At 36.8% G+C, this 72,089-nt stretch overlaps 3 protein-coding genes and 1 pseudogene across 3 annotated transcripts; 2 read left to right on the top strand and 2 right to left on the bottom strand.

Moving 5' to 3' along the window:
* The first annotated feature begins 738 nt into the window (after positions 1-738).
* On the top strand, positions 739-6,701 carry LOC107793996 (uncharacterized). Its single transcript, XM_075241334.1, has 5 exons — positions 739-1,237; positions 5,101-5,202; positions 5,310-5,408; positions 5,539-5,636; positions 6,288-6,701. Exons 1-5 carry the CDS (start codon positions 833-835, stop codon positions 6,352-6,354), a joined length of 771 nt encoding a protein of 256 aa, XP_075097435.1. The 5' UTR covers positions 739-832; the 3' UTR covers positions 6,355-6,701.
* LOC142174977 (5.8S ribosomal RNA) lies at positions 4,192-4,339 on the bottom strand (annotated as a pseudogene).
* Positions 6,702-18,818: 12,117 nt separating the features above from the next.
* Positions 18,819-25,589, top strand: LOC107826437 (elongator complex protein 2). The gene is made up of 10 exons (XM_016653418.2): positions 18,819-19,180; positions 19,292-19,379; positions 20,291-20,376; positions 20,465-20,618; positions 21,387-21,547; positions 21,645-22,307; positions 23,509-23,830; positions 23,930-24,147; positions 24,496-24,673; positions 24,758-25,589. The coding sequence occupies exons 1-10, from the start codon at positions 19,025-19,027 to the stop codon at positions 25,270-25,272; spliced, it is 2,541 nt and encodes an 846-aa protein (XP_016508904.2). The 5' UTR covers positions 18,819-19,024; the 3' UTR covers positions 25,273-25,589.
* Positions 25,590-46,544: 20,955 nt separating this feature from the next.
* On the bottom strand, positions 46,545-49,368 carry LOC107821193 (uncharacterized). The gene is made up of 2 exons (XM_016647615.2): positions 48,213-49,368; positions 46,545-47,663 (listed from the first exon to the last, which is right to left on the bottom strand). The coding sequence occupies exons 1-2, from the start codon at positions 49,298-49,300 to the stop codon at positions 46,799-46,801; spliced, it is 1,953 nt and encodes a 650-aa protein (XP_016503101.1). The 5' UTR covers positions 49,301-49,368; the 3' UTR covers positions 46,545-46,798.
* Between the last annotated feature and the right edge of the window lie 22,721 nt (positions 49,369-72,089).

The raw sequence follows: 72,089 nt of genomic DNA, 5'->3' as shown, positions 1-72,089 counted from the left end.
CCTCCCTCCAAGAGATCCACAAAATAGGAAACAGCTTTCAATAAAAATCACAGTTTCATATACACAAAAATTCAAATATTTCAATTGATTAAATGACAAAAATGGTCCTTAGTTTAGATAGTTTTAAAATAGTCCTAACATATATACTCCTACTATTTTTGGTGTTTTTCCACAAAGTGGTCATTTTTTATTTCTATCAAATATTTAACAAACTCTGCATGTTAAATTTAGTGGAAACCGTAAAAAATTAACTAGAAACATTAACTAGAAACATCAGAAAAGTCTTGTTAATTTTTAAAAACTGTAACAAAAATAACTGTACGAGACATCATAAAAAAGCGGCTCAATGCACTAAGCTCCCGCTATGCGCATGGTCCGAAGAAGGGTGAGACCATAAGGGTCTATTGTACGCAGTTTTACCCTATATTTGTGCAAGAGGCTGCTTCCACGGCTCGAACCTGTAACCTCCTGGTCACATGACAACAACTTTACCAGTTACGTTAAGGCACAAATATAACAACTGCACCTCCAAATATAGGTTCACAGAGTTTTTCTCCATAGTTCTTTTTAAATGTAACAACCAACATTTGTTAAATATTTGTCGGGGACCAAATATACTAATTTTTAACAAACTTAAAGGATCAAAACTGCTCGGAATTATATTTAATGAACTATAATGAACCTATCTCAAACATAGGATACCATTTTTATCATTTTCTCATTTCCATTGTATACAAATGATCAAAACCTTTGAAACTATAATTCATTTGTTCTCTTCTTCCTTGTGATCTCTCTAAAGTCATATCACATCTCATTTCATTTTCTTTACACTATGCCTATATCAACAATTGATCATTCAACACATAAAAAACCAAGAAACAAACCAAACTCAACAAACAATACAAATGAATCTAAAACTTTTTTCAGTACAAAACCTAAAAATAAGAAGAAATTTATGTCGGTGAGTTTTGGAGGGCTAGGATGTAAAGGAAAGTTAAATTCGCCGCCGGTGTCGGCACCGGCAGCTATAAGATCAGCAGCTCAATGGGAGAGTACTAACCAAATGAGGAAAAATATAAGGAGAAATAAGACCACATTGTCAAGTACAAGTACTAGGAATCTAGCTAATGTTGTTGTTGATATTCCTGATGTTTGTTGTGCTCCTCCTGGTATTGGTTCTGCTTCTGATGTTGCTCCTAGGCCAAGAATAACTACTCAAAGATCAAACAACAGAGAGGTAAAACTTCTTTTTTGGTTACCTTTGCACTTTTGATTTACAGATTATTGCTTTGCTCTTCTTTAATTTTTCTATGGATTTAAGTTATATATATAGTAGTGAATTTTTCCGCGTTTCGCGCAGTTATATTATCGACATGATCTTTTCTCTAATAAACAAATATTAAAAATAATGAAGCGCAACTAACTGATTAAGTCGTATTTTCTTCAGAAATTAATAACTGATCAAGTCAAAAATTATTCTTAGTCTATTTGTTTGCTTCAAAATTCTACTTTGTCAAAATGACTAATTGCTACACTTAATTTTAACCCTCACATCTCAATTATTTTCTTGAGATTTCTAGTACTCCGTAGTTTTTTAGGTTAATAACATCTCTTTTCACAATTTTAGGAATTTAATAAATTTGTATCCAAATTTACTTTATCTGTCCTTACTTTTATAAAAAGAAAATTTTATTTCTTTTTATTCTGATTTTCTCAATAAAGAAGATGCAAAAAAAGTTTTCTATTTAATATTCTTATTACCTTGGCATTTGGAAATACCCATTTTTTATTTTGTTATTTTTTTTGTTTGTCTACCTGTCATTTACGTTATTTTTTGGTAATATTCACACCCTTCATTACTTCATAAAATCAGAAATTGTTATTTTTTCTTAAACAACCAAGTTTTCGCCTCCTATTAAACTCATGAAAAATTAAAAAAATAAAATAAAAAATTCACTCTCTTGATTAAGTTCTTATATGTTTTCATTTTATGTGCTATATTAAAATTCCGAAATCACAAGTCTTAAATAATCTTAGTTATACCTCCTCTTTTCTTTTTCTTTCTCCAACGTCTCCTTTTTAGTTTATAAGAATAGTTGATAAAGTGCATTAGCTACTTCAATGTTTCTCAAGAGTTCTTCTCGATTAAAACTTTTTAAACGATCTTGCTCTTATAATTTGATACGATGCTTTCAAGTTTCTTTGTTTATATATATTTAAATTTTTATTATCCTTCATATTATAAAAGTATAATTACAAAAATCAGCCTTTATATATATATAGAGAGAGCTCTCCAAATATTATAGCCTCTTTCTACTTTTTAAGGATTTATAATCTATTTTTTGTCTTAAGTTATATAGGTATAACTCCAATCCTAAAACATCACCTATAATTCTGTTTCAAACAAAAAGGTAAAAGTAAAAAATAGTCACATAACAAAAAGTCTAAAAAAATCTTTACATCTTTTGTGTTTGAAAAGAGGGTTTTCACTCACCTCGTGTATTTATTTTTGTCACATTGCATATACAAAGTTTATTAGTAGAGTTAGAAATACATAAGCAATTTTCAAATTTATTAGTTTTTATATGAAAGAAAAGTTACAAATTTATTTGTACTTTTTTAAGGAAAAGTCTAGAATTTATATTATGTTCTTCTATTATATTTTGTGCCATCACCAGTAAGCCAAGAAAAAGGAACGATATTTACTTTCAAGACCTATTTCCTATTTATAATTATTATATCAATCTCATTCACATGGGGTAGTCATATTTTATATATAGGAAAGAAGTAAAGTGTTCTCTTAAAATTTTAAAATTGACGTTAATATAACGTTTTAAAAATTGAAATAATCTTACAAGTGTTTCGAGTGGGTGTGTTGTTATTGTTAGATTCAAGTGAATATAGAATTTACTGACTAAATGTATTGAAGAACCTAATAGCACATAACTATTTTAACAACAATAAAATGGATTAGTCAATAAGGTAACAGAGAAATCCACTGTCTTAGCAATTAAATAAAAGATCAAAGTCTAAAAAATGAATGGATCCTTGCAGTCCCCGTTAATTCTTTTTAGAAAAAATAAAAGGAAATACAAAGTAAATCATATTTCAAAGAAAGTTAAACGTTACATTTTTGTGATAATTTGTAGTGTAATGGAAGCAAATATTTTAGCTGGAATGCCAAGAACCTTCCGTCGCCACTTTAATGCTCGATTCATCATTTCTCTCGCAAGTTTTACCTATTTTTATAAAGAAACATTCAATAATTACTATAAATTGCAAAAAAAAACATAATACATGGATATTCTGATCTTGAACGTAAAATCTAGATACTAAAATATTAAAAAAAAAAATATATTATCATTTATCATTAAACCAGAATATTTTTTTTCTATTCTGGTATAATTTGCTTTTCATATTCATACCTTTCAATCCCTCCTGGAAATTAAAAACTATCATCCTTCCTTAAAGAAGCAAATGAAGCAAATCAAATCCCCTTTCCATTCCTACTAATATCATGGAAAATTCCACAAAATCAGTTTCTCTCTTACTGCTTTTCTTGTTCCCACTCTTCCAGCATCATTCTCTAATCAGAAGTACAAGAAAAACAAATTATTTCTTTATAAAGAGTTTGAATGAAAAGTAAAAGAAAAATTAATGAGAAAAAAAGAAGAAAGGTATGTATTGGAGAAGATGTGCTGTAGTATTTATAGTGACCATTACAATTTGTAACTTACATTCAGTAATATGAATAGAAATAGTAACGTACATCGAATAATTATGATAGAATTAGTATTGAGTGTATTAATTGTAATAAATTAGTAATAAAAAGTGGTAAAATATATTTTTTTTAAAAGCAAAAAAAGGAGAATCAAGATAAATGAGAATCATTGCATATGAGATATGCCACATCAGCTTTATTATTACACCTATATATATATATATATATATATATATATATATATATATATATATATATATCGGTGTAAAGAATTTTGGCACAATTGATATAGTTTTACTTGTTATAGCAAGTTACTTACCATTTTTATTGATTATCAATCAATACTTATTAAATAGAGTTACCTGTATTAACTATTCAATTTGTGTAAATATTTTCAAAGTACATAGAACTTAAAGCTTGAATTAGTTTTGGTTTTTTTTCTTCCTTTTTTTTTTTCGCGACGCGATGCGTGACGCCTAGGCAGACGTGCCCTCGGCCTTATGGCTTCGGGCGCAACTTGCTTTCAAAGACTCGATGGTTCACGGGATTATGCAATTCACACCAAGTATCGCATTTCGCTACGTTCTTCATCGATGCAAGAGCCGAGATATAAAAGGACAGTGGCTAGTGGGAATCGTACTAGCGACCTCACAAAAATTTTGAACCTCCTTGACCATTGGTTCTATATATTGATGGCGTAAAAATATTCAATCAATCATGTTACTTATAAAATAATGGATTTAAGTTATATATATACAGACAGTTTAAAGATTTTCTATGCTATCAGTGTAATTCAACCTGTGATTGCAGGTTAGTTATCATATATATAAAGCAAAAAACATTGATAGTGTAAAAAATACTTGCAGATAAGTTAATCTATTAGCTTTACACATGGGATTCTTTTTAAAACTCTAATGTTAGACTCATAATATCTTACTCCTGGTCTGTCTATTTTTGTACCAAATATCTATAGTTTCCATATTGTAAAATGAGTTATCAAATTCAGAATAGCTTTAAAATTTCTCTGTTTTTTTGTCTAAGTTTTAGTTCAACATGATTAGTTTGCTTATTCTTTGTGTCTTTCTTATAGCTTCTACATGTGTAAACATCAAGTCAGCAATTCTGCATTTCCCTTTATATTTCCAAACATTACTTTTGCCATCTGTTATCCAGCCGAGGGTCTATCGGAAACAGCCTCCCTATCCTTCTAGGGTAGGGGTAATGCTGCATGCATCTCACCCTCCCCAGACCCCACTTGTGGTAAAATATTGGGCTGCTTGTTGTCGTTGTTGTATTTCCAAACATCCTTCCTTTTAATGCCACAATTCACTAACAGAAATTCTACTACATTGTGTATGTTTTAAATTGTATTCGAATAGCACTCTCGTGTTGCAAGGAGAACTGCAAATGGTGAAGAAATTTCCAGGTTTCGTGCTTCTAATATAAGGCATCAATGCCCCCCTTCTCATCATCGTCCTCCTGTAAGTTAAAAACTTATTCACACCTGATGTTTACACTAATTGCATCCCTATTTATAACTTGAACGTTTTCGTATGATCAAATTTTGTTCTCACCTCGAACATTGCAGATCATGATCCTTAGACATAACCTGCAATTTGCTAGAGATTTAGATGGTGATGATCAACATGGATCCTGGAGACTTGATGTAGATGATATGTCATATGAGGTTCGTCTTTTAAATACACGAGACAGTATAAAAAGTTCTTTACCCTGTCGATGTATATAACGTAATTTCTTTACAATATACATATGCATAGAATTGAGCTGATCTAGTCTTTTGGTGTTTCTTTTTGCAGCAATTGGTTGAACTGAGTGATAGGATTGGGTATGTAGGCACAGGTTTAGCAGAAGAGAAGATAGTTCAATATATAAGAAAGTTTAAGCTATCCAAATTGTACTTTTTTGCAGATGAAATTATGATGACAACTTAATATCCTTGGGGACGATCATTTCATCCTTGCACAAAGAGCTTTGGCAAGATCGAAAATCATGAAGATCACTATAAGAGTTGTCACCGTGAAATTTCGACGAAAGATCGGACATTTCAATGTGGAACTTGTGGAAATTTATGCAAGAAAAAGTTACGTACAATAGAACCAATATGGTTTGGCCCTTCCTTGGATCCCACACATAAGCAATAGCGTAGCCCACCGGGTTGCCCCTTATTTTTTGCTCAATGATAATAAGAGTTGTCGTTGTGCGGCCAAGAGGCCATTGAAGCCGTGGAAATCGCTTCTAGCAGAAATGCAAGGCAAGGCTTAGTAGCGTAGCCGCATAGAGTGAAGGGTGTTCAGTTGAACAACTTTCATCGAAGAATTACACTATGTATATTGAAAATTATATATGTATGTAGGTAAAAAGTTACTTTTTGTAGTTATATATTAAACCTTGAGTACCCTTTGCGAAATTACTAGTTTCACCACTGGTAAGGCTGCATATGGACCTTAATGTGGTCTGACCCTTTCCCAAATCCCGCACATGACGGTAGCTTAGTGCAGCGAGCTGCTTTTTTTTGTTCCTTAAAATATTTAGCACACAATAACAGAATATTACTGATATTAACATTCTTTTTTACAATAAATATTATTTTTACAGGAAGGATACAAAGTTGATGATGAAATAGGAAGACTTGAATGTGGACACTACCATCATATTGAGTGCATAAAGAAATGGCTTATGCAGAAGAATACATGTCCAGTGTGCAAAAGTGCAGCAGTTTAAATGTTGTATCAATGCTTTCATTCTCTTTTCTCTATTGTTTCAAGATTTTGGATCTTCTTTTATTTAATCAAAACAAATTTTTGCCTCAAAATATAGCCAAAGAGCACTAAATTCAGAGGCATAAATTGCTTTTTGGTTTTATTTTCTCCTATTGGTTTGTTAGAAGTGAGATTTTATGATGTTCTTACACTTCAATTTTATGTTGTTTTTTGAAATTTGTAATGATAAGTTTGTTATCCAATTCCCCCTTTCTTTTCTTTTTAACATTCTTCCCCTTGTTTGGCTTTGCAAGAAATTATAAACCTGCCTCTTCTTTACTTAGTTTCTGTCTGACCTTCGCGGAATACAGATATAAACAGCGGAAGTAAATAGTCATAAACACTAGTGAGTTCGTCTGAACTCATAGCTAATATTGTAGCTCTGCGACTAGAAATCAAATCCAACCATTATTAGAGCTTTTTTGTCACGGGACATTTTGATAATTAGAACAGAAAACCAACCAAAAATCCCTCCACCAGGGCCCCAACCATCATATTTGACCTTCGCACCTTCCTTTTGATGTTGAAGAAATGTACATACTTCTAATTTTTTGAAAAAATTTGAATTTGAAGTTTAATAAATTTTTTGATGCTTTTGTTTCATGAGAAATAGTCATATGTATTTTTTTTTTCAATTACTCAATTTGTGTAAATTTTATTTTTTTGAATTTGAAATTTAAAACATAATAAAGTATGAAAAATTTCTTTCATGTAATTCTAGTATTGGGTTTTTTGCTAAATGCTTATTTGCTTATCTATAATTTACCTATGATAGACTTTAAACTAAATACAACAAAATAAAAAATAAGAAATCCTTAATGGACCCTGACCCGGTATGGTCCAGTTAAGCGGGCCAGGGGTCAATGGGTTGATGAACTATTCAAAATGTAGGGATTATTTTTGACATTTTCTTTAGTGATAAAATTTTGAGATTACTAGGTGATGAGAATTTTAAGAAATATTACGATAATCTTGAATGTTTCTTAAAATATCATATAAGTTTTTCTGAAAGATAGAGATCTGCGTAAAATGGCTCCAATACCACCGCTATAAACAAATTCAAATAAAAAAGATATACCAATTTAGTGTATAAATTCAACTTTTTAAAACTTGTAGTGCATCAATCGATCTGGAGACGGGGCTAAAACTAGGGATCGTGATAACCTCTTGGGGTTGGATTTGGGGGGGGGGCTATTAATAAGCGACAGTTGAGGAGCTTGGGGTCGTCAGGGTTATTTTGGGAAGACTTGAACTGTTTTAGGGTTATTTTGGAAAACGTGTAATTATTTTAGCCTAATACACGTGGTATCCGTGATTTTCACAGTTCTTACGCGTATATCCCTCGCAAAAAAATGTCGTTGCACTGCTTAGCCTATCTAAAGTCTGTTATTTTTATCTCACCATTCTCTTTGACTTTTGGGTAACTATTTAATTTTGTCATTGAAGCTTGAGTTTTTCCCTCCACCTCATTTTGCGTGCAAGATTTTATTGAAGAAGAATTGGGTAAAAGTCCTTAGGTAAAATTATCGTGCTATAGGTGTTAGATAAATTTTTTAAGAGAAACTAATTTTTCATTATTGGTTTGCTCTCCATTAAAATATAAAGCATATTGTAATTTGGCATGCGACAAAACTGGTGGTTCTCAAATTTTTATTCATATAAGTTGCAAAAACAAGTGAAAGCTTTTCTGGATTAATTGCAATACACACAGGAATTTTTTGAAGTTAGAACCTGCCAGTCCAAATGCAAAGTACCATTATTCAACGAATCATGCAAAAGTCCTGGATGATATGAATCATGGTGTTCACATAAAAATATTATGACAAATTGTTCCATCCATAGAAGACCATGTTGCGTGTTTCATTTAAGTTTAGTATGAACATAAGTTGAAGGGACAAGATGTGTTGGTATTGATCATCAGTATGCAGACCTTACCCCTACCCTGGAATAGAGAAGCTATTTCCAAATAGACCTCCGGCATCCTTTTCTCCAAGAACTTCCCACCTTGCTCTTGGGGAGACTCGAACTCACAACCTCTTGGTTGGAAGTGGAGGTTGCTTACCATCAGAGCAACCCCTCTTGTCTCTTGTGGGACGAAAGAATATGAATAATTCTGGAAGTTATCTGTTAAACTCTACTAAAATCTGTAGAAGTTTTAAGCCCAACTTTAAGTTAAAGTGAATATAGTGAAAAGTGCGGAATGAAAATCATAAGAAATTTGAAATTAGATATAAATATTATGTGGTTTTTTATATTATTAATAAAATACTACATAATTTTCTAGAAATGCTTTTTACTTATTTAGACGTTACTTTTAAAATTGTTGTTATAAATTTAGAATCAAGATCATGTAAAATCTCGATTATCTTGTATTGTATTCTATTGAATTTGTTTTCTTTTTCATGTGTCTCTTTATTGCAAAACTATTTTCTATAGATGTATATTGTCTCTTCTTAATCCCAAGTGTCGACCTGTGCTACCTTCTACTTTCGCTAATTCTGATGATTTACACACATGTGCTAATACTTATTTTACTTTTGCATTAATATAAAGGCAAAAATATTCTGCTGTCTAAGAGCACATGCAAAAACATTCTGCTTTCTAAGAGCACAAAAACTATTAGTGACCTAATCCAGCTTGTAGAATTCCAGCAACAAGAAGAATTACATATTGATTTAGATACTTGCATAATATATTTTTGATTTGTTTAGTTTCAGTTTGACTTGTGATGCAACTTCCTGACCACTTAAACTTGTAAGGCTTTTGAAAGCCGATACACAAACTTTTGACTTTCCCATTTGAACACTCAAACTCGTGAAACCCTTAACTAATAAACACATTTGACCAAGACCCTATGCGCGTGTATTACACATTCACAGACGTGTCCATCCAGTCAGCAAATGACCAATGGGATTGTTACACGTCAAGGGCAGCTATGCTGGAATAAATTTATTAATTTCTAATTTTCTTCTGTTTCCCTTATTTTCTTCTTCACCAACTGATAGAATTAGGAGGCAGGAGCTTGAGATAGTGATGGGGAATGAGCACATATCATTCACTACACATTGATGAATGTGCAGACCAGTAAAGATCCTGACGGACTTCGTATCTTCTATTATCTTGTTTAGGATCTCAAGTGTTTTGTGTTCTCTCTTATCTCTCTCCATTTCAAGATCAAACTCATTTAAGTAGTGATTTTGCCATGGACAATCCTTCAAACAAGAAAAAACTAAAGATGATATTCATTTTAATTTTTTGCAGAGAAACTTTTAATGAAGAAAAATAATTGTCTATTTTGATTCTTAAGCATAAATCCATAATTGTTGTGCAGTGAAGAGCTTCAAAGCTTCTAATGGAGATGGAAAAAAAAGGGACATATCTGTTTCTCTGTCCCTTGCGTGTATGTGTGTTTATCTTGCAGTCGTTTCTGGTGGTAGGCGGCTAGCTTTTAGATTGAGAACAAGAAAAACACAAAATCCGAAGAAGGGGAGGAGGCACTGTTAGGCGTAGATAGGGAGGAGGGACTGGTTGGGTTCGTTTGGTCGTTGCTGTGAGTTATGGATGAAGCCTTATTTCTGGTCGTTGGGGATGATGCGAAGATTCAGGGGTGGTGTGTACTGTGTAGAAGACGAGATCCGGGGGTGTTTCTATTATGGAAATCGGCACACACGCGCCATTTGAATGTGACTTGTACGCACTATGTCCACGTAAGATAAGCCACCGCCACATAAGCATAGTCAATGGTCAAAGGTGTTTATTAGTTATAGGTTTCACGAGTTTGAATGTTTAAATGGGAAAGACTAAAGTTTGTGTATCGGCTTTCAAAAGCCCTAAAAATTTAAGTGGTCAGGAAGTCATTTCGCCTGAAAGTTAAGCCCAGGATACCTCCAACTAATACTATTATAGAAGCGGCTAAGAGAGGAGCTTGGGGCCAACATGCCTGCCTGGGATAACGGAGGGTATTTATGTAATTTCAGTTGAAATGGAGCAACATGATTGGCCAACAAGGAATCTTACCGTAGCTACCATATAAATATTTTAGTGATTTGACCAAATTATTCCTTGTTTACCTCATAATTCACACCATATAATCCCATATTTCTTACACCTGCACTTTGCAAGATTTTGAATTTTCTGATCCCATATTTTTTCACTCCAAATAAAAATTTTAATAATTTGAAGTATACCAGAATTTGGGTTGAAATTTAGCAGTAATAATTCGACATCAAAACCTCCTTAAGTTAGAACTAAATCGCAGCATCAACATTTTAATTAAGTTTCCTTTTGTGTTTTACTATGAATAATAGATTATTAAACCCTTTTTAGCTACTTCTCTCTCTCCATTGTAACAGTTGTAACTTAATTAAACATTATGGATGCATTTGTTGAAGAACCTGATGATTACCTATGCATATATAACAATCTTTAATTATTTCTGTTAAAAAATTTTAACGAATTTAATTTCTGAAAGTGTTGAGAGGTGTAGTAAATATATTTTAATGCCATCACAGAATCAATAATTCAGGTAAGTTCGTAGTTGACAAGTCAATAAAACATTGTTCTTTTCAATTTACCACACACTGAAAGACCAAGGAATCAACACTGGGGTATGACATTAATTCTTTGTTAAAATAGCACGGGCTAGCCAGTTTTCTGACTGATCATTCAAAAATAGCCAGTATTTGTAAATTTATTGAGAAATAGTCATTATTTTGCTACAACAAGGACCGGTCCAGCATAATATACTGGAGATCGGTGCACATATGTATGAACTTCCAGCATATTATGCGGGAACTCCAACATGCGTGGAGATTGAAGCACGTGTGTATGAACTTCATGCATATTATACTGTTCCGGTATATTATACTAGAACTCCAGTAGACCTACTACCTTTTAGCTTAGTATCTCGCTAACTTCTACAATACCTACAAAAATGAACACCTCTTTAATCTAAGAATATACTCAAAGTGGATAAGTTTTCTTTGGGGAAAAAGAAATAAATTATGTGAAACCCGATTACAACGGTCCAACATCACTGTTTGACTCAAAAGATATGAAAATCTTTTTGGACAAATCAATCTAAGATGAAGGGGTAAATCTTAGCTGAATGTAATAATCTCTAGAAAGGATAACGGATAAAGAGAAGATTGCTGTTAAATTTCTTTTTGTTCGAGAATAGTAATATCCCCGGGTCTCAATGCCCTGTTACAAGGTTCATATCCCCCTCTTATACTAAGATAGAAAAACCTCAAAATTGTAAGAAACAAAATACAAGGAATATTCGGGGGAATATTCCTAATGTCCCCTAATGGACTTATACTATTACAAGAGTAATACAATCTCTTCTTTTGTCCTAAGGTCGTCTCCCTTGGGACGTCGACTCGAAGACACCTGGTCGTTTGTCGTACTCATATTAGATGATATTTATCTTTCACAAATTGGTGTCCGTAATGGGAAAAGCAGCTTTGTATGTCCGGCCAAGTTCTATCATGCTAGCGGCATGTCCATACTCGTTATCACGCCACTGGTTTCCTTCGGACCATAATAAAACAAATATGCCCATTTATCAGTAAAAACGGAGAAAGTAGCGAAATCAGAGAAGCCAACAGATAACTGAATGCCGCAAGGAATTGCAAAAGGGAAACATTACTGAAAACACGCAACTGTAAATTAATGTATGCTCAAAATATTTCTTTAATCCTAGTAAGATAAAACTATATAAAGTATATTTCCAAGAAAATAATACAAAATATGAGATGTGTCATGACATTATCATAAAACATTCAACAATAAAGACAATAAAATTATGTAATATAAATATTGCTAATTAAAAAGCCATAATAAAAATAAACATAATCTAAAAGTACTAAGTCATGCTAAAATAAATAGACTAATAAGGAAGTATTAATTACGTGACTAAACGCTAAAGAAAAATAAAAATAGGTTATGCATTTTTATCTAAATTATTGCAAAACAAAAAATAGATATTCAATACATTCTTGTTCGTAATATTAAATTGAATGCCTTTTGTTAGCATTAGTACTGATTTGATTTTGGTTTGGGCTTTTGTTAGCATTAATTAATTTACTAATATTAATGACTATAAAACATATTGGAGCATTCAAAAGTTATAAGTCCAACCTTGAAATAATACCTTAAAAGATAAAATTATGAAAAAATTTAAGAAATATTTATAAATTACATCACAATAAGTATATTTATATATTAAATATATCTAAAATTTCTATATATGTAATGTCGGGTTGGTTTGGTTTCGGTTTGACTTTCTTTAGTTAAAACCAAACCAAACCAATTATGGTCGGGTTTTTTTTCCAACACCAAACCATAGTCGAAACCATAGTCGGATTTTTTTTCTCGATTTGACTCGGATTATCGGGTTGGTGCGGTTTGTCGGTTTCCTTTGTACACCCTTACTCGTTATCACGCTACTGGTTTACTTCGGACCAGAATAAAACAACCACTCAAAGAAACCAATAGAGAAGTAAATGCCGAAAGCGAGGAATTGCAAAAGGGAAACATTATCGAAAATACGCAGCTGTCAATTAATAAGGTGCAACACATTTCAGCACTTAATTCCTAAATTTCCAGATACAAAGTAAAGAAATTTACCCAAGAACTCCCAAATTTTAACTCAATATCTAACATTGAATGGGGAATCCATTGGAAGGTAAATTTAATAATCTGTACCACCGAATTTGGATGAGACGAATGATGTCAAAGAAGACTTGAAGATAAAGCTGAAATTGTAGAGACAAGCGATTTGTGCAAAAAGGGCACAAAGGTAATTATGTGCCCAACTTTTACCGTATCGGACACACATCGAAATTCAAAGACAGCCAGATTTACAACTGGTCGTTCAAAAATAGTCCAGTTTTAAAAGTTATCAAAATTTAGCCACTTTTCATATAAAGATAAATCTGAGCAAAAACACCGTTCAAAACCCGGAAAATACGCCAGTATATTATACTGGAGTTCCAGCATAATATGATGGAGTTCCAGCATAAGTACACTAGAACTCCAGCATAATATACTGGAGTCCAGCAAGTATAATTGTCCAGTATAATATACTGGAGTTTGGAGCACCAGTGCTCCAGTCTCTAGTATATTATGTTGGAGTCAACAAAGTATATCGGTCCAACATAATATGCTGGAATTCATACACAGGTGCACCAAACTCCAGTATATTATGCTGGACCGGTCTCTGTTGCAGCAAAATAGTGGCTATTTTTCATTGACTTCGTAAACGCTGGCTATTTTTGAATGACCAGTCCGAAAATTGACTATACCGTGCTATTTTTACTATCTTTTGTCGATTAATGTCAAAATACAATATATACAGTGGACCAGTCAACCAATTATATAGCCCATATATGAAATTCCATTTTTACCCCGGGAAGCAGGACGACGAAGACTTGCTAAACTCCCGCTTCTAAATAGTTCTAATATATAGAAGAGGCTTGGAAGCAGCTGGGCGTTGTCTTGCCGGCTGCCGACCAAAGCCTCTTCCTATTATTTTTTGTAACATTTTTAGTCATTGATTATTTAAATAGTGTTTTGAGTTTTGATTAGTCCAATAAGTTAATAACTACATTAACTTTAGTAAATTTTGACTGTGCAGACTTTTAAGCCCTTTGAGGCAACCGTGTAAGTTTTTAGTGGGTCCATCTCTCATTATGATTGCGGCTGACAATTCCATTTTCATAGCTATCTTTTGAATATAACTTGCCCGTTAATTTATGTTTTTGAGCATACAAATTTTTCATTTTTAACTCAATCATCCAATTACTCCTATCTATTATAACAAAATTAGTAGTGTTTGGACATAAAGAATTGTAAAATTTGAAAAAATGGTGAAAATATTTTTCAAGTGAAAATGGCATTTGAAATTTAGAGTTGTGTTTGGACATAAATTTCAGTTTGGGTTGTTTTTGAAGTTTTGTGAGTGAAAATTTTGAAAAACAGCTTTTTTTTGCAGTTTTTCAAATTTTCGAAAATTTTCAAAATGCATCTTCAAGTGAAAATTGAAAATTTTATGAACAAACGCTCATTTCGAAAAAAATTAAATTTTTTTTGAAAAAATCTTCCATCAAATTTTATGTCCAAACGGACACTTAAAATGTCCCAGCCATTGTTAGCCTTCATTCGTTCAGCTTGAATAATAATAATAATTTGCAAAAAAGATATATTTTATCTAATGGTCATATTTTTTGTTTAATTTTCTATTACGAAGTTAAATTTTATTTGAAGGTCTTTGTATTTATTTAAAATTTTCTCAAAAAGTTTTAAAGCTCTGTGAAGAATAAAGAAGTGAGAAAGTAAATAAAGAAACCAATGTTTACTTTACAATTACTAATGTGTATATATTAACCAAGCCTACTTTCTAAATAACTCAAACGTAAATGAGATAAATGAAGCACACGAAGGGTATTAAGAGTCCATTACTTGTAACTACGCTCAAGTAAGCAAAGAAATAAAATGATCCTTGCATATTTGCAAGGTTTTTTTTTAAAAAAATATCCATCGAGCGTCGAATTAAAATAATAAAACTTAATTAAAATATTATAATTAAATTATAGATATATAAAACAAAGAAAGATAGAACTACGAATGAGTTGGGGGGGGGGGGTCAGAATATTCATTCAAGCATTTGTTTTCACAAATTTTTAGAAAAAATTATTAAAAAAATTAAAATTGGAGGTCCTTTAAAGAGCTTTGTGTTTATTTTCTCACTTTTGTGCATCTTATTTGTTCTTAATTTTACCTTAATATTCTAACAAGTTGACAATTTAGAAATACATATTTGTTTCATTATTACTTTTATTACTCTAAGACTAAAAAGAAAAAACTTTGACCTCTGTTAGTTAAATTTGAAATACACAAGTGATTATAATAAAGAGAATTTTTCATAAAGCACCATCTTTTAGGTCTAGTTAGTCATTTATAGATACCCTTTGCTATATTACGTGTTATAGATATCTTTTATGTTTTTATACACTGTATTTCATGTATTTAAGCTGTTGTATTCATTAATACAACAAAAAAAATAGGCGTAAAAACTGGAATTCCAGCTAATTTTGACATATATTTAGCTGTATTCAAGCGACATTAACGTTAAATACAGTAACGTATCTGCGCAAAATCTGGAAGGTTAAACTGGTTAAAAACGGAAGGAAATCAAATCACATGATATTCTCCTAATTTAACTCAACGGACTAAAACGATCCCTCATTAATCTGTATTTGAAAGATACATAATAAAGATTATAGCTGAATAAAGAGAAATACATATGAATAATACAGTTGAGTAGAACTGTATACAGTTGAATACAACAAAATACAACTTAATTCACCTGAATAAAACACTTGAATACAACAAAGTACAATTGAATACAGCTGAATAAAACTCTTGAATACATGTGAATATATAAATGAATGCTACTGAATATATTTGAATACAACTGAAATATACATTCGAATACAACTGAATACAAATAGTCGATTTGGGCGATCTAGAGAGAGAAACAGCTTTATGGCTTCGTCGGCCGGCGGCCAGCCATTAATTCCGACTGGTCAGCCCCCTAACACATCTGAGATATATTAGTAGTTCACAACACTGGTAGAAGGCCAAAAAAGGATTCTCTACCATTAATGGTGCCTATGTCCATCAACTTAGTTCACTTCTCCATACTTAGTTCACTTCTCCATACTATAGACCAGCTATGGGCAAGTTTGTTGCAATAAACAAGGTGAGAAAAGGGCAATCAACAAAGGATATCTTCTTAAACAGGCGATCAAATCGGCCTTGCTGATCTTCCCATCGTGATCTGTATCAAACAAGGTGAAAAGTTCGTGGATCTGCGATGGTCAAGATAATGGAGTGATAATGGAGGAGAACTAGAGAATTTGGTGGGAGAAGAGGTATGAATCGTGGGTTGAGGGAGAAAGAGTAAAGTGTATGCAAAAAGAGACAGAGAGCGTGGTTAGTCAATTTTACTGTGATTACGTGAGAGAAAAGACTAAAAAGGAGAGAGAAAAATATTATTTAGCATATATGGTGCCTTAAATGTAGGATGTAACTATAATTTGGCTATAAAGTATAAAAGATATCTATAGGATGTAATATTTTAAAATGGTATTTATTTAAAATAAATAGGGTACTAAGGTTTTCTATAGGGTGTAAAAATTCGTATAATAAATCAGAAATAATGAGTGGGAGATAAATAAATTTTGACAGAATTTAAAGATAATCTAGTAGGAAAATATGTATCTAACCAAATGCTTTAACCAGTTATATTAAATTATATCCATTAAATAAAAAATTGCAAGCTAACAAATATAGTACAAATAACTCGTAGTGCAGATACATATTGATCAAATTATACTAAAATGAAGAAAGTCATGTTCTTAAGCAATAATTCGAAATAGGAACTCATCAAAAGCTTGAGAGCATGACGGCCAACTAACAAATAACAATACATTGTACAGGTTTTTGAGGATTGTATTTGTTATGTAATTTTTCTTTTAGCATCTTATTTCATGTCGAATTAAATTAAACTATAAAAGAGTTAAGCCATGATCCGCTAAAATATAATTTAACTGAACAATTCATTTAATACCTCTAATGAAAATTGTCATATAATTCTAATTGAGCCGCGCTTTTCACTGCACTTTTCATTCCAATTAATTTGTGAAAATAGTACGGGCTAGTTAGTTTTCGGATTGGTAATTGAAAAATAGCCAGCATTTGTAAAGTCATGGAAAAATAGCTACTATTTTGCTGCAACATGAAAAGTTCCAACATAATATACGGGAGATTGGTGCACCTACTAGAAATTGGAGCACCTGCGTATGAACTTCCAGCATATTATGTTGGTCCAGTATATTATGCTGGAATATTTTTCAGAACAGTGTTTTCGTTCAGATTTATCTTTACATGAAAAGCGACAAAATTTTAATTATTTTTGAAGTTGTGGCTATTTTTCAATTATCACTTGTAAATTTGGCTATTTTTGAGTTTCTCCCAACTTTTTCGTATTATTTGCGGCACTGTTTAAATTTGTGTCCCTTAACTCAGTGGATTAAATCCCGTCTTTAAAATAGTTGGATGAATTTTCTTTTAGGAGAATAATTTAAATTAACAAGGACAGAATTTAAGTAGTGAAAAAGGCCATTTGTGCAAATGCCCCAATTTTTTATATGTTAATAGTATATGATAACTTTATTCTATATTTGACTATGTTAGTCATATATATATATATATATATATATATATATATATATATATATATATAAATTTCTATTGAAAAAGGTCATTTGTGCAAATGCCCCAATAATTTTAGCCGCGGGCTAAAAGTAATTTTTTCCTATCGAAATTTGGTGAAAATAGCACGGGATAGCCATTTTTCCATCATGGTATAATAGCCAGCATTTGTAAAGTCATTAAAAATGGCTACTATTTTGTTGAAATATGGAAAATTCCAGCATAATATGTTGGATTATAGAGCTCATGTATATAAACTCCTAACATATTATGTTGGAACTCCAGTACATGAAATTTTCAGCATAATTTGTTGGATTATGAAGCTCCTGCATATAAACTTCCAGCTTATTGGAACTCCAACACATTGTGAAATACCACTATATTATGTTAGAAGCTTATATATAAAAAATTCGAACTCCAATATATTATGCTGGACTTTTTTTGAATTTTTAAGAATATTTTTGTTCAGATTTTATCTCTACATGAAAAGTGACTAAATTTCAACTATGGCTATTTTTTAATTACCAGTTGTAAGTGGGAGAAATTAAAAAATAGCCAGATTTACAAGTTGTCATTCAAAAATAGTCACAGTTTCAAAAGTAATCAAAATTTAGCCACTTTTCATGTAAAGATAAATCTGAACGAAAATAGTGTTCAAAATCCGAAAAATAATCCAGCATAATATACAAGTTCTAGCATAAGTATACTGGAACTCCAGTATATTATAATGGAGTTCCAGCATAAGTATACTGGAACTCCAGCATAATATGCTGAAAGTTTATACACAGGTGCACCGATATCCAGTATATTATGTGGATCGGTCCCTATTATAATAAAATAGTGGTTATTTTTCAATAACTTTGCAAACGTTGACTATTTTTTGAATGATCAATCCGAAAATTAGCTAGCCCGCACTGTTTTTACGTTGTAAGTCTGGCTATTTCTGATTTTTCCCCAAAGGAATGTCAAGTCAAAATAGCTATTGGGTCCACAAAGTTATCTTTGGGCTTACATACACACCTCAAATTTGGGCCTATGGGCTTTGAAATAAGATCTTCAAACTTTCTTCATGCAAAGAGTAAAACTAGAACTCCGTCACTCCTCCGCCGCCCCTCACACCGCCGTTGACGGCAGCTCCACTCAAATCATCGCTTATACCCACCCACCCACCCCATTTTTCTCCCTCTGGCCAGCTCTATACTTATATAATATTACAGTAGAAAGTAAAGAAGAAACTCAATAAATGGCTTCTGAGAGTAACAGTCTGCAAATTAGGGAAGAAGTAAAAAGAGTGTTTATAGGAGCAGGCTGTAATAGAATAGTGAATAATGTTTCATGGGGTGCTTCTAATTTAGTTTCTTTTGGTGCCCAAAATGCCGTTGCCATTTTTTGTCCTAAGGTTCTTTTTGTTTTAAACTTGGATTAGCGTTAATTTAATATTTAGTGTCTTTGTTTTTTTTTTTTCGATTGAAGTTTATGTTCTTATTGTTTGTTTTGTTTTATTTATCAGACAGCTCAAATTTTGACTACACTACCTGGTCATAAAGCTTCTGTGAATTGTACCCTCTGGCTTCCCAATAGCAAGTTTGCATTTAAAGGTACTGCCTTTTTACTTTAGTTATATATTTGTGCTTATGTTTGAGGATGGTTACAACAACACCAACATACCTAGTGTAATCCCACATAGTGGGGTCTGGGGAGGGTACTGTGTACGTATAGTTTTCCCCTACCTCGTGGAGTTAGAGAGGTTATTTTCAATAGATCCTCGGCTTAGTAAAGCATAAGCACAATAGTACTGAAAAGAAAACGGCTAGAAACAATAGTGAGGAGCCATGGAAAAGAAGCATATATATAGAAAAATAGTAAGAGGACCAAAATGAAAGAAATTGGAAGGTTACAAAAATTATAATTTTTGTGATTAAAAGTGGTGTAAGTGGTTGTGGAGGCTAGTATCATCGCTATTCATGGTACAATACTTCAGCTGAGAAGGAGGGGATGGAAGGATTTAAGGAAGACAAATTTACTAATGTCATGTTAAAATTTTCACTTGCTCACAATTTTTGCGCTTTTTCTTTCCCGAGTAATATAATTGTTGCACTTCATTTAGTTGCTTATAACATACAAATTAACTGCTTCACTATCACTTTTGTACTCAAGTGGTTAAATATGTAAATAGTTTATATGCTTAACATGTAAGAGTAAATAAATATTTAAGCTAAATGTAAATAGCTTGCTAAATGTACAATGCTTGGATGTTTAAGCAAAATATAAATAGCTTGTTCAATGTACAAACAATGAGAAACTTATTTAAATATCAATAGCTTGCGAAATGTAAATAGTTGTTTTCTCCTTTTATTTCTGTAGTATTACTATTATCAAATATGTGACACACCCAAATGTTTACTTTTCTAAGGAAGCTTGTAGTTCCTCGATTCTATAAAGACATGCTCCTAAGGTCTAACCCTGTAGTTTCTAGCCAGTTATTGAGTAAGGTTTTGTGTATTTGCAGCTAAGCATATGGAACAACATTATTTGCTTTCCGGCGATGCTGAAGGTGTTATAATATTGTGGGAATATTCTCTTGTGGATGAGAAGGTAGTCCTTTGCTTGTTACACATCCCCTTGTTATCCAACACTACTCCCGCTTGACTCATTCTTTTTTTTTTTTCCTTTTTCCTGATAGTGGAGATATGTCTTACAAGTGCCACAAGCCCACAAAAAAGGTGTTACCTGCATCACAGCAATCATGGTGTCTCAACAAGAAGCAGTTTTTGCATCTGCATCTTCTGATGGCACAGTGAACGTGTGGGAAGTAGTATTTCCATCTACTTGTGGAGGTGAGAAGGATATATCTGAATTGACTCACAGTCTGCCTTTCAGTTGTTACATGATGATCAACTTATCAATAAAAAAGAAACTGTTACATGATGATCAATGTTCATTCTATTGCATAGGAGGCTTCTACTCCTTTTTGTTTTAAAATTCGATGCCTTTCTGCAGAAGCTGTAATCACTTTAAAAGCTAAATTACTCTGATTTCAGCGCTTTTTGGTTCATCCTTGTAATCAGTAATCCAGACAATATGTGCTATGGATGTCAATAGTCTGAAATATTATCTGCATTTTCCTGCAATACTATAGCAGTCCAAAGTATTTATTATATTTTACTTTATGGACACCAAGAGGGGTATTCCACTAAGTCTCAACCCACAGGTATGTCTTTTTTAAGACTTTAAGCTAGATTAGATTTTGGTGCCAGGAAGTGTTTTTTCATTTGTTTTCATTTGTTTTTTAAGTGGAAGGTAATTCAGTTATCAACCTTTTCTCTGTCCTTTGTGCATATTTAATTAGGTTTATATAGGTGCAATTAGGTGAAATATTCTTTTCTTTTTTACTTTCATGTTCTTTATTACTTCATAAACCTGAATTAGAATTTTGAGATGATATCCTATAGTGGTGCAACTGTTAAGGTGCATGTGATCTTAAAATATATGGACAAATTGCTTTTGCGCATCTGGATATTCTCCCCTCCTTCACGTGTTTTACCTTACTGCTATATAGTTCTTGGTACTAATATTACCTCTTACGTTTGATCTGGCTTGTGTAGGTGATTGCAAATTGTCATGCTCAGATTCTCTGTTTGTTGGTCCAAAACCTATGGTTGCTCTTTCACTAGCAGAGCTCCCAGGGAATAGCAAGCAGCTGGTTCTGGCCATGGGAGGACTGGACAGCAAAATCCATCTATATTGTGGTGAGAGAAATGGAAAAGTATGAAACATTAATTCATATCTCCTGTTCATTTGTTTACATAACCATCTCCTTTGCTGATACTAAACCTATTGTTTCTGTTTTTATTATGTCCCAGTTTCTTCGTGCTTGCGAGTTAAAGGCCCATACAGACTGGATTAGAAGTTTAGATCTCTCATTGCCCGTGTATGTGAACGGTGAAACTAGTCTTCTTCTTGTAAGTTCATCTCAAGACAAAGGCATACGCATATGGAAGATGACTTTACAGGATTCTTCAGCTAATAACAAGAAGCAGCAAACAAGCTTGGCTTCTTACATTAAAGGTCCTGTACTTGTAGCTGGCTCGTACTCTTATCAGATATCTATGGAATCTCTCCTCATTGGGCATGAGGATTGGGTATACTCAGTGGAATGGCAGCCCCCATCGACTTCTTCTGTCGAGGGAATTGATTTTTTTCAGCCTCAAAGCATTTTATCTGCATCCATGGATAAGACAATGATGATCTGGCAACCTGAAAAGACAACTGGTATTTGGATGAATGTAGTTACCGTCGGGGAATTAAGTCACTGTGCTTTGGGATTTTATGGTGGGCACTGGAGTCCAAATGCAGACTCTATTTTAGCTCATGGATACGGGGGATCTTTTCATCTGTGGAAAAATGTTGGTGTTGATTTTGATGATTGGAAGCCACAGAAAGTTCCATCTGGACACTTTGCTGCGGTCTCAGACATTGCCTGGGCTAGATGTGGAGAATACATGATGTCTGTCAGTCATGATCAGGTAATCTTATTGAGAATCTATTTCTGGAATGGTGTATATCAGTTTAAGCTATTTGTCAGAAATGGAGAATACATTTCTGCTTTTCACTCTTAATGAACACCTTCCTATTAAGCACCCAAGGGTGTGGCCTAGAGGTCTCAGGTTTGAATCCAAGCAAATGACACTAGGTGATTTCTTCCCATCTATCCAAGCCTTGGTGAACAGAGTTACATAGTACCTGCGTTGCGTGGTGGGAGGTGGCAGGTATTCCTTGGAAGTTGGAACTAGTCAGGAGCGCACAAGCTGGCCCGAACACCACAGTTTAAAAAAAAAAACCTTTCTAATAAGAATAGAAGTTTTGGTTACTTACCCAGAAAACAAAGAAAAGAAGTTTATTTATAACGAAGAACATTCCAAAGACGTGGAATATGTGCAAGTAAACTAAACCAAATATGTTTACTACAAAAAAAAAAAAGAAGCTAAACATAATTTGAAAAGAAAGGAAAAAGATACATCATGTAAATAGAGCTTTCCAGTGTTACTGCAGATAGGTCAGGGTAATATCATGAAAGAGGCTTATCGTCTTACTTAATGTTGTAAGTTAGGAGAACAAATATGTCCCATATATGCCATTTCGGAGGATAATAATGTTGTAGTGTCTAGCATTGTGCTCTGATCAAATATGAAATAGCACGTTCAGCGAAGCCCCTATCTGTTAGATATTGCCATTCTTGTATTGTTGTGGCCAAAGCCCTAACCGTTGATGGTTAGGAATTGAGTTAGTACTTAGTATGCCCATGGGAATTGTAGATGGGATTTTAGTTTTACTATAAGCTGTTTGGGCCCATGCAACTTAGTATTCACTAAGCTGATTGTACTGTAGCGCACTACTAGTACTACCATAACTAACTGCGTTGCGGTGAAAAACTCAACATATGTCCTTAAGCTGTAGGTGGCTTTCTAATCAGCAAAAAAGTGTGGCGAACAAGTTTGAATCTTTCCATTGGTTATCCTTCTCTCCACACGCTATTTCTTTTTCCAATTCTGTTATGTTTGAATTATATGAGCAAATGAAGAATAGATTTGCAAGGAGTTCAGGTAGGAAATGTTACCGCTTTGCCAAGTTACTGATTAGCATTGTCCCACTAGTCTAACTTTTGGAAATATTTAACATGCATATGTTATCTGATTCCTGAGCTCACATCTTTCATGTTTTTGGCAGACAACTAGAGTATTTGCTCCTTGGCTCAATAATACAAGTTTAGAGAATGAAGAATCTTGGCATGAAATTGCTCGCCCTCAAGTTCATGGTCATGACATAAATTGTGTCACAGTAATCAGAGGAAAAGGAAACCATCGTTTTGTCTGTGGGGCAGACGAGAAAGTTGCCAGAGTTTTTGAATCTCCTCTTTCCTTTCTGAAGACATTGAGTCACGTTACGTCAGACGACTCTAGTTTTTCTGCCGACATTCAAGCTGATGTGCAGATATTAGGGGCAAATATGTCTGCTCTAGGTCTATCACAGAAACCTATATATGTTCAAGGTGAGTTTCCCAGTTTAACGCATGGCATCATTTTTGCATAATAACATAAAAGATATTTATTTTTCCATCATCACTTTGATTTTCGTATCTTTTTTGCAGCATCATCGACAACAACGGACAGAAGCAATACGGAAGGTTTTGATACGTTAGAAACTGTTCCTGAAGCAGTTCCAGTTGTCTTGACAGAGCCACCTATTGAAGAGCAATTGTCATGGCATACTCTATGGCCCGAGTCACACAAACTTTACGGTCACGGGAATGAGCTTTTTGCTCTATGTTGTGATCATGAGGGAAAGCTTGTAGCTTCATCCTGCAAGGTTTACTATCCTTTCCCTTTTTCCTCTTTCCTTCTTTTGGGTATTCATGTCGTTCTTCCTTGTCATATGCTTACTTGAATCTCCTGTTACAGCAGTCAACTCGGTTGTTAGTTTCTGATCTTAATATGCTTCCCAAAAAAGAAATAAAAATAAAGTACCCCAATACATATGGTGTTGTTACATTGTTAGATACCTTTGTGAATTATAGCCACTTGTGATGGAATTCACAATATTTTTCCAAATAACCCTTGAAACCTCTTAACGCTATATTTCTTAATTTCTTGATAAGTTTGTTTTTATAATTAGTTGTGAAAGAAGTAATTATGCTGTGTATATACAATCCTGCAGGCTCAATCAGCACCGGTTGCTGAAATATGGCTATGGCAAGTGGGTTCGTGGAAGTCGGTTGGCCGCTTGCAGTCTCACAGTTTAACAGTGACTCAGTTGGAGTTCTCTCATGATAACCAGTATCTGTTGGCTGTTTCAAGAGATCGCCACTTCTCTGTTTTCCGAATTAATCACACAGGTTTAATACTCATTTAGCCTATGATACAACTTTTTGTTTAAGTTGTTATATTCTCATGGCCTTAACTCGTTCTTTGCGTTACAGGAACGGATGAGATAAATTACCAGCTTGTAGCTAAGCAAGAAGCACATAAAAGAATAATATGGGCATGTTCCTGGAACCCGTTTGGTCATGAATTTGCTACCGGTTCAAGGGACAAGACTGTCAAAATATGGGCAGTGGAAAATGAAACGTCGGTGAAGCTACTATTGACACTTCCACCTTTCAGGAGCAGTGTCACTGCCCTGTCTTGGTTAGGCCTCGACAGCCATAGCAATCGCGGGCTTCTTGCAGTGGGAATGGAAAATGGCTTGATTGAACTATGGAATCTAAACAGAGGAACAGCAAACGGACATTCATCGACCCAAAATGCTTCTCTTGCTGTTAAGTTTGATCCATTTCTATGCCACGTCTCTACTGTTCAACGTCTATCTTGGAGAAATCCACAGAAGAGCGAAGATTCTGAGACTGTGCAGCTTGCCTCTTGCGGAGCTGATCATTGTGTGAGAATCTTCAGGGTAACTGTTTCCTCACAACAACAACAAGAAGAAGCCCAGTGAAATCCCACAAGTGGGATCTGGGGAGGGTAAAGTGTACGCAAACCTTACCCCTACCTAATGAAGGTAGAGAGGCTGTTTCCGAAAGACCCTCGGCTCAAAGGAATAACTATTTCCTAAGCTCAACAAAATTTTGTGGTAGATAGATGTTTGTTTTAGCCTTTGTCCCTGTAATTGCTGTATCAACCTATTGTTATTGTAATAGTTAACTACTTGTCAAAGGTTGGAATTGGCACTGATTATTAAAATTAAGTGGATCCTACTCTTGAAATAGCTAGAAAGGCTAAAATACAGTGGGAAAAGGTAAGTTTGCTCCTGTACTATGTGAAATTGCTCAAATTTTTGTCCCTGCGTTACTATTTTGGTCCATTCATACCCTTGTCGTTAGTATAAAGTAGGGCTGTCAAATTTGGCCCAAGCCCAAATGACTCGCCCAAGGTTGGGCTAGTTATTGACCCGTCCATTTATTGGATTTAACTTATTTTGACATAACCTGTCTCAACCCGTTTAAAGTTGGGTTAATTTTTAGCCTAAATTGATCCATGAGTAACTTTGCTAAAATATCTTTAAGAATATTTGTTTTGTTTGATATGCTATTTATGACTATAACAAAAGAAAAATGTCTTATTTACTAATTTTACAATTCATAAGAAAATAACGTATATTAATTAAAGCTTGGTAAGAGTTGGGCGGGTTAGTTATGACCCAAAATTTAGTCCATCTTGATCTAGCCCATCTCAGTCCAAGTAACTTTTGGATGAGTCATTTGATCCATCCATTTATTCACTCAACCCATTTTGCTCCGCCCAAAATCGCCCCAACCCGCTCATTTGACACCCCTAGTATATAGTCTCGTATTTGCCTTTGCCATTAACTAAGCTTCCATGTAAAATTGGTGGATTTCACTTGTCCAAATTTTTCTAGGAAAAAGTCTAAATCTATACTTCTACAGTCCTTTGGCTAACAAATTCTTTTAAATATAACATCATGTGATTACCCGTTCTTGTGTTTAATTTTCCAATAACACAGGGGGCCAAAATTACAGTTTTTCCTTTTCTTTTTATGAAAGAATTTCGTAATTGTATTTCATATTTTGTTTTTGGGGGGTGGGGGTCTAGGGAGGGTGTAGGTGGGAAGTCTAAATCACAAGGAGGGTATCTATACTACTAAGGCAGCAAAAGCAAAACTCAAGACAAGATTTAGTTGCTGATAAAGATACTCAGAAGATGCAGAATCAGACTTTGGAACACTTGAAAAGAACCATAAATGTCGGCACCAGTCGTAAAAAAGTAGTAAATATTCCTTCATCCTTAACTAGAGGTTTTGAATTCAAGCCCTGAGTATGAAATCGCATCTATTAGGAAGCACTTTATCCCCAGAGGCGGACGCACATGATGAGTTGAGGGGTCGCCGACACCCGAAAATTTCCTCAAAACTTCATATATATTTGCAAATGTCTTCAAAAAATAGCCTGATATTAGCACGGACCTCCGTACAAATCTTTATGAGCACTGATAAATTTATATTAAATGTCACGGTGCCCATCCTGGTCCACCTCTGCTTATCCCAACATGGGACTTTCGGCATGAAGTCGAATTTAGTCATAACCAATACGGACATCAAACACCAAATAAAAAAAACTTAAATAAAGATTCCAAGAAAGTCAAATTTCTCATAATTGCAGTTCAAAAACAGTTGTTGAAGCAACGACAAAGAAAATGGTGGTGGCTATGTCATGGGAAGGAGTCAGCAACAAGGACACTTTGCCTAAAACTTTGGCTGCAACAATTGCAGCTTAGAATAAATGGCAGCTTTTTTAACACAAGGTATAACATTATTCTTCACATTCAAATCTAGCAAAAGCTAATTGGTACGAATCTCAAAACAAATTTATATAAACCTCGTACTTTTCAAGTATAAAATAATCATGATTAACTACATACGACAGCTCGGTGCACTAAGCTCCCGCTATGCGCAGGGTCCGGGGAAGAATCAGACCACAAGGGTCTATTGTATGCAGCCGTACCCTGCATTTCTGCAGGGTTATTTCCACGGCTTGAACATGTGAAATCCTGGTTACATGACAACAACTTTACTAATTACGTTAAGACTCCCCTCAACTATATACTATAGATTCCAGATATCTCGGGTACGTTCGAACCTGAAAATGAAAAACCCTGATAGAAAGTATTTTTCTTTTAATGAGCCTTACACGATGTTAATTCGAATTAGTCGAGGCTTTCAGATGAATACCGAACAGGCGAACACCAAGTGTGAATAAAAAACAACATAAGATTAATAATATCCGGTACAATTCAAAGTGACGAGAATCTTTTGATTTATTATTTTATTAATTATATTCCATTCTGAGCTCGGTATTCTGCTATAGAAGATCTAGTACATATACCAGCATAGGTTGTGATGAGAAATATGGAAGGATTCATCTGCCCTTAGCCAGAGGTTTTAGATTCGAACCTTGAGAATAAAAAAAATTCCCTTAGCAAAAAAAAAAAAAAAAAACAGAATAAAAAAAATTCTAATAGAAAGCGCTTTCCCCTTTGATGGATCTTACGTCGCGAATTTGAATTAATCGAGGCTCCAATACGAATACCTTGGGCCATGCGCATTAGCAAATGAAATTTTTTCCCAATTAACGTCTCTATCCCATTAGCGTGCTTATGCTCGAAAACAATAAGGGGTTAGCTCAAGGAATACTAAAAAAAGGTGCTAATAAGAAGCTTAAAAAATGAAGCCCATTTTTTTTTGAAATCCCACTATAGTAATACCAATAAAAATAAAAAATTAGACACCCAAAGTAATGAGAAAATGACTTGTAACTGTGAAGTTATAAGATATCATACTCTGGGGATTAAAAAATAACGAAAAGGTAAAAGTGACCGAGATGCGAGGGAAAAACTTTTGTTTAACATTTCTGGAAAGACCACCTATTTATTCGTTTTTGTTGCCGCAGTCGGGCGGAAACTTTATTACTCTCCCTACTCAAGTTTCAATTTCATTACCTTCTATATACAAACTTACCAATTATATACACTTTAGAAATTAAATGAGTATCCCTTTATATTAGGAATCAATTATTTCTCATCCTTATTCTCTCTTCATGCGCTCTTTCTCTCTCTCTCTCTCTCTCTCATGCGCTCTTTCTCTCAATTCTCTCTACGTCTTTCTCTATCTCTCAATCCCTAATTTCAGTAATGTAAAGCAAAGAAAAAGAGAGCAGCAATTCCACCATTGACAGCCATTAAAAAGCTTTAAAGCTTTGAATTCGAATTTGGGTTTTCAAAAATCATTGTTTGTTTGTTTTGAGTGTTGTTGTAAACAATTGTGAATATGGTTTGGAGTTTATATCTCAATTTTGAGAGTGTTTTGGTGAAGATTAGACTTGATTTTGGCTGAATTTCAGATTGAAACTCGAAAAAGCAGAAAAGACATGACATACATTATAACTGCAGAAATTGTAGTAAAGTTATAGTAAAATTGTAGAAAAATTGTATTCTGTTGTTTATAAAAAAACTGTTTATTTAAATATTGTATGAAAGTTGAACAATATTGTATAAAAATTGTATTTAAGTTGTATGATATTGTAGTTATATATAACTGGGTAAAAATAATGTATGAAAGTTGTAGATAAGTTGTATAATATATAATTAGTTGTATGAAGTTTGTTTTTACTATGTATAAATCAGATACAAAATATACAAAAGACATATTGTTTAAATTTTGTACAAAATTTATATTTAAGTTGTATAATATTGTAGTAGTATATAAATATGTAGAAAAAATATATGAAAATTATAGATAGCTTGTATAATATATAATTAGTTGTATGAAATTAGTGCAATTCATGGAGGTACACTTATTAATTCCCACCCTTCCAAGGATAAAGTAGCAGTAAAACTAAAACCTTTGTATCAATCATTTACGTAGCTTATTGATATTTATTCATAGGTGGAAAAAAATAGGGCGGAAGAAAAATAAGGAAAGAGAAAAGGAGAAAAAAAAAAGAAAAATGTGTAACTAAATCCTCGATTCAAGGCACAAATAATGAATTTAGGAGCCTTTTAAGGTGACTTGTATATATTTTGTAGACTAAACATGGGTAGGTCGGATAATTATGTAAACATGCATATTTTTTGTAATAAAGTTTATAATTTTGTATAGGTATGAAAAAATCCCTTATTTTAATCCCAATATTAGAATTCCTAAATCGCCACTGGCCACAGCTGATAAGTGTATGCAGAGGTGGACCTACCCTTTAGGTAAGGGGTTATGGGCCCTCGATAACTTTGAAAAAATGTATGTATATATGTGTATATATCTTAAAAGGAAACTTACACAAATGTTTAACATAAGTCTCAACTTACCAACCTCTAACCAATGGTTATAGACTTACCAAAACTAGCCAAGCACATATAAAACTTGAAAAACCAAATAAATAAGGTTCTTTCTCTCAAAGAATCACATGCAAAAATCACCTTCCATATTTTTAAGCGTGATTAGCAATACTAGATACAAGACGAAAAGGAAATTTTATGGATAAGGTAGCAAATAAGGTGATGAAATACAAAAAATATATACAATATTCCAAAAATCTAAACAAAAAAGGAACTTTTTCAATGGGTATAGTTGAAATTCATTGAAAATATATAGATAAGTCAATATACAAAATTTGAGGAAGATTGGAGGTGATTTGGACTGGTTTTGTATCAAAATTCGTAATTAAATCGAGTTCAAAAAATTCTTCTGCGACACATGTATCACGCATGTATCTCACACACAGATATACATGGATATACATGTGATACAAATATGATACACAAATGATACACATATCATTTTTTCATGTTCAGTTTTTACTTCAAATTTTAAATTCAAACATTCTCAAAACTTCACCAAAATTGAGATTCAAGCTCTTTAAGATGTACCCAATCTATTCTAATAACAACCACTCAAAAGAAAGCAAAAATTTTACATTTTTTGCTACAAGTAGCTAATTGACTAATATTAATAATATTTTATGAATTGACCATTGTAATGAACTACTTATAAATAGACATAGCTGGTAGTTTCTCTATCTTAAATAACATGTATGTATTTTTATTGTCACCCTAAGATTCAAATCTTAGGCAGCCGAATTGGTCAATTTAGAAGGTATAACTTGACTTTTAATACACTGCCTAGGTTCGATTCCAACTTGGGTATTCAAATTTTTATCCGATAATAATGCCCCCGCCACTTTCAAATCCTGAGTCTATCTCTGAATGTATGTATCTTTGCATGTGTAGAGGCAGCAAATTCATGTGCATTTTGGCAGTAGGCTGCGCTGAAGTAAGGAGGAATCCACTGAGAAGTTTGACGAAATCTGAGAGTAGTCCACATGAAATTGTGCCTGATACTGCCCAGAAATCATCTGCAACATAAAGATGTCGACATACAGTTGATGTTGACTCAACATATATCATTTTCAAGATGGTCGACGTACTACATTAATTCTAAGTAGTCCAACTAAACCAAGGGTGACTTTGTGTTATACAATCAGACTCGGAGCTAAGATTTCAAAAGTTCTAGATCTTAGAATGATCATTTTACGTGCTAATGACTGGATTCTAAATTTAATATTTATATATATTTAATGGATTTCTTAACACAGATATACTGTTTGAGCAAAGGGTATTGAATTCAGCCGAACTCGTAGCCAAGGGCGGCTCAAGAACATGTGGGGCCTAAAGCCAAAGTTTAATGTGAGGCCTAAATTTTTTTTAAAAAAAGTTATAACATATGTTTTTATTTGAAGTTTATTCTTCTAACTTTTTGAAATACAAAGTTGTTAATAATCTTTTTTATAATCAATTTTCTCTAATTATTCTTATTCAACTGATAATATAGCCAATTCATTTAATTTTTCTTGGGATATTGTTGATTTTATATAAGATTTTATAGAGCAATAGAAACATAGAATTATTGGAAACTTAAAATTATTGTTGAACAGCAAAACTAATGAATTCTTGGAGAAAGAAAGTAAGTAATGAAATCTTGGAGAAAGAAAGTAAATAATGAAATCTTGGAGAAAGGTAGGTAAGAATATTAAAGAGAAAGACAAAAAATATGTAGGGGTTTCTGAAATATGAAGAGACTGAGGAGAAGAAAGAATGATTTGGACATAATAAGAAAGGGATAGTAAATTTTTTATACATTATCTATTCATCTACTTGTTTTTAAATATGGCAAATTATTACTTTATTTACCTATCTAAAGAGCCCTATTTCCTTTTATATTAAATTTCTACTTTGCATTAAAAGTACTAAATATTATTTTTTAAATACCTATAAACCTATTATTTTTAAAAAAAAAGCCTCCAAAATTTTGGGGCCTAAGGCACAAGCCTTACCAGCGTCACGTTAAAGCCGACCCTGCTTGTAGCTCTGCTTCTACTTCTGCCTCTGCCTCTGCCTCGACCTCTAGCCCCATATACAACTACTCTATGGGCTCAACCATTTGATGATTTGCAGTGTCACTGTTGTGAGCAGTTTTACTGGCAGCAAACATTTAATACATACACGACTTGTTTGATGTGTACAATTTACTAGGTGAAACATAATGTCATTAAAGAAAGCTAAGTTACAACTTAAATTATGTCAAATAGAACAATATTGTAAATCAAATAGATACTTCCTATGTCCCATTTTAACAATCGCTTCAACACTTTTTCCGCCCATTAAGAAACTGATAAATACAAGGTATAATTTATTAAATTATTCTTGTTAAATACTTTTTAAGAATTGAATAGTATTAAAAAAGAAGAACTACTACTTCTTTAGTATTAAGGGTGTGGTATGTTGGAAACAATTAACAAATTTGGTGTTGAATTCTTAAAAGTGACAATTATTTTGAAATAAAATTTTTGAGCTAAAGTAATAGTTAAAATAAGGTGGAGGGCGTAATAAATTATTCCGAAAATCAAGGATTTATGAAAACAATGGAATTTTTTTAATACTAAGAATGCTGCCGGACATTTGTTTGAGATTATTAGGCATGTGGTCAAAGGGGAGCCTTGACGTAACTGATAAAGTTGTTGCCATGTGATCAGAGGTCGCGAATTCTAGCCGTGGAAATAGCCTCCTGCAGAAATACAGGATAAAGCTGCGTACAATAGGCCCTTGTGATTCGTCCCTTCCCCGCATTTAATGACATTTAATGTAACGTTTCAATCAACAATCATATTTGATTCAATACAGATTCCTTAAAGTTTCTGTATTTAATGCCCGATAGTTCGTATCTATTCCTTATTTTCTATCAGATTCATTCTCTTCCGTCATAAAGAGGTTCGCAGACCTGCCTTCCTTGCCTTTTATCTGAATGGATGCCCGTGCCTGTTGAAGCTCGTGCCTCTTTGATTATTCTTCATCACTTGTTCTTCTTTAACTGATCCACGTGTCATGACGTGTCATCTTATAATGAATTCCATATATAAACTTAATTTTTCCCAATACAGATAGTCCCCCCACTTGCCATTTATTCATCAATAGAATATTTGGGAAGTGAATCTTATTTAAGCGGGAATATTTGCCGCCATTTAATTTTTCCCTGGAACTGATGTTTCAACTATCTCTTCCATTTAATGTCCATGACATGTGGCGTTTCATGGTTGGCTCTGCAACCTTTCAGCGCCCTTTAAGACTCTTTTATGGCTTCACCAATTACGAAGCGTTAGTTTTTATTATGACGTTTCCATCATTGCACCTTTTCCTTTGACTGTTGCTTCTGACTATAAATATAACTTTTTACCCTTGTCTTTTTCACAAAAGTTCAGAATATTCAATTCTAATCTTCTTCTTCCTCGTACTACTATGTCTTCCTCACACCCTAACCCTCGGAGAGTTCCCATTGTTGACAACCTTTCTCTTGCTCCTATTAGAAGTAGGAGAGGAGGAAGGCTTCGTAGTTTAGGGTCTTCTTCATCACGAATCCCCTCTCTTCCTTCATCGAGTTCTTCTCCTCCTTCTAGAACTAGAGGTTCCCTTTCTCAAAGGTCTTCTTCTAGAGGTAAAGAACCCTTTGAACCTCTTCGTGAACCTTTAGTAGAGGAAATAGTCCATGCGGAACTATCTTTCTACAACGATAGAGAATCCCTTAGAAACCAATTTTCTTCTTTAGATCGTGCTGATACTTATCCGACTCAAATCACTGAAGGTCTAATTTCAATAGTTAGCAGAGATTGCCATTGGGGCCATGACTTTCCCATTATAATCCCTAATGCGAACCAAAGAATCACCTCCTACTTAACTGTTTTTTTTTGTTACACTTACCCTTTCACATTAGGTTTTAAGACTACTATTGACCTTGTTATACTTGAATTCTGTCGTTTTTTCGACGTTTGCTTAGGTCAAATGGGCCCTATTGTATGGAGGGTTGTTGCATGTTTGAGGCATTTGACCAACATGGCTGGCGTGCCTTTTACTTTCTCTCATTTTATCCACCTCTATTCTCCTAAACGCTTTCGCCAAGGAGTCTTTACTCTAGTAGCAAGAAGAAAAGAGTTCTGGTCAGTCCAGAAGATGACAAAGGCCGTGGCTGGTACGCCTGGTTTGTTGCTGCCCCCACTGTTGGTTTAATGGGTGATGAAAATGTTCCCTTTCCTGAGAAGTGGAATTTTGCACGTGAGTTTTCTTTTTAATAACTTTCTCATACCTTTTTTCATCAATTTTGATGATCATTATTTTAATTTTCCTTTTCTATTCCAGCAACCATGGGAGTTGTTGATGAAATTCCCAATTTCCGTGGTTGGGTAGGAAAATTGTTACGTACCGCTCCGATGGACAATAGATCTTGGAAAAATCTCTCTTATCGTTTTGGCTGGAAAGTGAAAACTCACTCTAAGAGTTTTTCTTATTTTACTCATTGTTTTCTTCAGAAATTATTTTGATCCTTCTTTTTGTCAGGATTTTCCATTTGAGGCGTAAGTGCTGAGGCCATCACAGCTTCCAAAATTTCTATGGAAAGGGACCAAGAGATAATTTTAGGTTCTTCATCAAAAAGGAAAGCTTTTGTTAATCAAGACTCTGGGGAGGAAGAAGAACAAGATGAGGGCTCGTTGATAAAAAGGCCAAGGGCTAGAAGAAGAATTATTTCAGATGATGAAGCATCTCCCCCTTAGTATATTTCTTCCACCGAGCCTGTTGATGCCTCGTTGGTGATTTTTGATGACGATACTCCCGTTGCTGCTCATGTTTCTGCTGAACAGCTTTTTGCCTGCGGGTTTGGTAGTGAAAGTTTTGGGCCAATTTCTGATGTAGCACCCCTTGCTTCTTTTTCTACACATGTTCCTTTGATACCCTCTTTACCAGTCGTGACTGTTACCGTTGCTGCTCCTCCCCAGGTTGTTTCTACTCCCCAGGCTGTTTTTACTCGTTCTACAGTTTCTCCTTCTTTAGTTCCTACTTCAACTATCCATCATACCGAGGTTGGTTCCTCAAGTAGAGGTGAAACTATGAGGCAAGTTACCATTGAAGTTCATGCTGAGGGTAACCTTTTGAGAAAATCAGGTCGAGCTGACGTGTGGTTGAAACCTTTGATTGGTCCAGTTGAAAGAGCTAAACTTGATCGCCACAGTTCCTTGACTTTGATGAACGATATAGTGCATGCTTCTTTAAATGTATCCCTTTTTCAAACTTTACTTTACTTTTTTCCTATTTTCAGGGTTCTCATCTTTCCCCTTTTTTTAGGTCAATCTAATTGGCACGAAGATGATGAAGAGCGTTTACCTCTCAGAGCAATTAGCGCGTGACTACCAAGTGGAGGCGGATAATTGAAAGGAACAGTTTGAAAGTCTTCAAATCGACATGGAAATATTAGAAGAGAGTAAATGTACCTTAGAGCAACAGGTAAGGGTTTTAACTTCAGAGTTGGCGGTTGAAAAGGCTTCATCAAATCAAGCAGGTAAAGAGAAGAATCTTCTTGAAACCTCTTTTTCCAAGCAACTCTCCAGGGCAAGTGAAGAGATCAGAGAGTTGAAGGCTCTCTTAGATAAGAAAGAAGCATATGCTGGTGAACTCGTGCAGACTCTGGCTCAAATTTAAGAAGACCTCCGGGTATCTTTTGATAAAGTTTGTTCCTTAGAAATTTTACATACTTCTCTTCAAACTACTTATGATTCTGCCTTGGCTGAGAATGAGAAGCTAAAAAATGATATTGCTGACTGGAAAGAGATTATGAGATTCTAGAAGATAAAACCGCAATTGAAGTGAGTTGGGCGTTTTTAAATTCTCGCCATGATATCCTTGTTGAAGTTAGCTAGGAGAATTTTAACTTGGAATCTGAGTTAGCCAAAATCAAAGAGACTATTGAAAAAACTCAGCAGAGCCAAGACTTTTCTTCTCCCGTGGATGAAGCTTCTGGCGATGTTGAAGATGATATGGGTACCCCAATTCCTTCAAGTCAAATTGAGCCTGCTGCTGCTGAAGACCCTGCTTTGGTTCCTTCTTCAACTCCTCAGTGACAAGTCAATGATGTGTGACTTTTTTTTTCTTTTTCTTTGGTGGAATATGGTTGCAACCCTTGGTCTTTTTTTAGAGTTTGAAAACATTAAGTCCCCAAACCTTTTTCGGGGCATTTTGTATAAGCAACTCTTAGTTTATGACTAAGTTCATACTTAGTTTAAACTTTTTAATATTAAGAAGTTTTCGTAGCTATTTTTGAACTTCTGTCTTGCCTTTATATTTAAAGACTTATTCGATAATTTGCACTTTTATTTTGTAAAATGCTTTCTTAATTCCATGAATGTTTTAAATCAATCATGAATTTTATAAAAGAGGACCGTTTTATATTCGACACTTAATGAAGAAGATGTCTCAGCGTCATAATAGTGTTACTGTACGATAAAAGAAATAGGAATACACATATTTTTTGGAATAACCTAGACAAGTTTTTATTTGAATTTTGTCAATTTCTACCTCACATGTTTTTAATGAATTTTATAAAAGAGGGCCCTTTTATATTCGACACTTAATGAAGAAGACGTCTCAGCTTCATAATGGTGTTAATGTACGATAAAAGAAATAGGAATACACATGTTTTTTGGAATAACCTCGACAAGTTTTTATTTGAACTTTGTCAATTTCTACCTTACATGTATTTAAGTAACTTCTATAACTTTTTCGTAACTGTTTTCCTTACAACAGATTCCAAAAAAATAAAATAACACACAGGTTTTTATTTATAACTCGTTTCAGTACATTGCCTTTAACCTAACTATGATAAGGTTTTTCTTTGGCCTTAGCTTGTAACTTTGCTCTGCACTTGACTCATTCAATGAGTAAACTTTTTAGGCTTGAACTTTGATTATTTCCCAATCTTCTTTGCCTTCTTTATACATATGTCCATGTATATTATATAGTCCCCCAAGTGTTTGAGCTTTGAAGTATGAATCTCGAGCACTTGATTACTCCTCTTACTCGGTCCTTTTCCTGTAAAGGAATAAAATATACGGGACTCGGAGGTACGATAATAGATGAAGACAGCTTAACCCGTATCAATTTCTATTAGAATAGGTGTAACCCTAGACCGAAAATTTTAATTTATTCCACGTGCCTTGCAGGCCGTGATTCATCATTTAGTACGGGCTAGCTTTTTGCGTATCATCTAAAATCGTTAGTAAAATTTTAACAATTCAAAAATAGAATTTTATATTGAGGATACCTGACCATGGGTACTCCTTAGAAATAGTATCTCTTCAGGTGAACGACATTCCAATGTGAAGGTAATATCTTGCCATCCATTTTTTCCAACTCGTATGCTCCTTTCCCTGCAATACCATGAATCTTGTAGGGTTCTTCCGAGGTTGGACTTAATTTACTCGCATTGGCCGCCTTCGTGGATTGAAAAACTTTCTTGAGTACAAAGTCCCCAATCTTGAAGTATTTTAATCGTGCTCTTCGATTGTAGTATCGTTCCATGACTTGCTTTTGTGCTGTCATTCTTATTAGTGCAACTTCCTTTTTCCTTCAAGTAAATCAAGGTTTATGCTCATTTCTTCTTCATTGGATTCTTCTAACGTTTGTGTATACCTCACGCTTGGCTCCCCTATTTCAACTGGATTAAAGCTTCAACTCCATTTACTAATGAGAATGGTGTTTCTCCCGTGCTTATTTTCGTTGTCGTACGGTATGCCCATAAAATATCAGGTAACAATTCTGGCCAATTGCCTTTAGCTTCTTCTAATCGCTTCTTCAAATTGTTAACAATAACTTTATTTGTTGATTCAGCTTGTTCTTTACCCGCCGGATGATAAGGCGTAGATGTAATCCTTTTGATTTGCCAACTTTGAAAAAACTCTGTGATTTGTGCGCCTATAAATTGCGGGTCATTATCACACACGATTTCCTTTGGTATACCGAATCGACATATTATATTTCTCCAAATGAAATCTCTGATCTCTTTTTCTCGCACCTGTTTGAATGCTCATGCTTCCACCCATTTAGTAAAATAATCAGTGAGTAAAAGCAAGAATTTTACCTGTCCTTTTGCTTGTGGTAGTGGACCCACGATATCTATTCCCCATTTCATAAAAGGCCACAGTGCAATGATCGGATGTAACAACTCCGCTGGTCTATGCATGTTAGTACCGTATCTTTGGCATTTATCACATTTAGCCACAAAATTTTCTGCTTCTTCTTCCATTTTAGGCCAATAATAACCTGCCCTAATCATAGTTCTTATCAGTGATCTTCCTCCGGCGTGATTCCCACAATGCCCCTCGTGTATTTCTCTCATTACATATTCCGTCCGAGAAGGCCTGAGGCATCTTGCCAAGGGACCACCGAACGTTTTTCGATAAAAATTGCCTTGCTTTAAACAATATCGAGCAGCCTTTTTTCGAAGCACATGAGCTTTCTTCTTGTCTTTAGGGACGGTACCATACTGTAAAAAAGCAACAATATCGTTCCTCTAATCCCAGGTTAAGTTATTAAAATTTACCTCATTTTTGTCTGGATCGAGTACTGAATGAAACAAATGAATTACGGAAGCATTTTCATTGCTTGCCATGTCTGCCGCAGATGAGAGATTGGCTAGGGCATCTGCCTCGACATTTTCATCTCTTGGTATCTGTGTGACCTTCCAGGTTTGAAATTGCCTAATCAAATCCCGTACCTTCTCTAAATACTGTTGCATTCGTGCTTCCCTGGCTGTATAAGTCCCCAGTATTTGGTTAACTACAAGCTGCGAATCGCTTTTGATTACAATCTGATTAATGCTGAGTTCCAGTGCCAGTTCTGAACCTGCAATCACAGCTTCATACTTTGCCTCATTGTTAGTTATAAAATGACATTTAATGGCTTGTCGAATGGTTTCACCTGTAGGTGGTACCAAAACAATTCCTAAACCTTCCCCCTTTACATTAGATGAGCCATCAGTAAATAAGGTCCAAATTCCTGGATTAGATCCGTTGAACACCTGTAATTCTTTTTCTGCTTCTAATTGCATTCCTTGGCTAAAATCAGCCACAAAATCTGCTAACACTTGAGATTTTATCGCGGTTCTAGGCTGGTATGTGATGTCATATTCACTTAATTCTATAGCCCATTTGGCTAACCTACCTGACAACTCATGCTTGTGTAATATATTGCGTAATGGATAAGCAGTTACTACAGCAATAGGGTGACGTTGAAAATAAGGCCTTAGTTTTCTAGATTCCATGATTAGTGCAAGTGCAAGTTTTTCTAATTGAGGATACCGCGACTCTGCATCTAATAATGATTTGCTGACGTAATAAATTGGAGATTATTTACCTTGGTCTTCACGAACTAAAACAGCACTTACTGCTACTTCGGAGACAGCAAGATAAATGAGCAATTTTTCCCAACCTTTGGTTTTGCGAGCAACGGCGGATTTGACAGGTATGTCTTCAAGTTTTTGAGTGCTTGTTGACACTCCTCAGTCTATTCGAACTGATCTTGCTTTTTAAGAGATGAAAAGAATTTAAAACACTTTTCTAATGATTTGGAAATAAATTTCCCTAAGGCTGCAATTCTTCCTGTCAACCTTTGCACTTCTTTTTTACTCGTAAGCATGTCAAGAATTTCTTCAATGGCTTTAATCTACGAGGGATTTACTTCAATACCACAGTTAGAAACAAGAAAACCCAAAAACTTACCTGATGAAACGCCGAATGCACATTTCTCAGGATTTAGTTTCATATTGAATTTTCGCAAGATCTGAAACGTGTTAGACAAGTGCGATATATGGTCCCATGAATGTTGAGTTTTGACGAGCATATCATCTATGTAGACTTCCATAGTCTTTGCTAAATGTTCTTGGAACATTTTGGTTACTAATCTTTGATACGTTGCACCAACATTTTTGAGACCAAAAGGCATTACTTTATAATAGTAAGTCCTCATGTCTGTTATAAATGAAGTTTTTTCTTCATCTAGGGATCCATTTTGATCTGGTTGTACCCTGAATACGCATCTAAAAAGCTTAACAACTCATATCCTGCAGTAGCATCAATTAGTTGATCTATATGTGGTAATGGAAAAGAATCTTTAGGACAAGCTTTGTTAAGGTCTGTGTAATCTACACAAACTCGCCATTTACCATTCTTTTTCGGTACTACAACAGTATTAGCTAACCAATTAGGATAGTTTACCTCACGGATAGACCCAATTATTAGTAATTTTTGAACCTCATCTTGAATCACCTGATTTTTGAAAGTCCCTTGCTTTCTCTTCTTTTGTTTGACAGGTGGATATGATGGGTCTTCATTTAACTTGTGAGTCATTACTTCCGGTGGTATTCCTGTCATATCAGAATGGGACCAAGCAAAACAATCCACGTTAGTTTTCAAAAACTTAATCAACTGACCTTTCATGTCGTGGCTTAGGTTAGCCCCAACGTAGACTTTCCTTTCAGGCCATTGTGTAAATAACTCTACAGCCTCCAGTTCTTCAATCGTTGTTTTGATATTTTTATTTTCCTCTAGTTCTTGAATGGAATCGGGCCTTGAGTCCACATCTCTTCGCCCTTGTTCAGTTGAGGCTTGTGTTGTGGTGTCCTCAACTGGATTCTGTAACTGCTATTTTTCTTCGTTTCTCGTATTTGAATCTGCTACGGAGTTGATGTTCCTAGATGTCTGTTGATCCCCACGAATTTAACGTATCCCCCATGGTGATGGAAATTTAATAACTTGATGTAAGGTAGATGGAACGACATCCATGTCGTGTATCCATGGCCTCCCGAGAATCATATTGTAAGCCATCTCCATCTCTACTACCTGAAACTTTGTATCTTTGACAACCCCTTCTGCGATTGTAGTAAGTGTTATCTCCCCTTTCGTCACAATGCTAGAATTGTCGAATCCAGACAAAGTATGTGCCTTTGGTACTAGTTTATCTTCAGCTTGCATCTCGTGCAGTACTCTCAGCATAATAATGTTCACAGAACTACCTGGATCAATCAAAACTCGTTTCACATTAGTATCATGTACAAGTAGAGACATTACCAGTGCATCGTTATGTGGAGTTAACACGCCATCCGCATCTATATCATTAAACGTAATGCTTTCTTCCTCTAAAACATGTCGTACTCGCTTCCTGTGGGTAATTGTGACTTTGGAAACTTTATTGGCTGTTGTGTACGTTACACCATTGATTTCTTTGCCCCCGCTTATAACATTAACGGTCCTTTTGGGAGAAGGAGGTTTAGGGGACTCCTGCATGTTCTTCATATATGCTTGCTTACCTTTCTCACTGAATAATTCAATGAGATACCTTTGCTTTAATAGATGATCAACTTCGCCTTTTAGCAATCTGCAATCTACCGTTTTATGACCATGATCGTTGTGAAATTCGCACCAGTGATCAGGATTGCGCCTGTTTGGATTTGATCTCATTTCTTTTGGCCAACGCACCTTATCGCCCATGCCTCTTAACACCGCTACCAATTCTGAAGTGCTGACATTGAAATTGTAACCGCCAAATCTTGCCTTTAAGTTTCTATCATCATCTCGAATTTCATGTGAGTTTCGATCGTTCCCAAATCTCGATGACAAACCCGACTCTCTATTTCTAGATCTACGATCGTACCTTGAATTATCCTGCTTTGATCGTGAGTCTTTTTCTACTGGGCACATATATGGTTCGTACCTATTTTTATCGGATCTTTTTTTGTTTTCTGAACGTCTCGAACTTACCTTCTCCTCTTTCTGAGATCGGGAGATAGTGTCTTCTTTTATCCTCAGCTTCGTGTTGTATCTGTTGTAACGTCTTCCAGGTTTTTGCTGGAAATTCTCGCAGACTTTCCTTGAGTCGTCTCGTGGCTTCTGAACTTTTCTCATTCAAGTTACTGGCAAAAGCCATAGCTGCCGAATTATCTGGTACGCGTGGTAACATCATTCTTTCACGCTGGAACCTATCCACGAACTCCCTAAGCAACTCTGAATCTCCTTGCTTGATTTTGAAAATATCCTCCATTCTCTTTTCAACTTTTTGAGCTCCCGAATGTGCTTTGATAAAAGAATCTGCAAGCTCAGCAAAAGAATTTATAGAATTTTCGGGCAAAATGGAATACCATGTTAATGCACCATTGGTGAGTGTTTCACCAAATTTTTTGACCAACACTGATTCAATTTCTTGCTTGGTTAAATCGTTGCCCTTCACACCAGTTGTGAATGCAGCCACGTGATCTCGTGGATCAGTTGTACCATCATACTTTGGAATATCAGGCATTTTGAACTTCTTTAGGATTGGCACTAGAGTTGCACTAGGCTTCCATGGTTGTTGTGAGTACTTATCCATGTCTATTCCTTTGATTACAGGTGGTACTCCAGGTATTTGCTTTATACGGTCGCTTTGCTCCTTGAGCTGCTTCTGCAAGGTTAGAACTAAATTTTGTAAATCAGAATTAACTATGTTACCCGGCTCGCCATCGTGAGACTCGCTTGGAGTTCCACCAGTTCCTGAGTTAACGAGCCCAGAACATGGGTTTTCCAAAGTATTCTGATTCGGAGTTGGTGTTGGTTGTGCAGTTGGCAATTGGCTGGTAAAAGCTCGGAGGGCATTGCTGACTTGTTGAGCAATGAGATTTTTTAAGGCATCATCAAGTGCTTGTTCGTTTGCAACCTCATTATTTGTTTTAGAGCCATCTGGAGTTCCTTCTCGTGACTGACGTTGTGAATCACGCGGTGAGGGAAGTGGTGTCCTATCACCCGCATCATTCTCCTGATGTTGAGTATCTTGGTTGTTGTCGTTGTTATTCGACATGGTAAGTTTTGATGAAAGAATTGATTAAGAAAGTAAACGATTATCAGATTCCCGACAACGAAACCAATTTGTTTAACCAAAAATAGTAATTTCGGTCAAAGCTTTATTTTAGAAGAACTCGGGTTACTGATAATCAATATATAAAATGAATAAAAGAAATTGGCTTTGATAATAATCAGATGAACAGAAGAAAACAAAGTAAATCAGTATATTTCGGTGATATTTCGTGTCCTTACAAATGATCAATCTTCTCATTTTATAGCTATTTCTAAGTGGTACGTTTCGTTTCTTCTATAATTGAGCCATTATTGTCAATTAATGGCATTTAATGTAATGTTGCAATCATCAATCATATTTGATTCAATACAAATTCCTTAACGATTCTGTATTTAAAGACCAATAGTTCGCATCCATTCCTTATTTTCTATCAGATTCATTCTCTTCCGTCATAAAGAGGTTCGAGCACCTGCCTTCCTTGCCTTTTATCTGAATGACTGTCTGTGCCTGTTGAAGCTCGTGTCTCTTTGATTATTCTTCATCACTTGTTCTTTTTTAACTGGTCTACGTATCATGACATGTCATCTTATAATAAATTCTATATATAAACTTAATTTTTCCCGATACAAGTACACTGGGCTGCCCTTTCTCATAGGCATGTGGTCATCAAGAAAGTTCAAATTGGCCGTAACTTGTTATGAAAGAATAAGACTGACTAAAGATTGCCCATTTGTCCTGTTCGGCGTTCATATTCAGCTCTTCTTGTCTTTATCGAATCCTATTCTCAGTTCTCACTTTGCGGCATTCGTTTCATATAAGGAGAATGGAATGTTGGAGCCTAGTAGCCTTTACTAAAGACAGTTTCAAGATTTCAAATTAATGAGGGCAATTCGATGCATAAAATATTATGCGTTCACGTAGCGTTCGAAGAAGGGACTGTTAGGACCGAAAAATAGATTTCATGCGAAAGCTAGTAAAACAAACATTGAACTACGATAAATCATACAACAAAAGAAAAATATATCAAAAGAGACGCAAGCATATAACGTGGTTCAGTCAACTGACCTACATCCACGGCGGAGATGAGCAATCCATATCGAGAGAACAACCTCACGAAGAGGCAAAACACAAGTGATACACTAACACTTGTCTCGTAAAGTTCTCCCCCTAAACACGACTCTCAAACCTCATATGGCTACATTGTGGATGCTACTGAATGAGAAGGAAGGATCCTCAATTTATAGAAGTCCAAATCTTTTCCTACAAGAAAAGAGACTAATCAAATATGAAAGAATTATATTTTCCTTCTAGGAAAAGAAAAATTCAATTATGGTAAATATGTTGTCATTTCCTTCATGAGATAGGAAAACCAATTATGATAAAAAAAAATTTGGACAAACACCTAATAGGGACGCACCCCAAGAGGTGTAATATAGACAACCTACTCTAATGCAAGCACTAGTGGTTATTTCTTAAGTTCGAACCTGTGACCTATAAGTTACACGAAGACAACTTTACAGTTAGCTCCAAGGTTCCTCTTCTGAAATTTTTTTAATGCAGAATGCTCATATTTTCTCTGGAATAATGGTTAATTATAATCATGCACGCGACTATTTAAGTAATGGAATGAATAGATGTAATACTAAGAACGAAATTTTGTAGATTTAAATCTGAATAAACACAAATAAAGATAATTATCTATGATAGCATAAATAGTAAAAGGTATTCTATGTTTGGCAAAGGAAAAATGTACAAAAATTATCTTGCATCACCTCTACATGTAGACAAAGGTTCAAAGCCATTGTGGAAAATGCGTGTTGAGTAGGTTTGATGCCTTCACACTTCCGAAGCACACATTTTCTTACTATGCTATTAAGCCGAAAAGCCGAAAACTTGTATGGGTCAAAATCTATCTTTAGTCGAGATGGTATTTGTAAAATATTTTTAGAATGCCACGCGTTGAAGTAATCTAATTATCAACGAAGGCCGCAGTCGAAGAGTTAGCAAGACTGAAGTCGAGGAATTGTTATTAAGGCTGAGGTCGAGCATCCTTAATAGAGCTATAACGGCTTGTTTCGAGATAGGACATAAAAGAGAATATTCTAGTGAATATTCTTTGCACTTGTACTGTTAAGGTTTTTAGGAACATGTTCCCTTTAAAAAGAAAGAGACACAATGATATGGAACATCACATGTGATATTTATTTGTAAAAACTATACTTTGACTTTAGAGAGAGAATCAGATCTTATTGCAAGCATACAAACACGATCTTTTCACTAAAATTCTTGTCTACACCTTTTTCCACGAATAACTCAAATATTCAAAGGATTGTCCATCACTCATTATTGTTAGAAAGAATTCTCTGATTCCATCCTTTTTTGGGTGACTCATTAATTCTATTTACTTAAATATCATTTATTACTATTCATCAATATTTAATGATGTATTATTTCTTTTGATTCCTTGAAAATTGATTGTATGCTGCTGCTGCTACTCAAGTATACCTACGTTACATTTATTGCACATCTGAGAACTCCATCTTTGGGATATTATTGTTAGCTAAAATTAACCCTCATTTATATAAATTTAATTAGTTGAACCAAGATCTATATTTTTTGGTCAAATAAAACTATGATACTTATTTAGTTGCAGATATAGTTTAGCGTAAAAACTTTGCCTCCTCGAATGTTTACACAAAACCATATCAACTTATTATGTATAATGAATTAATGAGATGAAAATATATATATTAATTAACTCTAGTTAAGTGAAAATAACCTACGTGCGAAGATATATCATGTACCTATTAGTTTGACGTGCCGCGCATTTTTACTGTTTATATTATAGTTGAGCACACATAGAAAAGAACAATAAATGAAGACCCCAGATGGTCAAATTTCTCATAATTGCAGTCCAAAATGAGACATACAAATGTGCTGGTTATGACAAGGCATGGAGTCAGCAACAAACCACCTTGTCTAAAATTTCTAACTGTTGCAGCAAAAATAATTGGCAGCTTTTGACAACAACATGGTACCGTGGGACTTGGAAAGAGACATCCGAATCTTGAATAAGCTAATTGGTACTATCATTAATCAGCCAAACTTTGTCAAAAACCTCGTACCTTTTAAGTATTATATAATATAAATAATAAATTAACTATGTAATGAAGATTAAAAAAAGCAGGGGTTAAAAGAGACATATATATATAGGGTTAATAGAATATAGTACCACATTAAAAGTGATATGAGAATCAGTGAAAAAATATTTTTTTTTATTTCATTTGGAGCAGGTTGTTTGGTTACATATGAGGAACTAGTACATTCATCTAATCAGCTTTCTGGAAATGCAATATTCTAATGTGATGTTAAATAAAAATAAAGATGCAGAGCATTTTAGTTAAACAAAAACAAATAAACAAATATTACATCCGTTCACTTTTACTTGATATATATACTAAAATTAGATTTTCATATTTACTTGTCACTTTACGCATATCAAGAGAACGATAATTTTAGTGTATTCCCACAAGTGGGGTATGAGAAGGGTAGTATATACGCAGATCTTATCCCTACCTTTAAAAGGCAGAGAGGCTGTTTCCGGTAGACCCTCCGCTCATGGGAGATAAAGGAAAGGGCCAATGACAAGCAAACCAATCGGAGAATCAAGCGAAGACGCACAACTAGCACTAGTTATTACAATTAAAATCGAAGCAAAGGCAACAACAAGTAATAACAGAAACCCGGAAAGGCGACAAAACATAAAGACACCTAGTGGTGTACTATGGCTACTGTAACAAAACAAAGAAAAAGCTCGACTACCTAACCCTCTATCCTAATTCCCAGCCTCCACACCCGCAGAAAGCACAAATATTGAGACAATATATTGTAGAACGAGTTATGTCGTCCTCCAGACACAAAGAAACAAATAGATTTAGAGGAGTGTACTTAACAAATATATGCAGGGCTTGCACTAATTTTATATTTGTTCTGAAAACCACATAGTATTGAATTGAGGATGTATGATATGAGTTTGAAATTTCACAATAAGGTCTTTCACCACTATGCTTTCCTGGGTAAAACAGCATTACTTACAGAAGAAAAGAAAAGAAAAGAAAAGAAAGACCCAACCTTCTTATTACCTATAACTTATACATTTGAACAAACCAATAATAATAAGAATTCAAGCATTTAACAGAAACTTTAAGATTTACCAAACCAACTTTTCAAAATTGCTTCTTCATGTTCAACTCACAGTTTCATGCCTGCGAAGTTCTAAGTTGCTGCTTCAAATTTTCAACGGGGAACTGAGAAGAAGTTTCTGTGAAGCTAACTGCAGGGGCGGATGTCATTGTTTGATATTGAGCAGCCAACTGGGGAGCTAGCGGCTGAGTGTAGTACATCTTTGTATGCGTAGGATCAGCAAAATCATATGCATAACTGGCAGTAGTAGCTGAAGTAGGAGGAACCGACTGAGAAGGATGATGAATCTGAGAGTAGGCCATATATTGTGGCTGATGCTGGCCTGAAGTGATCTGAACAATTTGTGGAGCTGCTGCACCGGCACTTACAGTTCTGTATGGACCAGCAACCATTTCAGGTTTAGTTGTCGGAGGATTTCTAGCCGGATTGTAAGCTGCTGTGGGATTGACCATTGTAGGAGGAGTTTGGGGACGGGCAGAAAGCGCTGTTTGAGCAGGCTCAGTATAATTTGTTTGTTGCAACGGCAAACTGTAACCTTGGGAAGGTCTAGCAGGAATAAAGTAAACGGGATACTGGTGCTCAAGAGCCGGGTGTTGTTGAGGATGAGTTTGGTGCTGTGAAGGGTACATAGGATAATAAGACGCCATCGGCACAGGGCCAGAAGGCGTATGCTGCATATACTGTCCCATATGAACAAACTGTTGGGGTTGATGCATTTGCTGTTGATGATCATATTGTACTGGCAATGCATATCCACTATCCAAAACTTGCTGTTTTACCTGAGCCCTTCCAATCGAATCGCTCATCTTTGGATCAACGGAATTACCAGAAATCCTACCACTCCCAGACTGGAATTGAACCCCTGGTTCTTGATAAAGGTAATGCATTTGCCTGGACAAAGGATTTGTCACACTACTCTCACTGCATCAAATTGAATCAAGATCCAAATTCAGACCATTTCATTTACCCATTTTTTTAACACTAATAAGAACTTGCATTAAGTAAAAGCAAATTTCTCAAGCAATTTGATATGTTTCCACAAACATATAATTTTAAGTAACATATGCTGTTAACGACTTTACACGCTGTCGGTCTAATTTAACCTATTATAACATGTTATTTGTTCGAGCCGTGGAATCAGCCTTGGAGCAACGGTCAAGTCGTCTTCGTGTGACCTATAAGTCACGGGCTAGAGCCGTGGCATCAACCACTGATGCTTGCATCAGCGTAGGCTGCCTACAACACACCTCTTGGGGTGCGGCCCTTCACCGGACCTTGCATTATTGCGGAATACTTTGTGCACGGGCTGCCCTTTATAACTTCTTATTTGTTATTTAATCCAGGTTAGCAATCAATGCTACTATTAAATAAAATTACCTGCAATTACTTTTAAGTCACTTGATTGCATAAATATTTTTGACGTAAAGTCAGTCCATATGACTTAAAGTAAAGATCTGTTAGACAATTTACCTAGAAACTGAATCAGGGGAAGGCAAATCAGATGGGACAACAAGCTTTGGTTGCAGCTGAGGAGGCAGCTGTATCTGTTGCAGTTGCACGCCGGAAACAACCGTCGCCGGCACTAAAACAGGCGGCGCAGGCGGCGAAGATAAACCCGCAAATGCTCCTTCCTCAGGCTTCTGCGTTACTATCCCAAGAGTCATCTGTGAAAATTGCTCCTCAAAAGTTCCACCCTTTTGATTCTCCTCAACATGAACCTTTATCGGCGGCAAATTCATAGAAGACATTGACCCAAAAGACGACGTCGTTTCAACCATCGGAGAATCCGGCACCGATTGAATAACATCCTGCGCACTAACCTTAACACTATTTTCACCATTTTTCACCTCTAACTGTCCCTCCACGTCATTTTTAACATTTTCCACGTCATCGTCCAAACCCAAAAGGTAATTTACAGACGAAGTTTCAGAAAGCACCGTAGCAGAACTCGCACCATTTAAAACATTAACGAACCAATCATCAGATTTCGTTAAACTTTCTCGAACCATTTCAATTGTCTTCGATTTAATTAAACTTTCTCGAACTATTTCAGTTGTCTCAGTTTTGCTCGGAAATAAAAACAAACGAAGCCGAGCGACTTTAGAAGATGATGAATTGTTCATATTCATGTTCATACGGTCGTATTCGTCGATCATGTTTTCGAGGTCTTCATCGGAAGTAACGGAGATAAGTGAATCAAGGTCTTCATTCTGAAGCTGATACTTTAAACAAAAGGGATGGCCGCCGAGTAGGGTTTTAGAGAGCTTAACAGAAAGGTCGGCGAGAGAGGTGTTACGGTCGACGGCGAAAATGCGGGTTTCGCCGCCGACGTAACAGAGAGATTTATCGTGGGGACGAGGGATTATGTGCCCGCCGTAGCTGCACATTAGCCGGAGCTTGCCGCCGGCGGTGGCGGCATGTGGCGGCTGCTCGTCCCAGGATTCTGTGTGGCGGGATCGCGGCGAGGAATTTGCTGAGTCAGCATAATTGACGTTTCCCGACGGCGGAACGGCGGCTGTTGTGGAAGTTGGGCCGCCGGAAAACGGTGGAGGATCCATTAGGAAAGAGAGTTGAAAAACGTGAGAGAAAAAGATTTGTTTTGCCAGAGAAGGATGTTTTTTCTTTATAGTTTTCCAGCTGTTTTGTTAAAAAATTTAAATTTTCCATTTTTTAAAGAGATTAAAAAAGATTTTATGTTGATTTTTTTGTACTGTCCATATAAAATCTAGACACATAAATGCATATACAACATGTATGTATGTACGTTTGAGGGCCCCACTCGTACATATTTCTCTTTGGCCCCCACCCTATGGGCCCTACTTTGTCTAATCTCAAAAATAGCACAAAGACAACTTATAAGTTTTGGGTTTAACACGTTTGAATAGATAAATCCTTTAGACTCCTTTCGTTTACTTTTACTTGTCCACTATTAATTTTGTATACTCTTAAAAAATAATAAATAAAATATTTAATTTATTATGATACCCATATTAATTGGTGTATAAAACTAAATGGATTTAAAAAATTATTTGGAATGAATAATTAATGTTAAGGGCAAAACAAGAAAAATAAATTATTTTAAAGTGACAAATAAAAATAAAATCTATTTATGAAATACTTGACAACTAAAAGGGAACAGAGGGAGTAGCTTATAGGAAGTATTTCCTCTTTAGTAGGCCTACACAATACGATTTCAGACAGTAAGTTTGGATATTAGAAGATTATACAACTGTAATTTGACATGATGGACACAAGTTATCGCTTTATTTTCTAGTTACTTATCAGGCTGGACAAGAGTGGGTTGCTCTAGTGGTGAGCACCCTCCACTTTCAATCAAGAGGTTGTGAGTTCGAGTCACCCCAGAAGCAAGGTGGAGAGTTCTTGGAGGGAGAGATGCCAAGGGTCTATCGGAAGCAGCCTGTATACGGTAAAATCGGAGGGTCTAATTTTCCATCGTTATAATGCCTCGTAAGCGTATTTCACAAGTTCGAGACTATGGTCGAGGTTCACCCTCGAGGGCTATCGACGCTCGACCTCGAGTCAGTGCAGACCAACGGCTATAATGAAAAAGTGGGGAGTTTCCAAGGCGCATAGCAAGAGCTGACAAAGTCTAGTGAGCTAAGTTCAGACCGGAATCATGACATCAACTAGCTGTCTCATCTCTATATCTATGTAATTAATGTATTTGTACTATATTAGGATTCCTCCTCTTATAAAAAGGGGATTCTTGTCACTTTGTAAAGTTATGTGAAAAATAAAAGACACAAAAACATTCTCTCTGCTTTCTAACATATTCTCTTGACTTATTACTTCATTGATTGCTCATATTTATTGTGTTCTATTCATTGTTCATCATTTATTATTTATTATTGGCCATAAAGAGCCATCACTGATTTTATTATAACTGTTAGTCTCCACCGACTACCCCCGATAGCTCCCAGCCGAGCATCAGATTCGACCCCGAGGCCCCCAAGTAGGCAAGCTCGAGGCCCCGATTATTAACCATTCGGTTTGATTATCACCTTACTCTCAAGCTCTTATCTCTTTCTAAGTCTTTCACATAACATCAATTGCCTAACAACTAGCATAAAAATAGATCACGTATTTTTAGAACCACAAATCAAATTTAATTGTTATTATTATATTCATGATAAATAGTTTGGCACCCACCGTGGGGCTAAAAATAATAGTGATTATTTTCTTGCTGGTTTCACTACGTAACGCAAGTTATCTTTCACACTTTTTTTGCCCAAGATCTTTGATTTCAGGTCAAAATGTCTAACTCAGTAAAAAACAATCTCGAGAACCATGGAGAGAACGGTGTGGATGTCCCTGGTGTTGGTGTACCACCACGAAACCCTGAGAACGCCCAAGAACCAATCCCCGTGGACGCGGTCTCGCGCGATGCTCAACACGTCGATGTAGGCTCCCACACTAATATGAGCGTGCACTAAGGAGACCAATAAGAATCTCACAAAACCCCAACTAGGGAAGAACGGGAGGTTAGCCTTCACGTTATTTTTGAAATGTTACAAGCACAACAGTTGGCGATTGCTCAGCTGCAAAGTCACCAGAAAACTCCCAGCACGGTAGCACCGGGTACGACTCCCCCAGTCGAGTAGTTATTGGAGAGATCGAGCAACAACGGATTGACGGCTGACCCCTCCATCATAAAGATGCTCGAGGACCTCACGAGGAGGATTGAATCGGGCGAGAAGAAGATAGAAGCCAACGACAAAAAGGTCGAGACCGAAAACTCCAGGGTCGACCAAATTCTAGACGCACCCCCGATCCTGAAAGGTGTGGATTCAAAGAAGTTCATGCAAAGGCCGTGCCTAGAGAAAGCGGCTCCCAAACCCATTCCAAAGAAGTTTAGAATGCCAGACCTTTCGAAATACAATGGAACCTCAGACCCCAATGAGCACGTTACCGCTTTCACTTGTGTAGTGAAGGGCTCCTAACTCTATAAACTCGTTTGCCATGCTGGCAGACTCTTTCATAAAGGCACATGCCAGTGCCATCAAAGTAGCAATAAGGAAATCTGACATCATCAAGATCAAGCATAGCGAGAATGAGATGTTGTGAGAGTTCGTATCTCGCTTTCAAACGGAACGAATGGAACTACCACTAGTCTCCGATGACTGGGCAGTACAGGCTTTCACCTAAGGTCTGAATGAATAAAGCTCGGTAGCTTCGAAGCAGCTGAACAGAACCTAGTCGAGTATTCCATTGTGTCCTGGTCGGACATTCAAAACCGATACCAGTCAAAGATCAGGGTCGAAGACGACCAATTAGGAGCCCCCTCGGGCTTAGTATATCCTAACAGGCTCCCGGCAAAAGAACCAAAGCCAAACAAAGAAAGATACCAACCATATATTGAAGATAGAAGAAATGCCCCAAGGCGTAACATACCCCGCAATGATCGGAGGATGGACCGAGGCCAGAACCCTAGGGGACTTGTCAGCAGAGCTGTGTTCAATAGATACATAGGTCCGACTGAGGCACCTTACTTGTCGAAATATAACTTCAACATCGACGTATCAGACATCGTATTCGCCATCAGTAAAATCAGAGACAACATTTAGCCAAGGCTTGTAGAATCAGATCCTTCACAAAGGAACCATAACTTAGTATCTGAATTTCACAACACACACGGTCATAGAACCGAAGATTGCCGACAACTACGGGAAGAGGTAGCCCAACTACTCAACAAAGGTCATTTCCGAGAATTCCTCAAGGACTGAGCCAAAAATCAGTTCCAGGAAAGAGATGCGACCAAAAAGAACGAAGCAAACTAGCCACAACATGTCACCCATACGATTTTTTAAGGTATCAGTGCCCTGCAGAAACCCACGGTCAGGAGAACGAAAACAACCCTCACCAAGAAAAAGCGAACTCGAGGCTCTATCTCAGCCCCATAACGACGCTCTAGTAACTTCTTATCTTGTGAATACATTTCGAATTAAACTTGTGCTTGTGGGTTCAGGTAGCTCGGCCAATATTATCAGGCCGAGGGTGACAAAACAGCTCGGACTGCTTGACCAAATTATGCCCGCCTCCCGAGTCCCCAACGGATTCAATACGACGAGCGAAACAACGAAAGGGGAAACCACCTGTGAGCACGTGATTTTTGCCCTATGTGAATTACTCCCATAAAATACAAGAAAAATAATTTTTTCCATTTTTTACAATTTTATAGGATTTTATGGAAATTTGTGCTAATTATTTGCATTTTTCTGTGCATGTTTATTTTTATTAAAAATCATGAAAAAGCCAAAAATACCATGCAGTGCATTTAGGTCATTTTTTATATTTTTAAGGTTAATTAGTCAATTATTTGCTTTATTAAAATTGAAAAATCAAAAATTAGTTTATCTTTTTGCATTTTTAACCTTTTAATTCTAAATTAGCAATTTTCTCTTTTAATTTAGGAGTAATTAATTTATTGTAAATATTATATTAGATAATTGGTTTAATTTTGTAAATTAATCTAGTTTAAGAGTTTAATTTGGGATTTTTATTAATTTAGGAAAAGAGAAACAAAAAAAGAAAAGGAAAAACAATTGAGTAAAGAGAGGGAATTAGAAAGGAAAAAAGGCTGTTAGGCCCAACTCTTTTAATCCAAAATTTGATCCTAATTTACCCGCCGGCTAGCCCAAACCCTTGACCCGCCTTCCCCGCGACCCGCCCCATTTCCCCTTAGTATATAAGGCCCTTATAAAATTTTCCCCAATAAATGAACCCTAGATCTCAATTTCAGAGACGACGCCTTACTATTCACTGTTTTCTTCACCTTAGATCCGTGTCCAAACTCGCCAAATTTCAGGAGAGTGAGCTCAAACTCACCTCACGCGACCCCATCTCACCACGTCACCGAATATTCTAACGGCTTCTCACATTTTTCCACCCCGTGTGCTGAATTCGTTGAAATCTCTGAGGAATAAATTCCGAAAAATAGGAGCCGTGGATTGATTTGAGGATCAATCCCCTCCTTCCATCTGTCTGAATTGGTTCTTAAAGAGATTTTCAAGTTTCGTGTATGTGAAGAAAGGAATAGAAGGGTCGAGATTTTTTTGAGAGGTATATATATCAGGTAAGTTTCTTTATTGAGGGGATTTTTTTTCTGGGATGATTTTTAGAAAAAAATTTTGGAGTCTGAGATTTGGAGAGGAAAGTTTGAAAAATCATTTAGTTTTCTTTCTGTTTTTTTTTTTGCGTTTTCAATTTCGATTCCGGAGAAGATGGTTTAGAAAATTTCCGTTTTGTTTGCTTTGTTCTTGGTTTTGTTTCAAAAGTCTGAAAAAATCGGGAAAAAAAAAGTTTTCGTTATCTTTCTTTGATTTCCTTCAAAAATGGAGATGGACTGAGCTGAGATCGAGTTGACTGTCCGAGTTTGAGTTCGTAGTTCTTGCATCCTAACGCATTGTAGCTGCTATTTTCTTGAAGTTTTCATTATCGAATTCACTTGTATTGGGTTAAAGGCAGAATTAATCTAAGTTTTTTGCAACTCAGGTTCATTTCATATCCTCCTCCTTATTGCTCGTGATTCTATGTTTGTGCGTGTTCGTATTCTATCATGGTTTAGCTTGAATCTTAAAACTCAATGTCTGTTTCTACTAGTCGAGTTCTAAGCTCGTTTGGCCTTGGTTCAGGTCCATTTATGCTATTTTTTTAGTTGAAAACACTCCCAAGTCATAATAGAGTATGCTGGAATTTCTGAATTTGCATCTCTTTGTTGCTGTCGTTTAAGCTTTTGTAGGATTGAATCCGTGAGGTCGAGCTTAGTTTCTTATTGAATTGTGACAAGCTGAGATTTTTGGTAAAGTCTGCTGAGCTATGTCGATTTTCTCTGATGTATTGTGGCTGAAAACGTGGTTCGAGTCTGTTTGTTGCCATTGTTTGGACTTAAAATTGAAGTTTAAGGTTCAGCTGTGTGAGCTGTGTTCATCTTTGAAGTTATGGGAATTAGAAAAATAGCTTATCATTCTACTTTAGTCCTAATTCATTGAGTGTTATTACTTGAGGAATTTGAGTTGAGTATTCGAGTTGGTAGCACCTTCGTATTGAGATCTGAGTCCGACCATGGCTGCTTGTTGAGAATATAATCTTACTTTGCATCAAAGTTTTGGGACCGTCATCGAGTGTATTTTAGTTGATAGTAGCTATTAGCGACTTGAATTTAAGCAGTTGTTCTGAAATTTGGTGAACTGAGTTAGCTTCTTGAATTAAGAATTCTTATCATTAACCCTTTAGCTTCCAGTTGTTTAGAATTCCCTGCACATGTTTGAGTTCACTGTCCATTTCTAGGAGGAAAGTTCAGCATGTTCACAAGTCGTAGTATTCAATCGAGGTGTAATTTATTGAATTTACTATTTTCTTAGTGGTTGATTATTTGCACTTAGCGTCTAGATAAACTAATTTTCTTTGGGTTGTACTGTTACTCGATCGCCATTGTAGCATCATTTTATCACTCAAGAGATTGGGGGTATGGCTTTTAGCTTTACTAAAGAACCAACACAATCAAAATCTGAATAGAGAAGTCAAAAAGAGGAGCTTTTGTCCATACAAAAGGCCTTTGAGTTTGATACGCCCCATTTTGGGTAAAGTTTGCATGGGAGGAAGTGCAATAACCTTTATTCATGTTAGTACATGAGTGATACTTTCTCAGTTAGTAGAGTCAACTTAATCTGATTTTTTCTTTCTTACTTTAGCTTCAATTTCTATTTAGATCCAGTTCGCGCTTTGAATTTCCTTATGTGTTGATATTCGACTGAGTCCCACACTATTGGGAAGGAGATAATGAAAAGAATTGCTTGTTAGTCCGTGGAATTTGGATTTAAACAGAATTAAAAATAAAATTAGCATGAGCGGACCCTCTTTCATTTATGTTAGTTTATTTGATTTCTACTATTTTTCCATACACTTGGGTAGGTAAACCTTTCAAGTGCTTAAATAATGAATCCGCACAACTACGGGTACGGTTCCCGTGACGTAGTTGTGACGCCTAATTTCAAATTAGTTTTAATATGAATATCTATAACTCATTTAGTTAAATAATTTTGAGGTGTGTCATTCGTACATTTGAATCATATAACCCATGGCCCTCATAAATATCATAACTAGCTATTTAAAAAATGAATCTCGTAGTTTGATTTAGGCACATAATTAAACTATCACAACTATGGGTACGATTCCCGTGACGTGGTTGTGATATTTGTTTTTTTTTTAAAATTAGATAAGTAGGATTATCTTTAGTTAGCCTTCAAAATATATACAAAACTTTTCATCAAAATAATTTGAGGTGCGCCATACACGAATAAAATTTATAACATATGGCCCTCACAAAGTTAGCCTAGAAAAATGCTTCGAACTTTCGTAGTTGCTTTAGGCGCGTTAATTAAATAATTGTCATGGCTACGGGTACGGTTCCCGTGACGTAGTTATGAAACTTAATTTCTAAGATTCGGGGGTACATTTATGTGACCCGGCCACAATTTAATCTTGTTAATAAAGTAAACACATTGTGGATCGGGGGTACGGTTCCCGTGACGTGATTCGAAACGTATAATTAAATAAATATTAGTATAATAATTGGGTTATTAAGAGCGGTTTAAAAGGAATAAAAATGCACATAGGTTTCAAAGATGTTTTAAAATCAAATAAATAGGCCAATAATAACAGTTGAGCGACCGTGCTCGAACCACGGAACTCGGGACTACCTAACACCTTCTCCCGGGTTAATAGAATTCCTTACCCGGATTTTTGTGTCGCGGACTATAAAACAGAGTCAATATTTCCTCGATTCGAGATTTAAAACCAGTGACTTGGGACACCATAAATTATCCCAAGTGGCGACTCTGATCTTAAATAATAATTCCGTTTCGATTGTCTCTTAAATTGGAAAAAGCTCCTTTGTACCCTTTCCGGGGTAGTAAAAAGGAAGTGTGACAGCTTTGGCGACTCCGCTGGGGATTAGAACCCAGAATCTCTGGTTCAAGGTTCAAGAATTCGAGCTTTGAATAATTATTATATTTGGCTTTTATTTATTATCTGGTTTTATTACATGTTTGGGTCTAATGTGTTAAATTCTGCTTTTTACCACTTTGATATTATCTGAACTGTATATAAACTGCTATGAAACCCTTCTCTTCTCATCTCCGGGGATGTGCACACTGGCGTGACTCCTCTTCTGTTAGTGTCATACCTTAAATTAGGAAGAGGCTCGGACAAGTTACAAAGCCGGATGGCCTTTTAGTTCCCGGTACGTACCCCTCCCCCCCCTTGGCTCGAGTTGTCTGCTCGGGTGCACAAGTCTAGAACAACATACCCAGGTTTTGAACTTAGAATAACTCAGCCTCATGCCGGATCCCTAGTAAGAACGCTTATTTGCATCATATGCATTTGACTTTGGGGACTCAACACAGGGGTTGGGTCCGTCTAGGACAGGCATACCCGAAAATAAAAGACCAACTTGATGCATTTTTATGTGCTAGCTGTGCATTTAATTTGTTTCGGATTGCATGCTGACTGGCTTCTGGATTAAGTGAGAAAAATCCAAAAAAAGGAGGATGTTTTTTTAAGAAAAAAAAAGAGACCAAGTGCGGAAAATAAGAGAAAATTTCATCCGTTGCCCAAAATCTGGTATCCAAAATAACCCGAAACTCTGCCGAAAATTTTGAAAAAAAAAAGAAAAGAAAAGAGTAGAAAAATCATTTAAAGTGTTTATATTTTTCAATCGTGTAAAAACTGGCCGAACTACGCAGGTTTTGATTCTCACCGGATGTGGGATCAGTAGGCAACCCTCATCGGGTCCAGCCCGCTTTTGAAAATTTTGGAAAAATATATGAGGCGTCGTCATTCTGTCGTAAATAAAATGGGTCATGCCGTTCTTGTCTAAATAGCTGAATGTCCCAAACGGGGTGCCGGAAGGCTGTTTTTGCAAGAATAGCCGTTGACTTTGTTTTGCCAAATTTTGGCCACTTAGCGAGCACAGCCCTAAAAATTTCCACTTGAAAGTGTTGAAGGGCCGTATTCGCAAAAGTAGCCCTGATTTCTTAATTTGTTTTTGCAAAAAATAACCCTTTTTGTCAGTTTTTCAAATAAGATTCACTTTGTGTGTAAACCAATCACCCTAACCTAAATGTGCAGAATGAGCACAAATCAAAACTTGCCAATGAAGTTCATGACCAAGATTCCTTTGGAACTGTATATATGGTGGGAAGATCTGGGAAAATCAGGATGAGATGTGGTCAACCAGTACTTGGGGGGTCTCACCGGGTTATTGAAGATTAGGCCTAAAGGAGACATAATAAAAGCATTGGTTATATTTTGGGATCCAGCACACAACGTGTTTCATTGTTCGGACTTTGAACTCATACCTACTTTAGAAGAGATAGCCAGTTATGTTGGGAGTATCGAAGCTTTGAGACATAAATATCTGGTTACCCCGAGAGCCGTCACCTCTCACAAGTTTCTTGATTTGCTAAAAATAAGCAAGGGGTTGAATATACAGATTTGGCGATTGGGTTTTCTACTCCACAGTTCATATATCAGCGGTACAGACACATAGGGGGATTCGAAAACCCAGAGAGCAAAATTTGCAGTAAAGGGACTCGACTAAAATGGGAAGAGCATAGATGTTTCGCCTTCATGGTAGTATTTTTGGGTCTTTTAGTGTTTCCCAGGAAGGACGGAAATATCGATGTACGTGTAGCCGGGGTCGTCAACACTTTGCTTACCCAGGACAAAAGCACCCTCGCACCCATGATAGTGTCCGAAATATTTCGAGCTCTCACAGCCTGCAAAGCCGGAGCAGACTTTTTGAAGGGTGTAACTTGTTGCTACAAATGTGGATCACCGAGTATCTATGTCATCGTCCCTAGTACATGAACCATGGGTCAACGGGAGAAAGCTGCATAGAGAAGTTTTATACAAGGGTCGACGGGTTCAACATGCCAGAAGGGGCCGCAGAATGGATATCCTGCCTCCGTTCCGTCACCGCCAATCAAATAGAATGGAAGTTAGGTTAGCTTTGTGCTGATGAAATCATATATATGCCTGCTACAGGTCCTCACTTCCTCTTGATGGGTCTCAGAAGCATACAGCCTTATGTCCCGTACTGGGTTTTGAGACAGCCGGGGAGGTATCAAATAGTTCCAAAGGATGAAGACCTTAGTACTTAGGTAGTCGAGATCGGTTCCAATGGTTAGTTTCATGAAGCGGCAGTTCGCTAGATCTGGAGTGAGTGTCAGTACTTGACAACAAGCACCTAAGTGCATGATCTATCCAAGGGTGAAGTCTCGCCCGGTTACCTCGCATGGTACAAAAGAAGTGTTGAGTTTGGAAGACCAGCCAAAAGACCCCATCTTCAAGAATTTGTCGAGGCGTCACAGGAACAATGGGATTGGTTGGCCAAAGAAAATGAGTATAGGCCACCATAAGAAAGATGGAAAAGCAAGTTAGAGATCTTCAATTTGAGAATGGTTTGCAAGCCACTGCGGATGAGGGTGAAAAGAAAAAGCTAGCCAAAGAAAATGATGCCCTACAAGCCCAAAATCAGGAAATGAAAATAGCAGCCAAAAACCCCGCTAGAAGTGTAAAAATGAAAAACTTATAAGTAACCTTAGGTAGAAAGTGGGTGAATATGGTTTTGATCTAAACAAGGCCGAAGGCGAACTGGCAAGAGCTCGAACAAAATTGGCTAAAAATGCAGAGGAACAATCATGCTTGGTCAAACAGTTAAAAGAGAAATATGACAATGGAATCGTGGGGTTGAAGAAAAAGATTATTGTCCTTGAGAACGAAATGACTAAGCATGCAAGGGATTTCAAAGCAGAAAGAGAACACTGTTATGCACTGATGTCACAACTAGAAAAAGACCTACAACAGCTTCAAGAACAAAATCATACAGCTGAACAAGTTTTAGGGGCCAGGTCTCAGCAGGTTGGACGGTTGCTACAATAAAAGGGTATCATCAGGGAGAGGGTTAGAGCAATTATTGACTACATCGTCATGAAGTTCCATGAATGTGAAGACATGACTAGAACCACCTTCTTTGCTACGGTAATGACCTTTTTCCGCCAAGTAATGAGTGACCTGGAGCGTCTGCAAGGGGATCTTGCGCATAGGCCCGTGGTGAGACCGACTGATGTCCCGCGGGCCCCTGGAGCAGTTGAGGCATTGATGTATTCATGATTTTCATTCGAGTCTGTATTTTCATTTTCTTTGTTGGAGTCTGTTAGTTTGTTTTCGAGTCTGTATTTTCATCTTTCTGTTGGAGTCTGTTAGTCCCCTTTTTCAAGTCTTTTAGTTTTTATGATTAATTTCTGTAGGATGAATCGTTGTAATCAAGACGTTTTTATTTTATAAAAATTTGAAAACCCCAAAAAAATGTTTGTTTTATTTATTTTTATTTCTAGAACTACACTTGGTCTGATTCATGCGGCGTCATGATACGTAGGCAATCCCCACAGTATTCGATCATAACCGTGAAATGAAAAAAAGAAGAAAGAAAGAGCAAAATAAAAAAGGTTGTGGGAAATAAATAATGGTAAAACAAGAGAGGAAAATGAGGGAATAAAGAAAAGCAGGAATGAAAAAAAAAGAGATGAGAGAGAAATTGCAAAATGGAAATTAGTGAAAGCTGGGATGACGCAAGCTGCAGTTCAAATTCAAATAGAAATGGTTAACTGCTTAGGTGAATTGCATCTCCAATGTGCGGTTGCCTATCTGTTAAGCTCTAATCGCTAACAAGTTTGCTTGTTGTCATCAAGTACAGGCAAGTGGTTAGTTTGTTTGGCATTCTGGCAACTCACCCGTACAACATTAGGTCCAAAGACAAGTTGATCATGACTAAGTGAGAACTGGATGCAAGTGTTATTGATCCGTCAAGAGAGGGGGAGAGTCTGATGTTAACCTGAAAGAGGAGTTGTACAAGTTGAAACACCAGATGACAGAGATGTACCAGGCATGGGTAAAAGGGCATCCACCACCATCCTACCCCGCCAACCCTGCTTTCGTCCCATCTTGGCTCAATCCCAGAAACCTCCCACTGTTGATCCATCTCCAGGCTTTCCCATTTACCACCATTACCAAGGCACCACTTCCCAAACACCAAAAGCACCACTACCCAAACCAGTCCCATACCCTCCTCCACCAGCCACCCCTGTCTTCGTGGCACCCCCACCCTCTATACTCCATCGATCCTCCAGTGAGCCCTTATTCCAGACCCAAGATAACCAATACTATCCCCCGGCACCTACTTTCAAGGCCCACGAGCATTACTCTTACACTCTTTGTTTCGACCTCATTGTCGAGACTGAGAAACGACCTAAAAACCCAGAGCAGGAGGAGATGCTCAGTAAGGTTAGAAGCCTGGAACAGTCATTCAGAAACATGCAGGGATTGAGAGGCTAGGTGAGCATAGCCTACAAAGATTTGTGTCTATTCCCCGATGTTCAGTTGCTAGTGGGGTTCAAAATGCCGAAATTTAATTTGTATGACGGGTACGGAGACCCAGTGGCCCATTTGAGGGGATTCTGTAGTAAAATAAGAGGAGCCGGCGGGAAATATGAGCTATTGATGGAATACTTTAGCCAGAGTCTAAGTGGCTCGTCATTGGAGTGGTATACTCGTTAGGATCACAGCAGATGATATACCTGGGATGATATGGCTCAAACATTCACCCGTCATTTCCAGTACAATATTGAGATTGTTCCAGATCATTTGTCTTTGACTAAGATTGAGAAGAAGCCTAGTGAAAGTTTCAGAGAATATGGTTTTCGCTGGAGAGAACAAGCGGCAAGAGTTAACCCCCCGATGTAGGAGAGCAAAATGGTGGAGTACTTTCTGCAGGATTTAGAGCCTACTTACTTTGGCCATCTGATATCGGCCATAGGCAAGTCGTTCAACGAGGTAGTGAAGATGGGTGGAATGGTGGAAGAAGGGCTTAAATCAAGCAAAATCATGAGTTACTCGGCTATCAAGGCAACTACCCAAGCCATTCAGAATGGTACTAGGGGAGTGATTGGAAAGAAGAAGAAAGAAGATGTGGCAACAATTGATTCAGGATCATGGTTTGGACCCAGGGGCCCGTCAAACCAATAAACCCAGCCCCGACCCCATCACCGAACCTACACCCAAACCCCATATATCCCACCCCAACACTACTTCCCATCACCAGACCCTCATATTTCTGTCCACCACACCCAAACATATACCCAACCTCCTGCTTACGCATAATGGCGTGCCCCGGCCCCACAAAACATTTACCCAGCTTCACCAAATACCTACCCACCCCCACGAGCCTACCAAAACCCAGCCGGCCTAGGTTTCTGACCCAATCCAGCATTCAAAAATGAGAGGTTGCACCGAAAGAAAACCTTCACCCCATTGGGGGAATCTTATACCAGTCTATTCCATAGATTGAGGTAGTTGGATATGCTTAGGCCAATTGAGTCGAAATTGCCAAACCCTCCTCCAAAGAATCTTGATTACTCCGTGAGCTGTGAATATTGTTCTGGTACTCTGGGGCATGATACGGAGAAGTGTTGGCACCTAAAAAATGTCATCCAGGAGCTCATTGACACAAACCAGATTGAAGTCCAAACTCCAGAGGCACCCAACATCAACCAGAACCCATTACCAACCTATCAGGAAACAAACATGATCGAGATAGTACATAAGGGAGGGGAATCCAAGAAGACTTCACAAACCGTCATGACGATTCAGTCTAGTGAGGTCAAGCCAGCTAAAAAACCAACAGTTTAAGGGTCAGTGAACAAGTTGAGCATGACAAACGGTCAACCATCTGTGGTAGTCAAGAAAAGATCCCCAAGTGATGTTGCGGCGAAGCAAGAAAAGTCAAAAGTGGTTGTGCTAGGAATGACAAACAAGCCTATCATAATTGTAAAGGGTGCCCGTACGGATACTGTCATCATCAAGCCTGTAACCCGGTTGCCGGTAATCAGCACCAAGGCCATCCCATGGAATTATAAATGGGTGATAGTGACCTATAAGGGAAAGGAAGTGAAAGAAGAAGTCAATGAGGCCCAGGGATTAACTCATTCGGGGAGATGTTTTTCCCCGAAAGAGTTAAATAAAGCTAAACATCAAGAGATAACCCAGTTCTAGTGAAGAAAGCAGTGACTGAAGAAAAGGCGGAGGAGTTTTTGAGAAAAATAAAGGTGCAAGATTATTCCATTGTGGAGCAGTTGAGAAAGACGCCTGCTCACATTTCATTGTTATCATTGTTAATCCACTCATACGAGCATCGTCGGGGCCTGATGAAAATTCTAAACGAAGCTCACGTCCCTGACAAAATATCTGTGAATTATCTAGAGAAGATCGCCAACAAAATATTTGAGGTGAACAGGGTCACCTTCTCTAATGACGAGTTGCCTGTGGAAGGTATTGAATCATTTGGTGATATAGTGCTTGAGTTGACAATAGGACCGGTGGAATTTACCATGGAGTTTCAGGTACTGGAAGTGGTTGTCTCCTACAATTTGTTGTTAGGTCGACCTTGAATTCATGCCACTAAAGCAGTCCCATCCACTCTGCATCAGATGGTCAAGTTCGAATGGGATAGACAGGAGATCGTCGTACATGGCGAGGATAATTTGTGTGCTCACAATGATACCTCTGCCCCATTCATTGAGGTTGAAGATGAAAAAAGGCCTTGGGTCTATCAAGTTTTTGAAACAGTGCCGGTCGAGAAGGTTCCAGAAGGGAAATGTGTTCCAACTCCAAAGATAACCTCTGCATCAGTCATGGTGGCCTTTGAAATGCTGAAAAATGGCTTTATGCCCAGTAAAGGTCTTGGTGCATCTCTGCAAGGTATCATACAACCAGTGTCCCTCCCTGAAAATTTGGGTACATTCGGTCTCGGATTCAAACCTATAGCGGCAGATATGAAAAGGGCTAAAAGGTTGAAACAAAAGGCGTGGGTACTTCCAAAGCCTATTCCGCGTCTCTCCAGGTCTTTTGTCAAGCCCAGTGCTAGGAAACGCCCAGTGACAACAGTTCCAAGTTATGTGGTTGACATTGATGAGGAGTTAATCGAAAGGTTCCAGAGGTTGTTCGATGATGTGAACATGGTGGAAGTTGGAGAAGGTTCTAGCAAAGAAGACGTGCAGTTCGTTGGGCCGAATGTAAAGCTTAACAATTAGAAGGCTACTCCTCTCCCTACCCGGAAGGAGTCTTGGTAGTTTGTTTTGTTTTGTAGCAGCCTCACGGTTCAGTCCCATCAAAGTAAAAATCCAAAAGTCCCCAAACCAAGAAAATGGGGCAGAAAGTTGTGGTTGTTGTAAGAAATCTGATTCCAAGAGTTGTAACATTTAACCTATTCAAGTTGTTTTGAGACTTTGTGATACCTTTTCCTTCTAAACCTATCCAAAAACCCACATTACGATCCAAAGAAAGACCTTCCGACCAGTCTTAGAGAGATTCCAAGTCGAGCAAGTAGAGGTGATTCATATCAGGGGCAACACTCCGTTCTGAGCAAGAAAAATGAAAAAATGAGAGAGTCTTATTGGCGAAAACCCTCACGGGTACCGTAAGGCGATGGAAAGCTGAGAGAAATAAAAAATGAGAGATTCTTATTGGTGAAACCCTCACGGGCACTGTAAGGCGACGGTGAGTCAAGAGATGATTAAATGAGAGAAGTTTGTTGGTGAAAACCCTTTAGGGCACCGCGAACCAAACAAGGTCAGTGATTCGGCAAAGAAATCGGGTTATGGAAATCCTGGGGCATATAGTATAACAACTGAAAGGTGATTAGTTGAATAGGTTGGGCTAATTAATCCGAAATGCATGTCATGATCATTGGTACCAGTGTTCCACTCAGATAAGTCTCTTTTCCTTTTTCCCCTCTCAAACAGGTATCCAGTTTTGGATTTTCTTTTATTCCTAACTCTCAAAGTCATTGCATTTCATTTCTTTTGGGTTTATTTCTCTAAGATTTTTCCAATGTCAGCCTTGTTTAAGCAAGTAAGAAAGGATTTCAAAGCTTACTACCAACTTCCAAATTGCACAAAGCAAAGTGCGTCCAAAGCATACCAGAGATAGCATGATGCAAAAGTAAAAATAAGGTGTTAATGAAAGTTCAAGCGGTCAAGGGGTTTATGATTTTTGTGAAAGATATAGAGGTTCAAATTAGAGGGACAAAAATGTAAAACGACGGGTTGAGTGTGTCACACCTCCTTTTTCCGCACCCGCAGGGGCGCAGGGGGAGTTTTTTCCAATTAAAGGACAATCGAAACGGGATTGGTTTAATTATTTCAGAGTCGCCACTTGGGAGATTTAGGGTGTCCCAAGTCACCAATTTTAATCCCGAATCGAGGAAAATAATGACTCTATATTATAGTCTGCGTACCAGAAATCCGGATAAGGAATTCTGTTAACCCGGGAGAAGGTGTTAGGCATTCCCGAGTTCCGTGGTTCTAGCACGGTCGCTCAATTGTTATATTCGGCTTGATTATCTGATTTTATACAAGTATGAACTTATGTGCAAATTTTGACTTTTAACCGCTTTATTATTATTGTTTTTACAAGAATGTGAACATCGCTTAAAACACTCTTTGGACTGCGTCACATGAAATGTACCCACAATCCGGAACGTATTTTATTTGATGTTTTGAGATTTGGATTTGGGTCGCATGAAATGCACACCCGAGCTTAAGAAAATAAATTATTAAACACACGCCTAAAGAGACTATCGCGTTATTATTTTTGGGAAGGCCACGAAATTCACTAAGCGGCCCTCCTGAATTCTAAGTAATTTAAAACAAGTATTTACTGAGGGCCCCGCAATTTGTATTTTTATTCGGTGAGGCTTATCTCATTCTTACTTTTTTTAAAGGAATTTGCAACGTCATGGAAATGCATCTCGGGCCACGCCACAATCAATGCGCCCTTGACTAGAGACATATTTCGACTCCGTTGAGATTTGGATTTGGGTCACATAAATGTGCACCCGAGTTTAGGGAGATAACATTATTAAAGGCGCGCCTAAAGCAACTAGCGCATTATTATTTTGGGGCAGGGCCGTGAAATTTACTAAACGGCCCGTCCCGGAATCTAAGTATTTAATACATATATTTTGCGAGGGCTCCGCAATTTGTACATTTTTATTTAGCGAAGCTAGTCTCGTTTTTTTTTTAATTTATTTATTTATTCTTTTTTTTATTATTATATTTTTATTTTTTTTATTTTTTTTAAAATGTCATTTTTACGCCTTTAACCATACTAAACCTTACAGCTTCTTTACAACTAAAATCTCATAACTTGTTAGAAGTTTAATAAAAAGAGTTTTAGCGAATGAGTATTTCGGGAGTAGTAATAGCATGTACTAATAATAAAATTTTTTGAATGAACTAAGCGAAGTAAAGGACGAACAAATTAACGTCGAACTTGTGTCATAGAACAACTAATCAAACTTGATTACATGACATCAAATAAATAAGAATCACATAACGCAAAATGAGCAAAAATGCATACGATGAAAACATAAGTAGAAAATTATCATACCAATTTCTATATTGCATCTTCGAACATTTAATGTAACGTTTCCTTATCTAATACTTGAGGTTTACTAACCTTTGAACCTCGGCAAACTTAGGACGACAAACACGACACCGACGGAACTCAAGCTGGACCTTACTGGACGAGGAACAACGACGAAACCTCGGACAAACACCTCGACGTACCGGACCTCGACGAACAGAAAGCTCGAACCCACAAATGTCAACGACCAGGGATTGTTTGGTTGCTGCTGTATTTTTCCGGCGCGACACTTGTGTATGTGAAGCCACAGTTGGAGGGGTCGTTTGGGCAGTTGACGAAGGGGGTGGTTGGACGACGCAACAGCGATGGCTGCTGCTTGACGGGTGGTCGATGGGTGTTGCTGGGTTTTTGGTTGAGGTCGACGGGACTGGGGCTGCGACGGGGGGGTGCGACGCGAAAGCATGCAGAACCAGCTGCTCGGAAATGCAGCGAAGCTTGAAAATGGTGGAGCAGCTCCAGTCGGGGTTGTCCGGTGGTGTTCAGGCGTTGGGGGGGGGGGTTTGCTACTGGTTTTCTGTTTGGTTATGGTGCTTGGGTGGTGGCGTTCGGACAGTAGAGTCGACTGGTTTGGGTAGTGGTCGACGAACGGGTTGCGAGACGATGAGGGAGATGTATCATCGGAGCAGGTGGTCGTTTGGTGGTTTAGCGTCGGGAAGGTGACGGGATGGAGGTGGTGCTCGGACGTGTTGATGGAAGTAGTTGTTTGGAGGTGGTCCTTGGGTGGTTTTTTTGCTCGTTTGGGTCAGTAGGGTTTTCCCTTTCTTCTTGAGGAAGAAGACGAGTGTACAGTACTTTTTCCAAAAAATTTCAAATCCTTGTTCGTTCGTCCTTTGTAGGTTTGCTCTTTCTTCTTCTTTTTGAAGAAGAAAGAGGAACAGTAGTCCCCGTCCCAAATTTTCCAAAAAAAGTCCGTCCGTTTTCCAGTCCAAGTCTCGTGCATTTGTATGGGTTTGCCCCAAAAAATGAGCCCCACGCGTGGTGGGGTTCGAGACTTATGTCCCCCACGCGTGGTGGGGTTCCCCATGTGTCCTGGACACGGTTTATTGTGGGCTAGGTCCGAAATTAGGCCTAAAACCGGGTAGTTTAAACCCGAATATTATTCTTTTGCCCGGACCCGAGAAATAGGAACACGTTGCTTAACTAGTCCTATGTAAGCAAAATAACTACCAAAAATAAGACTAGTATTTAAACAAAACTATATATTTTTTTAAATATTTTTCAAGATTTAAAATAGCTACAAAATATTAATAAAACTATTTTTTTTGTAATTTTCGTTTTTAAATATTAAGATAAAATATGGGGTAATATTTTTGTATTTTTTCCAAATTAAAATGACTATATTAATAAAACTATTTTTGTAATTTCGTTTTTTTAATAAAGACAAAAATGTGAAGTAATATTTTTCGTATTTTTTCAAAATTATAATGACTGCAAACATTAATAGAACTATATATATTTTTTTTGTAATTTTCGAATTTATATAAAGTACCAAAATAAAGTACAATTTTTCAAGTTTATGAGAGATACATAAACTAAAATTTATATATATATTTTTTGAAATTTTCTTTTTGCAATGAAATGAAGTAAAATAGTTAAAATGACTATATTGGACCCAATTTCACATATTCACGCTAAAAATGTGAAAATTCTCGGGGAGGGTCAAAAATCACGTGCTTACAGCTGCCCCTCTTTGACTGGAAACACGAAGAGTTTTCCGACAAAGAACGACTAGACGTGTTTTTGACCCGACCATTACTTGGACGGACTACACTTAAGGAAAGGGAGGGAATGTGACCGAGCCTTGGTATCTGAGCTGCCTACATATCCTTGGTTATACAGGAATCAGGCCACGTGTAGTTCGGGAATGAGAGAGATAGTGAAGTGTACCGAGGTGAAGAGCCGATCGAGGTGCCGTTCCGTTAAGGTTCCGGTCCACGGTCCTGTCATTACAACAAAAATGAAAACTGAAAAAGACTAACTAAGTCTATCAGCTACTAGTTACAAGGATTCCTATCTCTTAAGTCTTCTGAAACTTGGTCTTGAGTCTTGAATGGTGCTTCATGCAGACTTTGGATCTGAACCTTGATACTTGCTAGTTGTAGGTGCTAGTTCTTGAGCAGACCACATTTGTTTTCCACTTCCGTAATTTGGGTTCTTTTTCTTTTTTTTTCTTTTTTCTTCTTGTGACCAGCTTCTGTTGATCATCCCAGACTGTGGACTTGCATTCTTGGAGCGAGCTTCTTGTTGCTTCTATCTTGGATTGAGTGCTGGGGATTTTTGTTGTAACCTTCTGCTTTTCAGTGGGTCACTGCTTGATCTTGAAAAAAATTTCCCCGTTCTACAAGCGGACTCCTGACTTCTTCGATCTTTGACATACCACAAACTTCGTTCTACAGGCGGGTCCCTGACAATCAAAACAAACAAAACAAACAAAATTTCCTAACCAGTTTGTACTGGGAAGATTTGTGAGTCGTCAGCAAAATTTGTAACTCACTTACACTATTGATGCAATGATGAGAGTAAACTAAAGACTAGGCTAGGATGTGCATCTCCTATGAGTAAAACCAAAACTCTTGCTAGCAAATGTGTCTGCTAAAATAAAAACCTCAATGACTCAAACTAGAAAGTGTGTCTTCTATGGTTGAATCGGAATGAGCTAAACTAGGAAGTGCGTCTCCTAAGGGTGAAAATTTCAGTGACTAGAACTAGGAAGTGCGTCTCCTATGAATAAAATCCCTATTAGGAAGTGCGTCTCCTACGGGTAAACTTCAAAAAACTGGACTAGGAATGGTGTCTCCTATGGTCGAACTTAAAATGAATCAAATTAGGAAGTGCGTCTCCTACTGGTGAAGCTTGCTTAGGAAGTGCGTCTCCTATTGGGAAAACTATTCTTAGGAAGTGCGACTCCTATTGGTAAAACTTGCTTAGGAAGTGCGTCTCCTATTGGGTGCAATAAACTTAGGAAGTGCGTCTCCTACTGGTGAAACTTTCTTAGGAAGTGCGTCTCCTACTGGTGAAACTTGCTTAGGAAGTGCGTCTCCTACTGGTGAAACTTATCTTAGGAAGTGCGTCTCCTACTGATAAAACTTGCTTTAGGAAGTGCGTCTCCTATGGTGAAACTGAACTTTAGGAAGTGCGTCTCCTATGGTGAAACTATTCTTAGGAAGTGCGTCTCCTATGGTGAAACTGAACTTAGGAAGTGCGTCTCCTATGGTGAAACTGACTTTTAGGAAGTGCGTCTCCTATGGTGAAACTATTCTTAGGAAGTGCGTCTCCTATTGTGAAACTTGCTTAGGAAGTGCGTCTCCTATTGATGAAACTTGCTTTTAGGAAGTGCGTCTCCTATTGGTGAAACTTGCTTTTAGGAAGTGCGTCTCCTATTGGTGAAACTATTCTTAGGAAGTGCGTCTCCTATTGGTAAAACTTGCTTAGGAAGTGCGTCTCCTATTGGGTGCAATAAACTTAGGAAGTGCGTCTCCTACTGGTGAAACTTTTTAGGAAGTGCGTCTCCTACTGGTACAATGGATTTAGGAAGTGCGTCTCCTATTGGTAGAACTGAATTTAGGAAGTGCGTCTCCTATGGTAAAACTGAACTTAGGAGGAAATGCATCTCCTATGGGTAAAACTAAAACTTAGGAGGAAATGCATCTCCTATGGGTAAAGACGTGGAATGTATGCCTCTGTTATCTGGGCGGGCTCCCAATTTCAACACTTAAAAGTAAAGACTGAATGTATTCCTCTGTTATTATGGGCGGGCTCCCAACTTCAACACTTAAAAGTAAAAAAAACTGAATGTATGCCTCTATTATCTGGGCGGGCTCCCAATTTCAACGCTTAAAAGTAAAAACTGAATGTATGCCTATATTATCTGGGCGGGCTCCCAATTTCAACGCTTGAAGTAAAAGACTGAAATGTATTCCTCTCGTTATACAGGTGGGCGCCTGGAACATGAAATGCAAATACTGAAATGTATTCCTCTCGTTATTCAGGTGGGCGCCTGGTGGTAAAGATATGAAAAATGATATGCCCGCATTATACTGGTGGGTGACCTAGAAAAGAAATGAAAAGACAAAAATGTATTCCCGCATTATACTGGTGGGTGACCTAGAACATAAATGAAAAGACAAAAATGTATTCCCGCATTATACTGGTGGGTGACCTAGAAAAGAAATGAAAAGACAAAAATGTATTCCTCTCGTTATTCAGGTGGGCGCCTGTCTTCAACAATAACTTTGAAAATAAGATCCTATTTGAGGGCGGATGAACCCGACATATCCTATTTGAGGGCGGATGAACCCGACAGATCCTATTTGAGGGCGGATGAACCCGACAGATCCTATTTGAGGGCGGATGAACCCGACAGATCCTATTTGAGGGCGGATGAACCCAACATATCCTATTTGAGGGCGGATGAACCCGACAGATCCTATTTGAGGGCGGATGAACCCGACATATCCTATTTGAGGGCGGATGAACCCAACATATCCTATTTGAGGGCGGATGAACCCAACATATCCTATTTGAGGGCGGATGAACCCGACATATCCTATTTGAGGGCGGATGAACCCGACATATCCTATTTGAGGGCGGATGAACCCGACAGATCCTATTTGAGGGCGGATGAACCCGACAGATCCTATTTGAGGGCGGATTAACCTAACAGATCCTATTTGAGGGCGGATGAACCCAACATATCCTATTTGAGGGCGGATGAACCCAACATATCCTATTTGAGGGCGGATGAACCCAAAATATCCTTAAGACTTGAAAATGTCTTACCTCGAATACTTGCTGGGGATTGGGATGAATTTTCCTTTTCTACCTTCCCCATTTTTATTATTATTCTTTTTTTTTAAGCCCTTTTTTGTTTTTGTTTTGTTTTTGCATAGCTTCTTCCTTCAAAGACTACCTCCCTTGATTTACTTACCTGTTTGGGGTAAAATGTTATCAGCTGGGGGTACCTGACTTCCAGAAAATTTTCTAAATGGAAGGAAAATTTTCTGCCCCAGTTTGATAATATCCCTTGTGGCACGCAGTTCTGGCATCAATGCTATTTCCTTTATCTGTTTCAAATCAAACAAAATTGTTAGTTTAAAACATGGTGGTTGGTTGTGATACTCCTAACGGGATGGCTTTTCCTTTTTCCTTCTTTGCTTTGCGTTGCACAACTTGTTGGGGACGATTTTATTTGTTGGGTACAATCCCTTTCTGCTGGGGATATCCCTCTTCTTTTGTGGCATAGCTCGGAAACCGGCATTTCCCCAACCTTTTAGTCTAGTATGGATTTCGCCAAATCATGCTCACTGCTTTCCTTGCTTTGTCCATGGGCCTTGGCCTTGAGGTTTATAACTTTTGATAAAGGCAACGGTATCCCTCTTGACGCTTGTCAATCCTTCTGTCAATTCCCTTTTGCTGGGGATACCTTTTTGACACTGGCTTCGCGTTTGTTCCCTGCTGACTATACCACTTGGATGTACTAGTCAGATCTCATTTTGGAAAGCTGATGGCCTATTTGAAGTCATTTCGTACTTGTTCTGACCAGACAGACTCTATTGGGGATTTTCTATGAAAGGAAAAAGATAAAAGGGAACAGAATAAAAAGACAAAGGAAAAAACATGACTCTTTGACAAAAGAAACTATAAATAAAAACCCTATAAAATGCAGATACCGACTCTAATGGACATGACATGCGTATGTGGCCTATCCTTTACCGTCAATCATCTTTCAAGATCTTTAATTGGCGATTCCCCCTCTGATTCTCAATCTTATTCGACTTGTAGTGC

This window comes from Nicotiana tabacum, chromosome 20 (genome assembly GCF_000715075.1).
Source record: "Nicotiana tabacum cultivar K326 chromosome 20, ASM71507v2, whole genome shotgun sequence".
NCBI classification, from domain to species: domain Eukaryota; kingdom Viridiplantae; phylum Streptophyta; class Magnoliopsida; order Solanales; family Solanaceae; genus Nicotiana; species Nicotiana tabacum.
This window is presented reverse-complemented; position numbering and strand designations above follow the sequence as displayed.

Bases quoted from the DNA above. Each gene is read 5' to 3' on its own strand.
- LOC107793996 (XM_075241334.1), top strand. From the start codon at position 833: ATGCCTATATCAACAATTGATCATTCAACACATAAAAAACCAAGAAAC. The intron at 1,238-5,100 runs GTAAAACTTCTT...GTATTCGAATAG, and splicing joins AAAGATCAAACAACAGAGAG to CACTCTCGTGTTGCAAGGAG. The intron at 5,203-5,309 runs GTAAGTTAAAAA...CGAACATTGCAG, and splicing joins CTTCTCATCATCGTCCTCCT to ATCATGATCCTTAGACATAA.
- LOC107826437 (XM_016653418.2), top strand. From the start codon at position 19,025: ATGGCTTCTGAGAGTAACAGTCTGCAAATTAGGGAAGAAGTAAAAAGA. The intron at 20,619-21,386 runs GTGAGAAGGATA...TGGCTTGTGTAG, and splicing joins ATTTCCATCTACTTGTGGAG to GTGATTGCAAATTGTCATGC. The intron at 24,148-24,495 runs GTTTACTATCCT...ACAATCCTGCAG, and splicing joins TTGTAGCTTCATCCTGCAAG to GCTCAATCAGCACCGGTTGC.
- LOC107821193 (XM_016647615.2), bottom strand. From the start codon at position 49,300: ATGGATCCTCCACCGTTTTCCGGCGGCCCAACTTCCACAACAGCCGCC. The intron at 47,664-48,212 runs GTAAATTGTCTA...AATTTGATGCAG, and splicing joins TCCCCTGATTCAGTTTCTAG to TGAGAGTAGTGTGACAAATC.